Source organism: Prunus avium, chromosome 1 (assembly GCF_965620075.1).
Source record: "Prunus avium chromosome 1, drPruAviu1.hap1.1, whole genome shotgun sequence".
Taxonomy (NCBI): domain Eukaryota; kingdom Viridiplantae; phylum Streptophyta; class Magnoliopsida; order Rosales; family Rosaceae; genus Prunus; species Prunus avium.
Window position 1 is genome coordinate 50243257 of NC_142284.1, and position 65469 is coordinate 50308725.

A 65469-nucleotide genomic window follows, 5' to 3' on the forward strand; every position below is an offset into this window, starting at 1 on the left:
TTCCCTATTTATATGGAGGTGAAAATGGGAGTCATGCACAAAGTTTCGATGTGGGACTTTGTGCAAATTGTTGTGGTGGTGACACGTGTCCCTGGAGATTAGGTTCGGCAGTTTGGAGCTTCGGCAAGTGGCTGTCGCTTCGGAAGAATGTCTTTCTTCGGCATGTTGGAAGGTGATGACGTCAGTCACTTTCTAGGGATTTGTCTGTGTGTCCCTTTGGGGGAAAAGGCGTGTCTGCCTTGGTGCTAATCATTTTGATGCTAGATATGCTCGGTTAATCATGGTGCAAACATATACTATATCCTTTGCAAATCTATGACCCTGTTATAACATAGTGATATAAAAAATACATCAGGAGTTTCATGAATTGTTGGTATCTTCTCCTCATCAATTATCCTCTTTAATCAAAGCTAGATACCCCGTGGGATCCAGAAGCCAACCGTTATTACCTTGCCAATCTTTGTAAAATCATTTCCTCCACTGATCACCGGAAGCTGACACCTGAAAATGCACAAGTGAAACCAGAAAATAACCAAAAGAAAAAAGAACAGAAAAACACAACATACACAACGAGATAAAATACAAGCACATACTCCTCCATGATGCTGAGGATATGCTTTCTCAAATCTTGAGCTCTCCTGAAAGCTTGTGGCAAAACAAAATTCTCTTAACACCATTTTACTGATAACTTCCAAGCTTCCCAAGCTTTACAGACTACCATAAACATCTGAAAGCCTCCCCCTCTGTGCAAGAAATGATCCGCCTCTCCTTGTTCTCCTCCTATCCGCCATAAATCTCTTGTCTTGATCATTACAATGATGGTCACCATCTCATCACTGCAACCATTCTCGACGCTTGAAATTAACATCCTTGATAAGGGTGGATCCAGAGGAAACTTGCCATTTTTCTGCCCAAATCGGTCAGCTGCTCCTCCTCATCCAACGCTCCTAGATCCTTGAGCAGTTCCACTAAAGACATGACGCAGCACAAGCAAATAGGTTTTCAAGCGAAAACCCTGAAGAACAATAATCTGGAATCCACCATGAATTTAGAGAGAAATTCTCTTTGAATTATTTCATAAAAATTCAGAATAGTTCAACCAAGCATAACGGCTGACTAAATACATTGTTCTCATCCATTGAACTGCCCTGGGGAGTTATTGAAAACTTAACAGAAAACAAACGGAAAGTCTGTAAATTGAATACAATCTTTAAATGCACTTTTGGAAGGCCAAACGACATCAGAAGCCCAAAATCCACCATATATCATAGCAAAGCAATGTGTTGGACTCGTGACGTTGTTCCATTTTCGAGAAGGTATTATGCGACCTAATCAGAGCTCGGACACCAAATCTGTAAATTCCCACTGCGTCCTTTTTCCCTTCTTCACTCTAATTCTTCTTCAATCCATTCAGCCATTTGTTCTACATCAAGACATAACTACTTGGTGTGGGGAAGCATCAATAAAATCATCCAGGGGATCAATCCCCACAGCTTTCAATGTAAGTAAAGTGTACACTGGGTTGCTTCTCTTGATATGTGGAAAAGCACAAGGGAGCATCGCATTATGGTATACAGACTCATAGAGGCAGAAGCATTTTCCAGGACCTTTAAGTCCGACTCTCCTACAACGATTCTCTGCCATTCTCTTCGAAATGGTTTCAATTCCTGCTACTTCCAGCCCCTGAACTGGATTGTATTAGGTTTTCCCTACAACCCTAGGGTCAATCACGTGGACCACTGATGGGCAATGTCTAAAATATCGATGATATCGGAAATATCGGTAGTCCAAAAACATGAAAATTTCGATGGAAATATCGGGATATTATCGATATCGATAAAAATTGAATAAAAACCACGAAAATTGTAAGAAAAACTTGGAAATTTTTATTGAAACTTTGGAGAATGTTTATTTAGTCAATTATCTATTAGTTTATCACAAAAAATTAGAAGGAAATGCATTGCATGATGGATTTAACTTATTTAAGTTGATTATACAGCGAGCTGGCAAACACTGTGAGTGTAGAAAATATGTAGTAATTAATGAAAAAAGATTAAACACACCATAATCATTTATATATAATGATTTACTACAATATTTTACACTTTATACATTTCATGGTAAGATACATAAGTGACTTAGTACCACATAGAGTTCCTATGAGGTTCAAATTTTTCACTATCTTCATCATCTCTATGTGTAGAGTAAGTGTATTGTGAAGAGTAGTTTTGCATAAGTCCCCAAAATAGTTTTGCATGTAATTGTTAACATACCACCCATATAAATATAAATATTTACGCATATTATCACAAGAACATAAGTGATACGGTGGTTAAGGTGTTGGATGAGTAAAATGGGAGGGGTTCAAATCCCCTAAGACCGTCACCCTCCGAGCTCTCCTTCTCCAAGGGAAGAAAATCCTTCCTAGTTCGCTGATCAACATCCCTCATCGAAAGACTCAACTTCCTACCCGAAACCGAAACCACCTTAACATAAACTTCATGATCCCTCTTCACCACATTGTTTGTGCCTAATAAATCTCGGTCGTAGAGATGACCGAAAGAACTTCCTCTCGGCCCTAGCACCTGCCCATGAACTGAAACATGGCGTTTCATTAGGCATTTGTCTCCTTAAAGGGCAAAAGAAAAGCTGCAAAGACCGCGGTATTATCGGCCGAGGCCGAAGGACGCAAGAGCCATGGCCGAAGATGTTAAGGTCACATCGCCACGTGGCAACAGGGTCCCACACTTCATTTAATGAAGTAATGCCTCTGTTTATTGCAGCAAACCCACTGGCCACGAAAAAGCATTTAATGCACGAGGGAATATGGGAAGTGACTGAAGTCAGGGTTTGGTGATGGGAATCAGAGTGATTAGACGCAAATATTCTCACAAAAAATTCTCACAGCTTGAGAGATTAGGTCACCAGCTATCAGAGCAATAAATGCGTCTCCACGGCCAAGGGTGCAGAACCCACGATCATGGCGGCGGCCGAGATTTACCAGGATTTATGGGGTCACACCACCATGCTTCACAATCCCAAATGCCGATTTGACTACCCACTTGCTATGATCAGGCTCCACCATGCAGATTTTCAGCCTCGATTACTCCTCCAGAGCTCTTCCTATAAATATCAAGCTCAAACTACGTTCAAAGGGTTCAACACCAAACACAAGCCTCCCACGGAGTAAATTATATTTTCCTGTCATTTACATTGTTGTAATGCACTTTCAATACCTTTACTTGCTTTCCTAAGAGTAGTGATAGATTGTAAGGAAAATCCGTTCATCAATATATCATACGACCCTTGACCTTCAAGGCGCCGGAGCACCATCTTTGTTACTCCACTCATCCACCCCATATATCACACGACCGTCGCTCTCTGAGCAACGCGCCGGAGCACCACCCAAAACCCACCATCAACACCACCACTAAACGGCCTTGTAGCTCAGGTCGTGAACCTGACGGCCGAGATCAGTTCCTCTCTCGGCCACAATCGTTTGGTTAGCAGTCAAACTCGAATAGGCGCACCATTTAACCATTTACCCAAACACATCACTCTCTCAAACGCACGGTTGACCGTGCTGGCACGCCCACGCACAACCGCACGGCATCCAAAAGAAGGACGCCACGTGTTGACGCATATCCCCTCGGCCTGGAGTACCAGGCCTTGAGATTTGCGAACAGCCAACACACATCCTTGGCATTACGAATTCTCCGATTCGAAATCTGCGAAACATGAACCAAACCCTCCCTCCCTCCCTGATCATTCAACTGAACAAAGCAACCATTGTCCATCACTCTCGCCACCCTACCCTTATGAACAGTATACAATTCACACCCATCTCTGTTACGTTTATTGCCTAAATCCACATGCCTTATATCCCTGTCTTCATCACTTCTACGCCTCTCATGTCTGTCTCGTTCACTATCTCTATATATATCCCCCATGTCTCCACGTTTATCTTCTTCATCTTCTTCTCTGCAATTTCCATTTTCCTTCACGGGCTCAAAGACTCTGTCGTTCTTCGAGACCTTCTCAGGCTTCAGAGGCTTCGGAAGACGAATTGCGTGAATGATGGTGAAGAGTGTACGGACAAAGTAATCCGCCATCTGGGCACCGTTTTCCTGCAATTTGGAATTGAACTCGTCGACAGTCTCGCAACTTCGTCCCAAGTCAGTAATGAACTCTACAAGAACAACGTCACCCAACCCTGTATGAGTTTCGAGCTCTGAAACTACCTTGGAGAGCAAAGAAAGGTGGTTGAGCTTCATGAAAACATCTTCCGTGGCAGCAGCCATACTTGTTGACTGGAGATTGATCGATTCGAAAAAGAAAAGGTCACGTACGATGGTTTGCTATAAACTAGAAATAGAAAATTGGGAAATTTTGAGTTATGAGCAGAACTCAACTTACGATTTTGGAACCCTGATTCAAGGCTTTTTATAGATGATTTAGTCCTTTACCTATTTGGTATATTTGCCTGCTCTCAACCAAACCTAGTGAGTTTGGGAGATTTTGTTTTAGTTTTAGTCCTTTACATATTGGGTTCAGGATTAAATTTGCCGACTTACCGAGCGAGTTTAGGAGATTTTGAATTTGTTTTAGTCCTTTTTTTTTGGGTCTGGATAATTTGTTTCAAGTCCTTTAAACATCGGGTTTGGGATATGTTTGCTTGCCGACTACGAAACCTAGGGCCTCTTTGGTGGGTTTAGTTAGTTAACTGGATTGAATTCATATTTCTAGTCAAAATTACATTGGACCGGATTATGAAATTCCATTAGACCGGATTATGAAATTATATTGAACCGGATTGCACATAATCAGGTGAAAGCCTAAAGTGATGAGAAATGCAGTTTTGTGGTCCTTAAAATTTCTCCTTGCAAGCAAAGTTGATATTTGGTTGTAAACGGTCGAGGACATAATATGTTAGAGCTGGGCACAATTTCGCGTCAACTTGATCAAACCTGTCGACCTAATCATATGGGGTTGGCCTAAAAATAAGTGGGTATTGGGTTCAAAAAATCATAAACCACTATGTACATGTTGGGTTACAAATTGGAACCAAAACTTAAAAACTAAGTTTAATTTTGAGTTAACCAAACCCGACCAAATCACCCAACTCAATCACAAAAAATTTGAGTTAAGTTGGGTTAGCCTAATAATGAGTTGGTATTGGGTCTAAGAAAAAAAAAATCGCTATATATTGAATTGGGTTACAGGGTTGGAACTAAAGCCGACCCAACCAAACCCATTAAAGTATTATGTATTTAATAATTTTTCCAGAGAGTGTTGTGCTAATTAATTTCCTATGAATCACTAATGTGTGTTGTTGGGCAAGTAACATGCTCAATTCCAATTTTGTCAAAGCCTAGCCAAGAATTTGATTATAACATGAGAAATCCCAAATGGCCTCTCAGCTTGTAGTTCCCTTGAAATTCATTCCCCTTGTAACCAAGAAACATTAGAATCAATCTCACCTGATTCATTCTTGCATGTAAACAGGCTTCTTTATTTAAGCAGTAGTCTAAAGAAAGCACAGTAAATTAAATTTAGCAACACTGGCCTTAATTATAAGCAGTAGTCTAAAGTCAAACACCCAACTTATGCTTCAATAAGCATGCCACATCCCATGGTACCAACCAAGTGGAAAAAGTGGGTCTTCACTTGCGAGTTTTGGACTGGCAGGAACTGTCTCGAAGCTTTTCACGAACTATTTCCCGGCCTCTCTACCCAAAACCAAAGAAGAAGAATTATTTGGAAGAATACACAGCATTATTATGAACCGAAAAGTCCAAAAGAGTACACAAATTTGTTTTGGGTTTGGATGATGGTGTTCTATCAAATTCAAAATAAGAAAATAAACTTTGATCACAACTCCAAAACACAGTTTCATTCAAGTCAGCACAAAGAAGAAAAGTATTGTGGTCATAAGTGTATATGGGGCTGTCTTTTGGATGTTTATGTTGGTTTCCAATGGTGTAATCTTTTAGCGACTTTATATTTGTGTTAAGATATGATGTGAGAATGAAACAACATGACAACATTATAAATTATAGAAAGTAATTTTTTTACATATTTTTTTTTTTTGCACCATCAATGATATTACAGCACATAATAATGAATTTTGGAAATCATCCTTGCCTCTAGCCCTTACAAATCTCTGATTCTCCCACCTGCTATGCTAACCAAATCAAAGCAACCAACACAGCAAAATATCTTACTACTCAAGCACTCAAAAAACTTACACCCAAGACCACTCCAAGTAACAAAAAATTCAGTGATGAGGACATAAAAATGGGGCCATACAAAGCCTGTGAAGTTGAACACTTACGACGCGGCAGGACCATCTTCAGTTGACTGAATGAATTCTATCTTCGCATTGTAGATCGGGAAGCTGGTAGTGAATAGAGAGTTTTTCCAGCAGCATCCTCCTTCTTCCTCTCACCAGTTTTCCCAGTAGCATCCTCCTTCTTCTTCCTCTCACCAGTTTTCCCAGTAGCATCCTCCTTCTTCCTCTCACCAGCCTGTGGCAAAGTGTTTCCTTCTCTACGCTCCTCCCTGAGTGCAGTTTGATATGACTAAATTAAGGTACATGTTGATTATTACCGCGTAAAAAAACCAATATACTATTAAGTAAAGGCATATCATTACGCCAATTGTCATTAAATAATTAATTACACTAGTCAGGTCACCATGCCTAAATCGTAAACCCTAAACCCTAATTAACCAACTGTAGAAAGAAATTAACAACTGTTAATTGACTAACAGAATACCTTTTCAACCGACGCCAAAGGACCTCATTGACCTCAATCTCAAGTACTTCCTTCTCATCCTCAGACCCATCTTCTCTAAAACCCGAAACAGCCGACACACAAGCCATCGTTGGAGATTGATCCAATTCCAGATCGAAACACGCGATGCTTTGCGAGGAAAGGGAAAACTTTCTGAGTTATTATGAGCAAAATTTTAGGGTTTGGCTTTGAAGGCTGTTATAAACGCAACGACATGTCGGTTGGGCATTTTCATTTTCTTGGGCTATAAAGACTTGGCAATGGAGTCTAGCCCAGTAGAAAAGGGCCTTGACTTGCAGACTAGAGATCTCATATTCGAATCCTCACGGCATCATAGTTGTATGTGTGTGCGTGAGAAATTCCCCTCCCTTATAGTTTAAATTATCGCTTGTACTTAAAAAAAAAACAATAATTGGGTAATTAGACCCAAGATTTATGTTTAAATATGCAGACTCGCCCTATATGTAAGTTTCTGCAAAAGAGCAGAAGCCTTCAGAAAGAGGACAACCCACAACAGATCTGAGTATCCAAAATATTCATCAGGTACATCTAAGCACAACTCCGATTGCTTAAGATGCCCAAGTGGCGCTATGTTTTCCTGCAATCTTGTCATTTGCAAATTCAGACACATCATAAGAAAGATGTATAAGTTGAGGTTAATTACATTCTATATAGTAATTAATATTTACTTATATAGCTTACTTGTCCATGAAACATGTGCAGGGTGAGATTTTCAAGCTAAGCAAACCAGTTAAGTGTGAAATTAAAGGAGGTATCATGTGCTCTTTCCATGTGCAGAATAATATCTTTGTCAATTGAGGACATCATTGAATTTGAGATGGCCGCGATGTTCAACAACAGTGAGTTTCAGTGCAGAAATCGTAACATCCCATTCGTTGAAACAGTCAATCACCTCCAGACAGCGAAGGGATGTAGCAACAATCTCAAAATTATATGGCAATATGCACCTTCTCAAGCGCAAGAATTCAAGATAGGACCTATTGATTGGCTCTCAGCTCTTGCCTTCCTGCTTTTGCATTCTTTAAAAATGATTGAAAGTTAGCATGAATCCTCTTTACTGATAAACCACTTTCGTAAATTAGGTCACTGTTCATTTAGAATGAACTCACTTTAAAGGTGAGACAGAGTAAATTAGTACTTGTTGCTAGTGAGAGTTTATAATGAACTTACTTTAAAGGTGAGTCTATAATGTGCTGCACAATTGTTGCAGTGGAATTGCTCTCACTAGCAACAAGTACTACTTTACTCTGTCTCACCTTTAAAGTGAGTTCATTCCAAATGAACAGTGACCTAATTTATGAAAGTGGTGGATTCATACTAACTTTCAATCATTTTTTAAGAAGGCAAGAGCTTCAGCAGAGTCTCTCCAGAAGAAAGCACCAATGAAACGCGGCATTTTGCTTATTCACTCTGTCAAAGAGGTGCCACGACGGCGTTTGGCATGGCTGGCCAGGTGCCACAACGTGTAATTGCCAAAAAAGGCAAAAGTCACAGATTGAGAAGGGAGAGGGAGATGGGGCTGCGATAGAGGCAACAATGCACTGAGAAGGTATATATAGATTTGATTTTGGATTGGTTAATAATTGTCCTTTAATAAATTTTGTGTTTTTCGTTTTAATTTAATAATGGAGAGGGAAAAATAAGATTAACGTGCCGAAAACTGTCATGCCATTTTTGTTTCTCATCCATTTACATGATACAGGTGAGCCACAGTGTATGATAAGCAGGATGGAGAGTCCTGATCTATCTATGTTCTGTCCATTACTTTTGTGGACTGGGCTTACTAGATATTTCACCTTTTTCTAATTGAAAATTCATAATTAGAATGCAGAAACAAGAAACACATGAATTCAAAATTTCCTTTACCAGTCAAACATATTCATTGAATGACAAAACCGAAGAAGAAAAGCTCAGAATAATTAAAACGTGACTGTTATTTGTGTTAAGATATGATGCGAGAATGAAATAACAATATGAACTCCTATCGGGGTTCTTAACATATAAAGACTTGACAACATTATAAACTCTTATCGGGTTCTTACAAATCTCTTACTATTCAAATCAAATCGACCAACATAGTCTTCTCTACTCAATTTCTTACTATTCAAGCCCTCAAATTCTTACACCCAAGACCAAGGATACATTACAAACCGCTAGGGGAAAAAAGGGATGATGAAGCAAATAGCAAACATTTCTTTTTTTCACGGTTGAAAAGCCCCACTTGAATGTACGATTTAACAACTCTGAAAAAATAAAGTGCTGCTGTGATGTTGTGCAAGGCTATAAGAGAGTTCAAGACTATAGTCTTTTCTGTCATACGATGACTCATACCATATTCAAACACTTCAAACTCCCAGCTCCAGAAGGAATTTTCAGATCAACTGCCCTATTCCTGTATTCAAACAGAAACATTTATGTCACCATTGGAGAGAACACCAAAAAGGCTTGTAGAAAGGTGAAGTTTCCTTTTTGGTAAATAAATGGTAACCATATAAACATAAGATTTGCTAGTTGCTTTGAGTTCGGCCAGTGGACCAATTATAGCTGGACCCATCTGGGAAACATAGAAAGCTCCCAACTGTTTTACTTGTTTATTTTTGCATTTAGTTTCTAACCTTAAACCTCTTGCGGGGAGCTTGGTTGGAACTGAATTGAGAGATGTGTTGCCGATGCCTTGGAGCTTCACTTCTGTGATGTGTTGTTGCTGTTTCCCGTATCCTGCTACTATTTTCATGTGGTTGATTTCTTGAGAATCGGAAAAATCCATCCTTGTCCCACGTAACCTCATAATCAGCCCTCAATTGAGATCCTTGCTGCTCCACAGAAAGGAACGTTTAGTTACCACCAAGAAAAAAAAAAATTCAGATTACCAAGTCCAAACATAAATTCCACTACAGGTTCTTTTAGCATCATATCTCAATGCTTGAAATCTAGCATTTTGACAAGCTTGATTGCCAACACTCTTTATATCACTCCTAACAAAATTATAAGAACTGTATAACGAGAAAAAACAACCGCTTACCTTCTGGAATGAGCGGCCACATAACACCTTGAAAGTATTATAGAAGTCCTGGTATTTCTCGAACTGAACCACAATCTTACAATGGAGACCTGAAATTAAGTCCCCACCATCTTCGTTCGCATCCTTACCTAGACCATCGTCCTCAGCAACATTAAGATTCCTAAAGATTGTAATTTAAAAGGGGCAGCAACAGGAATGATATATGATTAGCTAAGGCCATTACGCCATGGACACTAGTGAGGATACACATATGAGCTATTCTCAAATGGGCAATCAAAGCACATTATAACGTTAATGCAATAACAAAGACAACGAGAAAAAACTTGAAGATTGCAATATAGCTTCGCATGTTTGCTGTTCTTTTTCTTTTGTTAAGTACCTTTTTTAGCTCAATCAAAACATTAGTGTTTAGGCAAACGTTTAGAACTAAAGTACAGTTGATGAAAAGCTAGTGTTCAAAAATTACATATGATTCATACACATCAGGATTTCTATAAAACAATAAGAAATAGAGTTGGAGAACAAAGACGTTGGCATGCCTTATCTTCCCAAATGTAGAAAAGATGGTATGGGTAACCAGCATTGAAGGCTTCGAAGAAACCCGGGGCTCTGCAAACCAGCGTGACGGCGCACCCCTCAGTATTATGGTATCAGGCTCTTGCCTCCCACTCCTCGAAAGCCCTGCAAAAGGAACCAAACTTTATCGAACCAAATTCACTTAAATTGAACTCCATCGAAATTCAAAGCTGAACCTGAGGCTCTGAGCCGATAAAAATCATTACAAACCCCGACTTCCAAAAGCGTAAAACTCCTCCCAAGCTTTCTTCATGGCCTCAAAATTATCAGACTCCGGAACGTCGACGTTTAGCTTGTACTTGACCCCTTCGATATTGAGCTCAATCCCATCCATTTTCTCAACAATGTACTTTCTCCAGTCCAGGAACTTCTTCTCCAACTCCTTTACGTCCTTTTCTTCTTCCTCGCCATCGTTTCTCTTACTGGTCTTGTTCAGAAACCCCAGGTCACGAATGAACAGTGTACCGAAAGCTACAGGATCGTCGCGCTTGCGCTTCTTGAGGTCCTTGAGCCGTCTGATCTGGAGGTCATCTTCAGGGACGGTGATGGAGACAGAAAGCGAGTTCTTTAGGAAGTCTATGAGCGTCTGCTTCATCTTCCACTCATCAATGGGTTTGGTCACAACTTGGCTCGACGAGTACACTGTGAGATTGAGCCTAACGCGTGGCACCAGCGACAGTCCATTCTCTATCTCTAGAGTTTCAGTAGGCTGTAGTGAATCCAACGGTTTGGTCGTCATCTCTGCAAATTAGGTTTCAGAAGAAGCCAATAGCTTCCGCAGAGTCTCTCAAGAAGAAGGCAAAACCAATGAATCGCCGCGTTTAGCTTATTTAATCTATCATAGATATACCACGACGTCGTTTGGCAAGATGACAAGATGCTCTCACTTTATGACGTGGCACGCGGCAATCGATCCGGACATCGCAACGTGTAATTACCAAAAAACAGAAACTGTATAAGAAGTCAATCGAAGCAAAAGTCTCAGATTGAGAAGAGAGAGATGGGGCTGCTGTGTTGTTTCGATGGAGGCAACAATGCACAGAGAAAAGAAGAAGACAGAATAGCCTCCGCGGAAGCTCTTGCCAAAGCTGCCGAAGCGGCCCAGAGAAGGTATATATAGATTTTCTCAATCGATCGTTTTCATTTGCGAAATTTGGATATCTGAATTCGTTTGGGCATCGTCAATTGACATCTAGTTGCAACCGAACTTACGTAAAGATGTGATTTTTGGATCGGTTAATAATTTTCCTTTCATAAAGTATATGTTTTTCGTTTAATTTCATCATGGATAGGGAAAAATTAGATGAAAGTGATGACGGAAAAAGGAAACAAAAAGTGGTTTATGAAACGGATTTAACTTTTTGTAAACACATAAAATTGCCTCTGTATTTAAGCAATTTTCAACGCCATAGGATATTTCTGCCTGCAGGATTTGGCTTTGTTTGTAATAATAATAAAATTAAAACGTGTGTTTGCTAGGATTATATGGCAACTCCATGGAGACTTTACTTATGTACCCACATAATGGTTTGTTAATTATTTGAATGTACTTATATAATGCAACCACAATTGCAGGCAAGAAGAATTCGAAAAGTCTGCAGCAGGAAGAGCTGCACGTGCACAGCAACAGGCGGTTGCAAAGCAAGCTGCCAGCGCTAACAAAGGCGAACCAGTATTAAAGGTTTGAGTACTGAATTTCCAAGTTTTTTGTTGGAAAATTGATGCTGATGTATCTGAGCTACACTGTCAACATCTTCAATAATATCATAGGACTGTCCTGTAGGTTTTAGTGGTTTAAATGCCAATCTCTGTTGCTTTTATGCTAATTTTATATGATGCTGAGAAAATATGACCTATGATGTCATTCTATGATGAATCTTATTCTTATGATGTGCTGGGTTTCAAATTTTTTTGCGACCCTTACACTCTTGATACCAAAGTGTGATGTGCATGTTTGTTGAAATCAGATAGTTCATATGTTTGACTATTTGTTTGTGTTGTGGATGCAGTGGTCGATGGGTTGAGGCAGAGCGTTCGTCTCTCCAACAACTTCCAATTGTAAGTCTATGAACGGGATATACCCTGTAAAATGAGTTTTCTGTGAGTTATCATCCTGTGATGGTTTCAACTTATGGGTGAAAATAAGTTTCATATGACACACATCATTGTAGGCTATATGTCCGTCCGTTTTGGGCGTATTATCTTTGATATATGGGACTTTAGAAAAGATAAAGTGGTAAAGAACGTCTATGTAACAGGGTGAATATTAATTCTGATAGACAGGATTTTCTTTTTGTCTAAGAATTTCTTAAGCAAGAAAGATAGTGTTATAGCTATCACATTCAAGAAGTTCACACCTGCAGTCATGCAGCAACAGTTTTTTTCTTTCTTTTTTATAAACAGATTCGACATTTTTGTTTTTGTTGTTCCCACATTTTACGTTTGTTTTCTCTGCAGTGTTTATACAGATACAACCATGTTTGGACTGCCAATTCCTCTTCTGCCTATTACAAATACTCCAGATCTCCAAAGCAAACTTTGTTTATCAATCAACATTCACTCTGTCATTTATTGTGTATATGGAATGTCAGGAGAACAATAACAATTGCAAAATTCTTGCTTTGGTGCATCTTCTAATAATGAAATCTGGCCATTCATTTCTCTGTGCAACAAATTTTAGTTTTGCTTATAGTTGCTCCATCTAGTGACATAATTTCGACTACAATTTATCAGTGGAACAAGCAATAACCATCCTCCTATACGTACAAAGTCTATTATTCTCAAAGGAGCCTTCTCTTTATATTGGAGCTGACAGTGTATACTTGAGAATAAGTGGGAAGCCACAAAATTATTACACAAAACTTTGAACTGGGGCTGACAGCTGAAGCTCATGTGCAGCTTGAAAAAAGTCTGCTGCTTGTTGTAAGGAGCCTTCTCTTTTCGAAATCAATCCCAGGTTCAACCATGCCTCATGGTTCGTCGGTTCTAATCGTAGCGCATTCATTAAAAAGCTTCTAGCTATAGGGAGCGATTGGCTACCAAGTTTCATCAATACTTCTGCAGTAGAAACAATGCTTGGAACATAATCTGGCTCTATTGACAATGAGACTGAGAATGAAATTAGGGCTTCCCTGTATTGTGATTGAGCTTCAAACAACATACCTGCAAATGAGTGAGGGGCATTAGATGATTGGATATGAATTGAAGTAATATAAGCAATATAAGCTCTCAAGAATTTGTTTCTCATGCTCATACACAATCATTTATCGTATCTTAACATTTGAACGACAATAAAATGGAGGGAAAATCCAACCTGTGGTATGCCAACTATGGGCAGAATAAAATTCAATCAACTTGGCTTTGTTGACACATATTTCTGCGTCAGTCCACAAACCAAGTTTTGTATAAATGTTTGCCAAGTCCCGCCAGGCTTCCTTCTCCAAATTTCTTCCCACAAATTCCTGCAGCGGAAAGACTAGAAGGTTTAACAGAGAAAGGGCAAAAACGTAGTGACTTCGAAAAGTGATTTTACTCGTTAAGGAATGCAAACCTCAGAATGGAAGGTTGGCTCTTGCTCAGAGTTTTTAGCTTGTAGATCCCTCTGTGCTTGAACAAGAGTTAGCAATATTCTGTAGGTTTCTATAGCTTGCTTGGGATGTTCCTGAGCAACTTGTAGCACAGCTTTCAATCTGAGCAGTTCTAACTGATCCACTCTTCCGGCTTCGTCCAAAGCAAATTCAACTATGGTTTCAGCGTCCTTGAAGCGCTGCTCTGCAGAAACTACAAGGGCTAATAGCTTCCAACCTTGTCCTGAGCTACCAGCCATCATATCGGAGTACTTCATTGCATTATTGAAAGCTGCATCCAGATTCCTCTGCACTGCATTTTCCAGGCCAAGACTAAACATCACCTCAGGATCCTCCTCCTCATTACGAACAGCATGGTTTAGAGAGTTCAGAGACTCTCTTTGAAAAAACATTCTTTCAGAATCCAATACAGAAGCTCTTGCTGCACCGCCATAGCAAACACCAAGAAATTTATGAACTTGACCCATGAAATGCTCACATTGATGATTTACCAAGTCAATGGCTTTACGCGAAAATGCTATCCCTTCACGAGCATGAATTGGATCTTGGGAACACAATTTTGCTCCCAAGAGAAAAGAGGAGAAGTGGGGCTTGTTCTTTCCTTCTGAACAGCCAGCAACCTTTTTCAAAAGGTTCAAAGCTACTTCATTTTGTCCACAGGCACTATAACAAAGAGCAAGAAAGTACCATCTCTCAGCTCGTCTATATAATCCCGGAAGTGCTTGCTCCACATGATCTGCTAATAATTCAAACAATCCGGTAACAGAAAGTGCATAAGTCAGATGATCCATAATTTCTGGATCCCACTTTATCTCGCGCAAAGCCACCTTTTTTATAAGTATCAACAACAACAAAATTGCTTCTTCTGTATTATTTTTGGGCATAGTTGTGCCCCATATTTGTAACTGAGGAGGAAGGCTTGCTTCAACACCACCATAGAGTAACGTGCAAGCTAAGTTTTTCTGAACATTAGCCAACCTCTTAGGTTCCAAATTCCATGGCTTGACTAGAGCCCGGCGATATGCAGTAATAGCTTCGTCAAGATAGCCTGCCTTTATCCATAAACTGGGGAGCAACTCTAGTGCTTTGTGAAACATGTCCTGCAATTTGCAGTCCTCACAGATGTCATCAAGCATTCCATTAGGTAGTGCCAACTCAACTGTATCAAGAATAACTTTGCACTCCTTTGCAGCCTCTGATAAATAAGAAAGTATGAGAACTTCCAAACTAATCAATACCATAAAAAGAAATCAATATGCCAATCTCAATGCAATCTAATTTACTGGAGAATTTGATGCCCAATGCCATCTACCAATCTCAATCAAAAGCTGAATTATGCTCCAAATCAAAAAAAACTTCCCATCAATTATGAAAGGAACACATAAGCAACCATGAAAGAGTATGCAATACCTATAAATCTTCCAAGTTCCCCCAGTGATCTTGCCTTAAGTAATATTGCTTCAATAAGTAGGCTCACAGAGTGCATAGACATGACATTGGGAAGCACGTGATCGCCTTTAGGACGTGGTTTTTTCTGCCTAATTCTCTCAACAATGGCCTTGGCCATCCTTGGAGTTAAACTTCTAATGTCAATACCTTGAAACACCTGAAGAGCAGCATCAAAATTCCCTCTTTGGAATTCAAGCCTCCCCAGCAAGGCCCTGGCTTCCTGAAGCTCATTCAGAAGGGATATATCAAAATTTGTAGAACAAAGAGGCCAGTTGTATGAACAAGCTAGTTTCATGTAATCAAATTTACTTCAGAAAACAAGAAGACCCACCTCATAGTTCAAAGATAGAGCTTCTTTTAGAGTGGATTCAGCTTCATCTACTTGGATGTCTTCAAATTTTGACTCCCAGTCTCCGGTCCTCGACGAAAGACCACTGGCCGAAAAGTCCCTCGTGGCAAGTGACTCCGGCGAGTGAGGTGGCTCTGGCTCTTCGAATTTGAATTGCTCTCCTGAACAAGCACACAGCATCTTGTCCAAAGATGAACTTGGATAGTTATGATTTCACCCAGAAAATCTGAGGCAACAAAATCACTTCTTTGTGATTTGTTTCATGTGTGTCCGCCTAGAAATGAGTTGTACAAACATGTCATTATCATTAAGCCAACATCCAGTTTGCTGCTATTATTGAAGAAACAAAATCAACGCAAGCAACAACGGAAATACGTAATGAGTTGTACGGATTAAACAATGGTCAAAAAACACAAAGAAACAATGTAGATCCCCAAAGCAGCATAGGCCTTACCGAACAACAAAACCCAGCAAAATCAAAGTATTATAATAACAAACAAACACAGAAAAAGACACTGTTAATAAAGGGGATAGATTTGGAGGCAAAAGACCGAGTCTTTGAAAGAGAGAAATAAGCAGAAGACAATCAGGTCGAGAAGAAAGTCGAGGAAGTTGAAAAGGGCAAGACAAACAAAGATAACAAAAAAAAAATTAACCTACCCAGACAGAAAGAAAAACGCAATCTGTAGCAGTTGTCGAAAGCTTGAAAGCTACCTCTCAGTTCAAGTCTCGGTTTTCTGGTTTTTCAGAATTTGGAATCTTTTCGTTTTCTCAGGTTCAATAAACCCAATGCCGAGTGCGTGACGATGGAAAACAAATATAATAAGCTGGATTAAATGATCTGATATTGATGTTTTGGTCTTTTTCTATCAGCTGACTTTGCTTGGTACAGAAAGCTTTGCCTGCCTAGGTCCTGCCTAGGCAAAAGTTGCTGCAGACTTGCAGGCCTCAAGACATTAGTGGGATAGGCTAATTAGTGTTTGTGTTTAGCATCTGCAGTCTAAAAACTATTGTGGTAAACTATAAATTAGCTAATCAAGTGATGTTCTTTGAATAACATAATATAACTATTGGGTGGGAAAAGCAAAATTTGTGGTGGATTTTGAAATATATGGCAGAAAAAGAAAGTAGAGAATAGCTGTTGCTTCAGAAATAATCTCCTTCCTTGTATGGACATAGATATAATTCAATTGTAAGCAAAGTCTTTGCTTGTATAAAAGGGGCCACATTGGCTGAAGAGACAAAGGTGCCCATATCACTCCAAATCCAAGAAAGAAAGAAAAAAGTAGCAGCATTTTGAATTCAAAATAGCTGGATTGGCTTGGTTGTGTTTTGACATCTGCTAGAGCATGTGTTGTGATTATGGGTTGCTGACTGGGCTTGCTGGTTGGCCTCTTCATTTGTTTATTCAGCTAACATGATATCATGTCCAAGGCCTCTGCATTTGTTTATTCAGATTTCTTTGTTTGGAGGTTAAAAGTTACTGGAAATTTGAAATATTATGGTTCTTTTAACATATATTAAGCAATAGATTAAGCAAAAGTAGGACATCATGGTACCACTTAGATATAGATAGCCTTTTTTTGCAGTCTTTTTCTTTTGAGGTTTAAAAAATCTATCTTTTGCCTTCTCCGGCATCGCACAGGCACGTTGCTCAAGAAGAACAAATTAAACAGACCCCAATGCTCCAATGGTCTAATATTCCAAAGATAAAACACACCGTGCAACGAGATTGGCGCATCTTATTCTTGCTTAATTATCGCATTATTAGCAGACACCAAAATACAGACCAACTCTTTGAGAAATTATCATATGGGTGAATGAAAAAGTTTCCGGCGCTTATAACACTAAGACAAGTCATACCACATAGCCGTATTACTACGATGTCACGCTATAGTTACTCCAAATCTTCACACTGTAAAATTACATGAAATTACTTTTACTATATTTTTTTAATGTAAAATAGAAAAACCCCACGTGATGGGCCAACTTTTTTTTCCCTCATATGTCACCAGAGATTCTAGTAGTCTGAGAGATCCACGGGGAGGGAGCAGAGTACAGTGATGGTTTTGGTGTCGTTTTGCAACTTTTCTGCAAATGGGCTTCTGACACATTGAGCTGAGAGTGTCCTCCTTCCCGGTAATCCCCTTTGCTTTGCAGCTTTTCTTCGGGGAGTCCCACTTCCACCTCCTCACGTCCTCCCAATTCATATTCATATTCTCACTCTCACAACTTCACAATTTGGCTGATGCCTTCAATTATTGCTTACTAAATATACAACAACCAGTTTTAATTTTTGATTTACGAAAAATAAAATAAAAGTAAGTAATAGTTGACTTCAAAAAATAAAAATAAAAAACTCCAACCTCCTCCCTTGGCACGCATCATCTGCTTCATTAACAAAAAGCACTAGTTGGCTTATAACATGAGTGGAGTATAACATGATGCTCTAACGTTAAAATTACCCGTAGAAAAAAAAAGTAAACAATGTGAATCGAAACAAATCTTGGGAAGAACTATCTGTAGGTGATAGATAAATATAAAGTAGTGTCAAATAATCAAATTATTACAAGAGTATAAAGCCCCTCATTTAGTTACGAATTCTTGGCAAGATATAATGTATAAACATAATCATAAAGGCCAACAACACCAGAAACATGAACACGCTTATGACTATTCCCATCTCCCAGGTTCCCATCCTTCTTGATTTTTCCGATTTCCGATTCACTGCTATGCCCTGCTACTTGTGACTTGTCCTCCTCCTTCTTGTTCCCCTTCCTTTGCTTAAATATTTGCTTTTGCCCTACTACTTGTGATTTGTCCTTCTCCTCCCTGCTCCTCCTCCTTTGCTAGGGATGGCAATTTTCCCCGCGGATAAGGGTCTTCGCGGGGATTCGACCCTTGTTTATACCATATCTGACCCTCCACTCATATCATGACACGTGTACAAAGGACAAAGCTAAGGTCAACCCTGCGGCTCACACTGGTAGATCATTTAAGTACGAATCGGCATCCACCGCCAATTCAATCGTCAAGTCCTTCAATCGACGAGCTCTCTCGAGCGCCCCATTAAACAGACTATCTATACCAGCTATCGAACGACTCTCAAGCATGCGTTCAGCATGCCTTGCCGATTATGCGGGACAACCTCGAATGCCCCGCTTAGATATTTACGGATTCGTGTCGACCTCAGAAGGCACTCCCACGAGTCCCACATTGAAACTAAATACTAAGAGCACACCATGCACTCTCTATAAAATAAAGCCCCTTGCCCTAGACACAGGGTAAGACTTTCGACTTGACTCTTATGCTCGTGCATTATTAATAGTAAAGCTCTTAAAGAAACTTACTTTAGTATCAGAGGGTCTTCGGCTGATACCACACCGATGTTCTAGACCTCATTTGTTGTTTTTCTCCTTGACCCAGATCCAACATCTCATATCGAAGGCCCAATCAGTCTTTAGACTGTCCACATCACCTCCTGTAAGTTACTGCTATTTCTATCTATTTAGTTTAGCACCAACAACCCTAATGGGTCAGGTATGAAGGATAAAAAAAAAAGGGTATGGGGATGGGTACGAGGAATTTTATGGGTATGGTGTTCGAGGAGGGATGGGAATGGTATTTTAATTCCCGACCCGAACCCTCCCCATTTAGAATATATATATGATATTAAAGTGATTGTGCCAACAATTTTTTTTATTATTTATTATTTTATTATATATTATATAATTTATATGAATCTTAAGCCACACTACTTATATATTTAGTTAAGTTCTAGTCAATATGTAAACGTTCATATAGTGTCTTCTACATATATATTCATTATCTTGCCCTAATTCTATTATTATTATTTATTTTTCGACAAAGTAGTTTTATATGAATATTGAAGGTATGAAGATGAGGATGGGGTAAAAAAGCTTAATAGGGATGGGGATGGGAATGATATACCCACCCCGATTCGACTTATTGCCATCCCCCTATCCTTTGCTTAAATATTTGCTTTTTACCTCTGATCGTGGTCGTAAGCGCGGCCATATTAATTGTCTTTATGAGCCTGCATGCATGCATGGTTAGTGAATATTAATTAGTATTAATGTTGGTTTTCATGCCACACTGCGTTTTATGACCTTGTGGATTAATTGATTCCTTGTTCATTTTCATTTTATCAAGTGCGTGAAGATCTATGATTGAAAAATTCACGAGTTAGTTATGTTTAGCCATGCATTTGCCTCTTTGTTACTAAGTTTATTTCTTTCTAGAGATATTTAGCCAAATACCCATTTTTAGCATTAAAACTATAAATAAACCCTACACCATTTTATTTTTATATACAAACCCAAAAAAATGACAGTTTGCCTTATTGAATTTAATTTGGATTATTAAAGTATTTTGATGCCCTATTGAGTGTTTTGGGTTTTTTTATGAGGTTTTGGGGTTGGATTTGTTTTAAGAAATGAATGACAGTTTTGTAATTTAAAAGAAGTTAAAAGTCTTTTTGTTATGTTGTAAATGGGTTTTTTTTGTGTTTCTAAAGTCCATTTCATATAGAATTTTTTTAATAATTTGGGCTCCTATATTGGGTATAATAGTGAATCTTTCTTCTTTCTATTACAAATTTAAACTTAATGAATTAGGTCTAATTTGTGTAGTTATACAGGCTGAATATATATATATTAATATGCTTAAAGCATCCAACTAAAAAGAAAAAAGTGGCTCCTTAAAGTTGAGGGGTTAATTCTTACAACTAATGTGGTTTTGACACGTGTGAAATTTTTTTAAATTATTTTTTCTTTTTAGTTGAAATTTTGTGAATGTTGCTAGAATTTCACAAGTGTCAAAACCCCATTGGTTTTAATGAGGAACTCCTCCTCAATTTGAAGGAGCCAAGCCATGCTAGCAGAATAATGAGGAGAAGAGCGTTTCTCCCCCTTAAAGAGGAGGATATGATTTTAAGTAATGAAAAACATGACATGAAATGAATAATTAGTGCATAAAAAAACTGACAACCCTTTTCTAACAATCAAACTTAGTGGTTCACTTATAAGTTATAACTCTAAATTAGAAATGCGCCCTATAACATATTATATTTGAGGTAGATTAATAACACCATATGGCCGTAGGTTATGTTATAAATATAAACTAGCATCTTCGCACGTGCTTCCGCGCCTGCAAGAGGCTTTTTTTTTTAAAAAAAAATTAATTTATTTTAAAATTAAAAAAGATAATGGGTAGTTGTGTTCTATAAAATAAGATCCATTATCTGATTTTTCTTTTAATTTTAATTCTTTTTAAATATGAAAAAGGTGTGAATTTACCATATTATCCTTATTTAATTAATAATTTCAATTTTTAATGTTTGCATTAACTAAGAGCATTTTTTGGCATTTTGAATGTTTTACCATTTTCTACCTTTTGCTTTATATATATAGATGCAGCCAAGAATTTTGTTTTTGGTCATCAATCTAAAGCAGGTGGAAAGGGGGTTACTTTTGAAATTTCCGTCTTGATAAAGAGGTTTCTTCTGTACTGGGTCAAGTCATGTTAGGCCTCTTGTCCAAAATAACGTCATATTGGGCAATGACTTTTATGGGGCCTCTGAGTCTCCGACGGTCCAACCCATTATCAGAGAGACCTTTTTATTACAAGTCTGCTTTTTCTTATACCCTTCTATTAATAATTGAGTCATTCTATAGTGAGGGTTTAGTATATGTATCTGTCTTATCTCTTAATCGTTGAATCAGACTAATTAAATTGATTGAATGGCTAATCAATTTAATCTAATGATTAAAAAAATAGTGCCCTTCATTTAAGGCCTAGGCCCTCACTATGGAATTCTTGATGAATTAACGAGGGCAGATCTCACAGAGAAATCCATGTCCAATGTCCATAAACTTGAGTTGTAGTCTTGTAGATTGTGGATATGATTTTGACGCAACCCGAACCCGAACCCGCTCAGTAATCTATCCGAGTCCGTCCAAGCCGATCAGGAAGAAAATCAGGCAAAGATTGAGAGAGAGAAAAAACTGTCTAGTTTCTGTCTGGGAATTTTGGGAGTGAGAAGTGTGCAAGTTTAGCTTTGCTTTGGGTTGAAGAAGATGCTCCGAAAATGTGGCGGGAAATCGGAGACAGAGAAGCGGGCAAGCTTCGCCCAAATTCGTTCTCGAATCGGATTAAGTCAAATCGTATCCAAACGCTCCAACTGTCCAACGGCAAAGACATCGTCTCCCCTCACCGAGGATCCGTCAACTCTCTCCAGGTACCCAAACACTCCCTTTCTTCTACCATCGCTCTCATTTTGCTTGCATAAATCGACATAGCAATGAAAATGAAGCGTCTTGTTGCTCAGGTTGATTTGACTGAGGGCCGGTACTTGTTATCCGGTGCTTCGGATGCTTCAGCGGCGGTGTTTGATATTCAGCGCGGGACTGATTATGAAGGAGGCGGCGTTATCAGAAAGCACAAGTGCTTGTTCATGGTGGATAAGCAGCACGAGCAGGGGCACAAGTATGCGGTGTCCTCGGCCATATGGTATCCGGTGGACACGGGACTATTTGTGACGGGTTCGTATGACCATCACATTAATGTTTGGGATACAAATACGACGCAGGTGGTGATGGACTTTAAAATGCCTGGAAAGGTTTATAGGACTGCCATGTCCCCCTTGGCAACTTCGCACATGCTCATTGCTGCTGGGACTGAAGATGTTCAAGTTCGTCTCTGTGATATTGCCTCTGGAGCTTTTGCTCACACCTTGTCTGGTCACCGTGGTATGTGCTTAATACACACAGTTCATCTTCTTTTTGTTTTTAGTTTTTCTTTCCTTTTCTTCTGCTGAATCGGTGTTTTCAAAATTCCAACTTCATATCTTACTTGTATCAACACATAAGCATTTGCAAAATGGTCTGAGAACTTGGCAAAATGTATGGAAGGGTTTTCTATAGTTTGGCTGGACGATCACAACACGCTTCTTTTGATGATTTTGAGTACTTGGTTTTCCAAAATATATATATATACCCTGCTTATAGTGCTGCCCTGTATAGTAGGCTGGTCTGACATGTGGAAGGGACAGCAAGCAATCTAGAATACATCATGTTGGTGAGTTCGTAGAATGCAGTTCTAGGAGCTCAGCATAAATTACATTTCTTGAGCCATATTTTCTTAAAGCTAGGTTTCAACTCTTGTTAAATTGACATTCTTCTTTTGGGTTCTCTACTTTGTATGTACAAAGGTATAATTGTTTTTACTTTCCTTAATTTGGTTTAACTTATACCCTAGAAGAAAAGTTTCGTGCATTTAGAGGGTCATAAGTGTATATTTCTTTTCATGATGGCAGATGGAGTAATGACGGTGGAATGGTCTACTTCTAGTGAGTGGGTTTTGATTACAGGTGGATGTGACGGTGCAATACGTTTTTGGGACATTAGACGTGCTGGATGTTTTCATGTTTTAGATCAGTCCCAGTCTCAGCTTGGGAGACGTCCACCCATCTTGAAACGCTCTGCCATGATTAAGGTTTTCTTCTTTTCTTTGCCGCACCAAAGCATATGTTTTCAATATATCACTCACTTACTTTGTTAACTTTTAGGTTTATAGTGTTTCTTTTACAGTTATACTTAGCATATACCACTAACTATCTGAAATGATTCTACATGTCTTTGGGGAATTCTATTTCCTCTTTGTTACCTTGATGGCTTAATGGAGCATGTACCATTTGGCGTTGTATGCAGTTTTTATGTACTTTTTTTATATTCCATTTACATTATTTTTCTCCGTTTTATTCAATATGAACACAGCTAAATGTGTTGGTGTTCTCATGGATCAACTAAAAATATGATGAGATCTACACTATCAACTACAGCGTGTATATTTGTGTGATTCTTTTCTTGCATAAGTCCTGAATTCCTTTGTGTTTTTCCTTTTTTAATGTCATTACATTATTATCGATGTTTGTAATTGAAGCTTGTAGTTAGTGAGAGAGTGCAAATTTAACTTTAGAAAGTTATTATGTCGACAGTTACCCATCTACTGATAATATTTGTTTCTTTGTCCCACTTAGGGTTCAACAGCCAAGTCCTTGTCAGCAAGTCAAAGTTCATTTGCAAAAGCACGGACACCACAAACGAAACTCATGAATGCAAAGCAATCACCTGTCGGTAAAATTCCAGTAAAGGGATCTCTGAAGCAAAGATTACATCCAGGGATGTTGTCTAGTCAGGATCGTGCAACTGCTCATTATGGTGCTGTTACTGGGCTAAAAGTTACTGAAGACGGCATGTATCTCTTAAGTGCAGGTTGAGTTGTTTTAGTTTTGGAATTTTGTTGTACTTAAGATTGAATCCACTGAATTCGGCTACCTATATTCCAATCAATTTAATGGAATTAATTTTAGAATAATTATAGTGGTTTAGGTTCATTCTTTACTGTTTTAAATATAATGTAAATACTACAATAATATTGCAGGTGACTGCCAAGCTACAGTTGCAACCTTAAAAATTATTACAAATTAACAAATGTACTTGAATCTGGTGAGGTGATGAAATTTTCACGGAATTATCGCATTTTAAATGTATGCCTTGAGGTTCTCACCTTTGTTTTCTTTTAAATGTTTGAATCATTCCTGTCGTGCATAAATCAGTGTAGTGTGATTAGGTTCTTCCTTTTCTCCTGTTTAGATGTTTTTTTAATCGATCGATACGGTGTAAATTACAACAGAAAAATCAGTATAAAAATGCCTATGTCATTGATCAAGCTTTTGCATTTCAGGTTCTGATTCAAGATTAAGGTTGTGGGATGTAGAATCTGGCTGCAATACTTTGGTGAACTTTGAAACTGTGCGTCTGCAAACCAGCAAGCCCATACAGTTAGCCACAAGTCAGAATTTGGCTCTTGTTTTTGTACCATGCATGACAGCTGTGAAGGTAATGCATTCGTTTTGTAGGTTTGAATCTTTTAAATTAAAATACACTGATTTCTTCCTTCTTCAAAGTTTGACTTCCGGATTTTTCCAGGCATTCAATATGTGGTCGGGTAAAACATCCCTGACATTTCGTGGTCACTATGAACATGTGAACTGTTGCTGGTTTAGTTTGCAGGATCAGGTACAAGCTTAATCCTGTTCAAAAAATATTTAGGCCTTTTTCTTTATGCTTGTCCAAACAATGCTTTTTTAAACTAGAATTCGAAGTGAATTTTTCATTCAGTCCTTCCAAACTTCCATGCCAATTAGTGGGAGTTGTAAAACCCTTTTCCAACTGTTCTAAGATCAGATTTATGAATTACAAAGCATGTTGAAGTTTGTCTTCAATTAATCTATTTAGTGAGTTCATCCTGCTATCTATGGATTATTAATAAATGCACCTGTAAAACTTATTTGGAGTTTCCAAAAAAAGAAGAAGAAGATGTAGAACTTGGCTACAGGTGATAATGCAATCATGTAAACCTTACATATTATGAAATGGGCTGTTAGAATGGACTTACTAGCATATACTCAACAATAAAGGCAAAAATGGATTCACACTCCGGGTTTACAGAACACGACTGAATTCTCTCACTTGGTGTGCCATATTGACGAAGTCATGATTTCCAATCCTGGATGAATTTTAATTCATGTCTTTCATCGTAGGAATTGTACACAGGTGGCAATGATAGACAAATTCTAGTCTGGTCGCCATCCAGATCAGTTTCCGATGAGGTGGTACACCTGATGATTTCATGGATTTTGTGTAACTAACCTTTTTAGTTGGCAAGTGGCTTCTATCTTATACATTTATGGAATTGCAGGATGAAGGAGCCAAGGACGAGGATAATTGGAGTGACTAGCATGCACTGTTGTTATTTTCTAGAATCTGATCCTCATTTCTGCTAGGTAAAGCATCTTTGTCATAGCCTGGAGTTTTCTGTTTTGCTTTAAGATCCAAAAGGCTTTACTTGATAGGCACAATTATAATCCTTACATTTTATGTTTTTGCTGCCTGCATATGCATGTAAATGTGAACTCATTTAATGTAAAATCAAGAGCAAAATTGATGGAAAAATTGTTACACTGATGAATTAAAAAGACAAAAAAACTGATGATTCATGGGAACTCAATTCTGAACAAAATACAAGTTGATATGTGATATTACTTTAAGAACTCTGTCAAAAATTGTACCTACCCTTATAAGATTCTGGAATCAGCCTAAACCCATGTGCCATGATAAGAAACCTGGGTTGTTAATGTCCAACAACATGCTATCAACATCATCAATCAAAAACTTGTGATCGTGGTCTAAAGCTCCATTCTCCAGCTGTTTGTCTTCTGCCTGAGTTACTGTAGAGTTGGCACTGGTCGATCCGCCAGTATCGCTATGTCTCAAGAGTTTAGACCTAATCCTACAGTAACAAAATACAAGTTGATATGTGATATTACTTTAAGAACTCTGTCAAAAATTGTACCTACCCTTATAAGATTCTGGAATCAGCCTAAACCCATGTGCCATGATAAGAAACCTGGGTTGTTAATGTCCAACAACATGCTATCAACATCATCAATCAAAAACTTGCGATCATGGTCTAAAGCTCCATTCTCCAGCTGTTTGTCTTCTGCCTGAGTTACTGTAGAGTTGGCACTGGTCGATCCGTCAGTATCGCTATGTCTCAAGAGTTTATGGCACATAATAGTACCCTGGAAATCCAATAAAGTATAACTCAGAAACTGCAACCTCTCATCCACCTTCATTTTTGAAAACCCAAATGAAGTGGTCCATGTATCGAGTGCGCTTGGAGCAGAAGGCAAAGTCAACCTTCCAACTCCCATCTTCATGAGCTGTTTCTCAAGCTCCTTCATCAAAATACCGCACATTCCGAGTCTACGATAATGGAACCTAGTGGCAACAAGAGGTACTTCTGCAACCTCCATGTAGATCCTTACAGTGGCCACACTAATCAATTCCTCATCTCTCTCCAAAACAATTGTGTAAAACCTTTTGAAATTCAAGCGGCTCAGCTCTGACTCTCTGTTGAAAATAATATCCTCAACAATGTCCCTTTTGGTGTAAGGGTCCCTAGAAGGCTCAAAACACTCATGCATCACACTCAGAGCCAAATTGAGTTTTCTGTAATTTTCTGTCAAGTCCTCCCTATCAGAATGAGAGGAAGATGGCTTCAACAGTGTCCAAGTAAGATTGTCAGGACCCACCAGAATCGGTTTTCCCAAAATCTCGTTGAGGCTAAAAAATATGTCTTCACAATTTCTGCTGCAAAACCAATTTCCCTTGGAATCCCATTTCAATTTCACAACCCCTGCATTCTTCAGGCACCCAATGTGATATTTATGCTCACATTGGTTGCATATCAGCATACTATTATCCATATCATCCTTGGGCTTTTCACCGCTGCCTTCTTCAAATTTTCCATGCCCGCACATCCCACAACAACATGATGGGCATAACCAATCGCCATCTGCCAGTTCCTTCAACCCAAGACAACTAATATGGAATGCAGATGGACACTTATCACACAGGATCAGCTCGCCCCCATAATGACACACGGTACATATATCATCACTCTGATCATCATTTTGACACACAGTGGATATATCATCCTGCTGACTATTAGCTTTCTTCTGATCTCTTAGTCTTTTCAAATCCGCAAGAATCTTACCTCGTTTTGGCATGGGACTTTGATCTTCAATTTTAAATGATTCATCGACTTTTCTCTTTTGTAATCTTTCCATTGATGTTGATTGCGCTGTAACCTTACTAGAAGAGCACCCCACGGAATTCGAACCAATGCTTTCAGAAAACACTCCTCCTCCACCTTGGGATTGCATGTAGGCTTTGCAAGCGGTTCGTAGCGAGTTGTAGAGTTTTCCGGTTGGAGACTCGTAACGCAACTCAGTCTTGCCATGCTTAAGCAGTGTGTACCAAAACTTCCAGCCCATGGCAGAGAGGTGCTTTCTTGCCTTTTCAGTCAAATTAGATTGTTGACGCCTTGTATTATTAGCATTCCCCCACAACTGAACGGCCTCATGGCAGCACTCGGGTTCCACAGTAAGAAAGCTTACTGGCTCTCTCTTTCGCTTCATCTTCATCTTCTGTGGCGACAGAATAAGAACCAGTTGAAGAAAAAAGAAGACGTCGAATTGAACTACTCACGAAGGCCAACAACAATCATGGTGGTGAATCGATCACTGAATGTGTTTATATTGCGGTCTTCTTTCCTTGTGGGTTAAGGATTTCTATAATTTTATTTTTATTATTATTATTGGGGTTTGTCTCCCAACGAAACTAGGAGACATGCCTTTTTTCCTTTTTACCTGGTGAACATGCCTTTTTCCCTTTTCTTTTCTAACTCAAAACGATCAGCCTACCCCCAAATAATACAAAACAAAAAAGGCAATGTAATATCTTAAGCGAGACGTGGGGATAATTAATAAGCTAACACTAGATTATCTGTGGATTATAAATAATTAAACAATTAATTAGAGAGTAAGTCAATGCTTCTTCTTTTTTCTTTTCTTTTTTGGTCAACAGTCCATGCTTTTTATCACTTCGTATCTATCATCAGCCTGTAGCGGCAAATATATGGAGTCTCTCTCTGAAGTCCCAAATGCCCTGTTTCAGATGAAAGGACAACGCATCAGAGCAAACAGCCTTCGATCTCAGGCAAACCCAAATGCCCAACCCATCACCATCTCCAAGTCTCCAACGAGCCCACCGGAGATGGACGCCGGATTATGGAGCAAGCTACCACAGGAACTCCTCGAGCGTATTCTCTCTTTTCTACCTCTCAAAAACTTCATGAGTCTGAGATCGACTTGTAAGCACTTCAAGTCTCTGTTATTCTCTCCCACTTTCATCTCCAAGCACTCCTCTTCTTCATCCTTCTCTTCTTTCCTCTTGCTTTCTCACCCTCAGTGTCACAACCACTTCGCTTTCTATGACTCTGCTCTTGGTGCTTGGCGCAACTTTGCTCTGTCTCTCTCTGCCTTGCTGCCCTGCGCTGCAGGGCAAGCCTCTCTGCTCTCGACCTCCAATGGGTTGCTCTGTTTCTCTCTCTCCAATTCCTTTCTTGTCTTCAATCTTTTGACCAAATCTTCAAGAGTGATCGAATTCCCTGCTTACCCTTTTACTTTTGAGCTGTTTTCTTTGGTTTCCACGCCTGTTGGGTACAGTCTTTTCATGGTCTCTTTTGGGTCTTGTACCAAAAGCACTTTTGTTTATGATTCAAAGGTTCAATTTTGGCGAAAATTCAATGGTTTCGATCCAATTCTCAGTGACAATTATCATCAACAAGGTGTTTACTATGAAGGGTCTTTGTATTTTGTGACCCCGGAGCCATTCTCTGTAGCGTGCTTTGATTTGGAAAGCGGTAAGTGGGAGAGACCCAACACTGAGTTGCCTAGAGAGCTCATGTTTGTTCGGCTAGTCAGCGATGGAGGAGATGGAAAGCTGTATTTGATTGGTGGAGTTGGCAGGAATGGGATTTCAAGGAGCATGAAACTCTGGGAATTGGGTGAAGGAATGAATTGGGTTGAGGTGGAGAGCTTGCCAGAAATGATGTGCAGAAAATTGATGTCTGTTTGTTTCCATAACTACGAGCATCTCTATTGCTTTTGGCATCGGGGTTTCATCTGTGTTTGCTGCTACACATGGCCGGAGGTTCTGTATTTCAAGGTTTCAAGGAGGACTTGGCATTGGCTGCCCAAATGCCCTTCACTGCCTGATAAATGGAGCTGTGGCTTCAGGTGGTTTTCTTTTGTGCCAGAGTTATATGCTTCGGTCTGATTCAGTTCGTCTGGGCTGAGGTCTCAATTTCTGCGTGTGACTTATATTATTTTATAGTCTTCCTGAATTGATAAATTAATACCCATGTTGTTTTCTTTATTATCCTGTTGTATTGTGTTTCTGTACATATATAAATGGAGATCTGTTCAGAGGTTAGAATTTTGTTTTTTGGGTTCACTTAAAATCCTTATTTACTGCTACTTACAACTTTTTTTTTCTTTATTTATTTCATGTGAATCTAGGAGTTGGCTTTCCTGTGTTTGCTATTGAACTTAAAACAATTCTTATTATATTAAGACGACACTAAATTAACGGGTTAACATCCGAAGTCATTAATGAAGAAAACCCTTATACTACAGGAATTTGAGGAATTTTCTATCAGATAGTCCAAAATTCTACATCGACAGGCAACGAAAAAAGAAGAAAGAAATTATCTAACACTTCATTTCGATACTGATTGTGAAATTGATTTTGAATACGGCAATTCTTCTCAGGCAAACTGTAAAATACGCAATTGAAATCCGAGTCAAAAAAGAATTAGAGTGGCAGGCCACCTATTGGTTTATAATATATTTTCTGTTGCTTTCAAAACAACTGTCATCAGGATTGAAAATTGCAACAGTAACTGTCTTGAATATTATAAGCACAACGACTTGTCAAACTCCTCCACACCAATCGGTGATTCTAAGAGAAAAATATTTGTCGATCGTTGAGAAAATTGCAGGGAGTGAAGAAAACGCATGTCATACTTCTCAAAGCATGCTATAGAAATTTAGAAGCAAGTTGAAAGAGAGAAACGGCGTAGAGATGAAAAAGTTTCATTGTCAAAACACTTAGCAAATTCAAAGTGCCTATTGCAAAGATAAACATATAAGCTCAAGCTTCCCACATTTCTGTCAAAACCAAGATTCAAAGGGATAACAAGACCTATAACAAATGTAATTAGATGTTCTCATTTGAACCACACCAGAAAAAAATCAATAAGGTTGTTTGTAATTAATCTATTGCATATCTCTGTTGTTGATTCAATATATCTGCTCAAGGCTTGAGGGAGAGTGACAAGCCAAACTTCGGGTTCTTCTCTAACGCCTTGGTGTCAAAGGCACCGGAGATTGTTAAAGAAGATTTGGGGGTGAGCTGGTGCTGTAAAAGAGCCCCAAGATTGCCATGGTTGTTGAGCCTTGCCTTCACCACAGTTTCAGGGTCAACCACATATGAACATCCCACTGTCAATGTGTTCTCATTTGTGGAGAACCTTCTGTTTACCTCTCCCACAACAGCTCCTCCATTCAGCTTACTTAGATGATGCAAGTATGAACCCCTTAGCGAGTCTCCTTTGTCAGCCCTTCAAAATGAAAAGAAAACAATAACTAACTGCACAACAAAAGCACCCTCACCATAACCTTCTGTCGTACGTATGAATAAGAAGAAATTCTCTATCATTTCAGAATGTCTACAAATGACGAACTTACAGAATTACTGAAGCAGAGGAATTTTGTTTTGTCAAGCTGACACCAGCATTATACTTTGCAAACACTCTGGAACTTGTCAAGTAACTTGCTTCTGCTCCAAAAGCAATGCTAGGGGTACCAAGGGTTGCCGAAACGTCAACAGCAGGGGAACCGTTCAGACCAACGGCTGTTGTAAAAGATGCATGTTCATGAAGATACTGCACTTCCAACTGCAATATATATAAATGGCTATCAGTTGCAGTGATAATTGTAAATTCATGCGCACTTCACAGGCTAAGAAAAGTTAATACCTTGCCAGATTTGTAATCAGGGAGTTTTATTGAAGCCATGGTTTTTGTAGAAGGCAGGATGTCTGTGATCGTAAGCATTGTTGAGACCTGCTCGACAAAGAGACTAGCGTTAGACATTATCATAATTCGAAATTGGGAAGGGAAATGGAAGGCCAGTGACTACATTTGATTCTGTATCAGCTTTGACATTAAGTGCAGCGTTCTTGTATTTGTATTGTGCTGCTACATCCCCACAAGAGAGGCCTCCTTTCTTCACCAAACCAGAGTTGAGGGTCTGAAATAAAAGAGATAAATTTATCATATCCAACTGCTTTAAGTTTAAGCCTTGAAGAAAAGCACATAAAGCAATCAATAATAGAAAGAAGCAGCCATCATAAGAAACGCATCCCTGCTTAATTCATAAGCAAGGCAGTGAAGCACTAAGCAGCTATTTACGAGTTGCGTGACTTGAAACTTATAACTTCAAGAACCACAGCCCATAATATTTTACATATATATTTCAAGATACTGCACTTTTATTCTTTGAAGAAGAGAGAGGGGGAAAAAGCAAAGTATGCAACTGTGAAAATCCGATTGCTGCACTCCAATCTACTGTGTAGTGACTCAAGAAAGATTTGCCCATTACAAAGATAAAGAAACAATTGAAAAGAAAACCCAACCAACACACAACTGATTGTTTAAATTGAAAAACATAACATAACAGAGAGCAAACTGAACAGTCATTGGAAAACCAAAAATCACAAGAACAGTTGAAATTGTTATTTTGGAAAACAAGAGACGGGTTCAGATGAGTGAATGGGGACGAGCTTACAACTCCAGTCTCAGTGTTAGTGGTGATGTTGATCTTCTGGTCAGTGCTATAGTCCTTGTTAAGCAAGTCTGCAAATCGAAGAAACAAATAACAGACCCGTAAGAAAAATAAAATAAAAATTCAAAAAGAAATTCAAAATCCGCTGAACAAAGACAGAGAGAGAAAGAGAGAGACCTGTGGCTTTCTTGCCAATGTTGGAGAAGAGAGCAGGGCCTTTGGTCGACATATTTGCAGATGGAGTAGCGAGACTTTTGGGAGGGTTTCAGAGAGAGAGGGGTGAAGAGAGGGGGCTGGCTGGGGTTTATGTAAAACCCTCTGTTTGTGGGTTTTTTTTTTTTGACGGATCAGGAAAAAACGCTTCTTGTGCGTGGGGAAAACGATATTGCCTGGTGGATTATATGCACAGCAAGGAAAACTAAGTTATCCAAAAAAACCACAAAAAGAAAACTTTAAATAAATTGCTTTCATTGAGAGTTGAACTCAAGACCTCCCGCTTACTAAACGGGTGCTCTAACCAACTGAGCTATGAAAGCACTGTTGTTAAATTTCTCGTTCAATAATTATATAATGGTACAATCTACAAGGCTTAGCAAAACTAAAAAAATAAAATATGAAAAATATGAAACAATTTGCTTTCATTGAGAGTTGAACTCAAGACCTCCCGCTTACTAAACGGGTGCTCTAACCAACTGAGCTATGAAAGCACTTTTGTTAAATTTCTCGTTCAATAATTATATAATGGTACAATCTACGAGGCTTAGCAAAAGTTAAAAATAGAAAGTATGAAATAATTTGCTTTCATTGAGAGTTGAACTCAAGACCTCCCGCTTACTAAACGGGTGCTCTAACCAACTGAGCTATGAAAGCACTGTTGTTAACATTCTCGTTCGATAATTATATATTGTTACAATCTACAAGGCGTAGCAAAAGTAAAAAAATAGAAAATATGAAACAATTTGCTTTCATTGAGAGTTGAACTCAAGACCTCCCGCTTACTAAACGGGTGCTCTAACCAACTGAGCTATGAAAGCACTTGTTGGAAAATGTGTAATCTAGCTAATTTAGCCGTCGGTGGAAATTGAGGACCCAAAACCCAAAAACCAGAGTCTCCTTCCATTGAGTTAAGCACACACGTCTGTGATTTTTGTACCGGGAATCAGATTAATACGACAGTAGAGCTTAAGTCAACTGCAATTGGCTGAGGTAAGAAGAAGAGTTTGCAAAAACAATTTTTCCTCTCTTTTGGCTGCATCATAATCTTGTTAAATGTCAACTGCTTTTACCAAAAACTATTCTTTTTTTTTAATGTATCAAATAATCTTGATATCTCCTCATGGGTTAGGTAACATGCGTTGTTGGTTGCATCATGCATGCAGGCAGCCGAGTGCCAATCCTATACAAAATTATGAAACTGGTTACCCGAGCATGATGATTTGATGGGTAAAACACAAATGTTCCAATCAGAATTAGATTTAGATCCTAATCTAATAAGGCAACCAGTATCAGTTGGCTTGGCTGGCTGCTTGCTTGCAGACTTATGAATGCAGGCAGCATGTATAAATAATTCCACCATTTAAACTTTCATTTCTGATTTCTCTTTTTCCTGCCAGATAAAAAGAAGTATATGAAAACCCAACAAACAAAGGCACAAAACAAGGCCTTCGGGACCATTTACCGCAACATAAAAACAACACAGCCTATGAAGGAATAAAAACAGATGGGCATAGCCCGGTTTATTTGTCCTCCTATCAATAAAATACTATCGCTTTATATTGGAGGTTTTTTTTTTGGGGTTCTTTTTGCTCCATCTTATCTACATCAGCACTTCTTGACATGCTCTGATTATGTGCCTTCCAATTAAATTATTTTAATTGTTAATTTAGATGTCGCATTCAAAATCCCTAATTCAGTTCTCCTTTGCTCATCTACGTACGTGATTGTAACATATAAACAAAAGCATTTAATTATATACTAATGTGGTTCCTTTGGTTTAGTCCAAGATTTTTTTAACTTAAACAAATATTTACACAAATCCCATATAACACAGCCAGCATTACCAGGAGAAATATCTTAGTGACTGTTTTTTTCTTCTCTTAGGATTTTTTTTATTTAGATAAAATAATAACTTTTTATCATAAAACGCCCCTCAAGTTTACAATCCGTGAACCTCAAAGACGTTTTGTGATTTTTTTTTTTAAAAAACCTAAAACAATGAATATTGCCTCACCTGCTATGGGCGGGCCTGACTTCCTGTCTTGTATAGATGCACATTTTGGATCAAACCATGTGCAGCCCAATCAGCTCAAAATAAACAAATAAAGTACCTCTATTCATGTGCTACGTGGCAAAAACTAGCACACAAACGTTCCATAAAGCAGCACATAACTTACTGTACCGGAATTAAACCTTTCAGTTTTCTTTTTGTTTTTTTATTATTTATTTTAGTAAGCAAAAAAAAGCATATAAATGTGATAAAAAGAGAAGGAAGGAGTCACCAGCTTCGAAACTTTTATCGAATAGCGAACCTTCCATGCACGCGTCTAAAGCGACGCTTCGTACGTGCTTGACCAGACTGGGATTTTTGGTTCCCTCCCAGTGAAGGCGCACGTGTCAGCGAGAGCCCCAAGGACTTCGTCCACGTGTTACCTCTCGCAGCCCTCTTATATCTTCGCCTCCATCTCCCCTTCCTTTTCAGAAAGAGCCCAACCCAAAGCCACAAAAGCGGAACCACAACCCGAATAATCTCTCACTTTCGGGCCAAGCAAACCCGAAATTTCGTTCATTCTGAATTGTTTCGGGAGAGTATTGGATGCAGTGAGGGCTGAGAATTTTGGCCATGGAGATGGAAAATCCGGCGGATTTCAGTTACCTGGGGAGGAATTTCAGTGATGTGAGTAACGGCGAACACTCCTCTGCTTTCAGTGATTGTAACAGCGACAGATCCGGAGAGTTTCAAACGGCGTCGTCTCAGAGCCGTCAGCTTCTGATTTCTTGCACTTCGGACAACTCCGACGATCTGATTCGCCAGCTCATCGCCGACCTCGAGGCCGGTTCGATTGAGGAGCAGAAGCAGGCGGCCATGGAGATCAGGCTCCTCGCCAAGAACAAGTCCGAAAACCGGCTCAAAATCGCCAAAGCAGGCGCGATTAAGCCGTTGGTTTCGCTCTTATCGTGTTCCGATCTCCAGCTACAAGAGTACGGCGTCACGGCGATTCTGAACCTTTCGCTCTGCGACGAGAACAAGGAGCTCATAGCTTCGTCCGGAGCAATCAAGCCTTTGGTACGATCGCTCAAGACAGGAACGCCGACGGCCAAAGAGAACGCAGCTTGCGCTCTGCTCCGCCTATCGCAAATCGAAGAAAACAAAGTCGCAATTGGACGGTCAGGAGCGATTCCGCTGCTGGTAAATCTTCTCGAGAGCGGAGGTTTTCGCGGGAAGAAGGATGCCTCGACGGCTCTGTACTCGCTGTGCTCCGTGAAGGAGAACAAAATCAGAGCCGTCCAATCGGGAATCATGAAGCCGTTGGTGGAATTGATGGCGGATTTCGGGTCGAACATGGTGGACAAATCAGCGTACGTCCTGAGCGTTCTCGTTTCGGTGCCGGAGGCTCGTGCGGCGTTGGTCGAAGAAGGAGGAATTCCGGTTCTGGTGGAGATTATAGAGGTGGGGTCGCAGAGGCAGAAGGAGATTTCGGTGTCGATATTGCTTCAGCTTTGCGAGAACAGTGCGGTGCACCGTAATATGGTGGCCCGCGAAGGAGCGATTCCTCCCCTTGTGGCCTTGTCACAGTCCGGCACAAATCGCGCCAAGCAAAAGGTGAGCATTTTCCGGCTGCAAAATAATAATCCTTCCTTGCTTTTTTTGGGTCAAGTCGGTCCACTGGTCGCGGACCAAGCTTGATGACGTGGTGTGGGCTTTTTTGAAAATATTCTCTAATTAATGGGTTCTTTTGTTTGTGGGGTTGGGAAGAAGAAAACTCTGTTTTGCTACGTCTGTCGGCTTGCATAATTTCGGGCCATGTAGCGCTGCCATTCATTTTTCTTTCTGTTTAAAAAAATATTTATACTCTTGGGTAAAAATCTAAAATAAAAATAGAACAAGATAAGAGCCCAGTTATTTTGGAAGCACTCCATTTTTTTTTTATAAATGGGGCGCTCCTCTGCATAAAATGTGGGAGCATAGGTTTTCTCCCGATTATGGTATTATGCATTTAGAAGAGGCTAGTAATGTCATTTTCGTCGGTGGGGTGCTCGCTCGGCCATTATGTTTGTATTTATTTTTGGGGTTTAGGTGGATAGGTTTTTTTAATCTTGTATAATTGGGTCTGACGGGAAGTGGTTTTTGTTTGTCGTTTTGGGGACAGGCGGAGACATTGACAGAGCTTCTACGGCAACCGAGATCCGGCAACGTCGCTGCACGAGCATCAGACGTGTCATTATAAAATGCTCCCACATCATCACCCCCCATGGCCATGTAAACAATCCAACAGCGAAAGAGAAGAGTAAAACACAACCCAAAAAAAAAAATAAAAATCGTAAACTTGTAAATATCTATGTTTCGGAGGAGCTTCAGGCTCAGCTTGTAAAATTTGTGATAAAAGCATTAAATCGAGCTCAGTTTGGTTTGCCTTTTTGGAGCTTGTGTTTATTTACTCGAAAGGAATGTGTCCCCTTGCCTACCACTTAGTATAAAAGCTAAGAATAGTGTGTTATCATCATTATCTTCGAGGATTTAGTATATTATTAACATTGTTAATTCAAATTAGGGACTGATTAAGGAGATAAAATAATAAAACGATAATAAAGGGAAAAGTATGTTCTATACTAACCACATATTATAATAAATAAAAATGAAAATGATTATTAATCAAGTGGGAGGTAAAAAAGCAGTCTAAACTCCGGAGGGTCGCTGCTGAGAATGCGATTTTGCTTTAAGAGATAAAAAATCAATGTCTTTTTGAGTGTTTGATTTTGATGTCATCGCCACGAGGTTCGCGTGCATGAGAATGACGACGGGAAAATGATGGCAGTCCAAATGGGTTAAGAGGAATAAAAACTTCCATGCAATGTATGGGGATAATATATATTGTTATTTTCAATTAATAATTTAATGACACATTAAATTACTTTTCAACTAATAATTTAATGATCACTCACCGTTGGATGTAAAATAGCAAAAAAATATTATCCCGTTACAAATAATTTTTTCTGTTTAGGATAAGAGGAGTAGGGGAGGAGAGTGTTCGTTTCGTAAGCAAGCAACTTTTGTTTTTATATAATTAACCTTTGATTTTTCGAACATTATTATGCACCCAAAGTGTTTGCCACGTGTGCGTTTTGCCGTTATTTGTAGCAGTTGGTCGTTTAGTCCCATCATAGATGGGGTCTCTGTTCTCTGGGTCCCATTGTTGACGGCTATAGTGTAGGTCGGCGAATATGAATTCGACACGTTCTTCCGAATATGAAGACGCCATTTATGAGCTTTTTTTTCTTCTTCTTCTTTTCTTCTTTATGCTTGACAAACGGACTGGAAATTGAGATAATTGAGCCGAGCTTCTTGGGGTTTAGGTTGTGAGATTCAAATTCAGCCTGCAGTCCCTATCACATCCATCATGTCATTATCCACGTTAGGGCTTAAGAGTTTTAAATAACGAAAATGACCAACTTGGAATACCAACTTGTGTACCAACTCTCTAATAGAGCGTGGAACCCATTGTATTGGTGGGCTCCATCTCTATTAGAGAGTTGATACACAAGTTGGTATCCCAAGTTGGTCTCCCTAGCATGACCCTTTAAATAAATAGATAGGGTGGTGATTTTTCCACTTCCCTTTTATCCACCTATATTATTTTTTATTTTTAAATATTTTTTACTATAAGATAAAATGGAATGTAAGTGAACAAAAGAGGAGTGAGAACATATAATTTTAAAAAAATGGAGTGTAAGTTGATAAAAAGAAAGTGGGAAAATCAGTACCTAACATATATTATTTGGTCTTCCAATTATACAAACAGGAGAAAGTTTAGCTTAGTGACAACAACTGAATTTGCCCATGGAAATTTCAAGTATCAACTACCGATTAATTAGATGGAAATATTTTTTTCACCATTTCAACCCAAAGTGTATCATGCTTGATATACGTCTATAGACATAATTATAGTTATCTTTTTACTTTATATTTATGGAACCATAGTTATGCATATGGACGCATGTCAAATATTGAAAAAGAATACACCTTGGTTTAAAAAATATATATATTGTAAACTAATATCCCCATATAAGATATTTGGCAAGTGTTGTGAAGGTATTTGGTTAAGGAAAAATGTAACCTTTAGTACAACAACGTGAGTTTCATTTTACTTTTAAGTGGAAAGTCAAGACAAATATCAATTACGATTTTCCATGAATTCCTTTTGTGTGAACCAAATGTCCTAAACCTTGACATTTTTTCTTAATTTTTCTTGATATGTTTTAGATTATAGTCGACTTAGTTGATTATGTTAATTCACCATAGGCGATGGCGTAAAATTCTGCTATGATAGAAAGCCTATTTGCAGACAGAAGGTCCAAAACCTAAGTTTCAAATAGAAATCAGCGCGACCCTTTATCACCATCAACATCACCATTTGTTTGCATTGGTTTTTATGGTCAGCGAGCGGGAAGAAATAATACACACATGGATCCAAAAACATCATATCACCTACCATCCCTTCAAATTAATTTAAAAATTAGCTACTAATGATAAGAAGCTTCCACATCACTTCATGGGGTCTTTGCCTAACCACCCATATAATTCAAATTTCAATTTCAAATCCCTTATCGATACTAAAAACCCGAAAAAAAAAAGAACATCATAATTAACATTTTGATAAAATTGGGTGCAATGTTCCTTTTAGCTATATATAGCTCATGGATGGCTGGCTCAAAAATTTACTCACTAGAACAAGACCAGGTCTTGCTTGGGTCATAAGGAAGGAGGCGGCTATGGCAATGGGCAAGTATACCGTCTACTTCTACTACTTGCACCCACACACGCTAAAATAAAGAATGTCAAAAGGCCTTGATTGGCCACATCCTTGGAGCATTTAACACGAGCAATATTTCGTCTTTTACCTCTTGACTTCACTGTTGAGTGTTGAGCGACATCGTCTCTCTTTCCTCTGTGAAAGTAAAGACAATGAGACAGCAACTAACTGCCCTCCAAATTTGACCATACCAGTACTATTTATTGTCTTTTTTTTATATTCTTTTTGGATATGTTTCATTATGTGTTAGTCTTTAATGGTGTTAATCATATAAGCTAGTAGCAGGTTGGGTCTTCTACTCAACTTTGATTGGACACCAAACTTTCGTTTGCTTGTCAAAATCATTCATTAAATATTATTACTCCTGGGGCTTAGATTCTCATTAAGGCCAAAAAATAAAAATAAATTTTTTTAAAATTATGGCAAAAATATATATTTTCCAAATGGGGTCTAGTGTCAAGTTGAATAAGGCATTCACTTGCACACTAGTGATTTTATGTTTGAACGAACCTCTATAGCATATTGACAGTGTTTGTACCTACAAGAATTCTATATTGAGGGCTTTATATATGACTCTTAGGTGAGGTATTATCTTTTAACCGTTGGATCAAATTGGTTAGTTATTAAATTAAATTGGTTTTGTTAGGAGAGAAGACCCCACTCTACAAGAATTCTATAGTGAGGGCCTTATATATGACCCTCATGTGAGGCCCTATCTCTTAATAGTTTGATCAAATTAGTTAGCCGTTTGGTCAAATTAGTTAGCCTGATCAAACAGTTAGGAGATAGGACCTCACTTACGGGTCATAGGCCCTCACTATAGAATGACTCCCTCTGCCTAACTTCGGCCCAGAAGAAAATCATAAATAGCCTGATTGGACTTTGGCGAACCCTAACATGCAAAGAGGACTGTGGAGAGTTTACTGGGCTTGTGGGGATGAAGGGAGCCGCGTGTTGTTGAGTTGGGCTGTAAAATAACTTGGAGGTTTTGGATAAAAAAGGACATGCGTAACCCAAACCATAGATGGGCAGACTTACGTGGAGACCAAACGTGGCCATGGTCCACCCTGCATAGTTGTGAAAGATCTTCGATCTGATGCGTTTTGTTTTTGTTTTTTTCATTGTTGACAATTCGAATTTTTTAACAAATTCTCTGAGGTTTATTCTTCCATGTGGGTTATTTGTTATTTTCTGTTTTTGGACCATGGACTTTTTATTTCTATTTTTTTTTAATAAAAAAAAAGTTTAGTGGTAGATTAGCTACTCTCACCACTAGTGCTAAGGCATGCCCACAATCTCGAGGCCAGAAGGATTTACGCATGGCACCCAATTGTCAGCTGTCACGGGTATGAATTTATGTATGAAATTACAGATCGCTCACTAATGAGGAATGCTGACAGCATGACTCAAACACTAATGGGACTGCACACAAAACAGGGACCTTACCAACTGAACCAACCTTTGTTGGCTTTTTTGACCATTATATGATGCATTCCCCTCCCTCCGTGTGCGTAGTTTTTGGGTCAGCCACCCAATCATGAAGAAAGAAATTGCATGCATATATAGTACCTAAAATACTTATATTTTTATTCGTTCTTTCTTTCTTTCTCTGATTCTATGAGCAAGCCAGAGTAACTAATATCTTTTTAATAATTTTGTCTGTTTAGTTATTTCATTGAATGAAAGAATATTTATATGAACAAGAACAAAAACAAAAGCAGAAGGAATGCTTACATTTAATGAATTTGGTATATACAAAAATCATCCGTAAATTTAAGAGTTTTTTGACATAGTTTTATATGAAGTCATACACATTGGACTAGCAGTCTTGAGTTGAGTTCCAATCTGGAATTGGTAATATGATATGATATGGCAATTTTAATACAAGTTCGATATTAAAGTCTATTTATGCGGCGGTGTAACGATCATGCTTGAGCAAATTCTCGTCAATAATGTGATTGATTATATATTTAAGATGAACTTTATTAGTGATTGGACATTATATTGTCTTATACCTACAATATTGGTTTCCAAACTTATTTAATTATATCTGCAATGTAATGTACGATAAATAATCATCGTATGGATATGGAACGAAGTAGATATTTTTAAAATTAAGGGAAAAAAAAAGTCCATATAAGAAGCCAAGTACAAATAGAAATGAAAGCAGATTCCAAACCACAAAAGAAAAAAGAAAAAGAAAAGAAGGAAGGACGACAATTGTTCATCACGTGACAATCACATGGAGATTCTTATCCTCCCCGCGGATATCATATATAGTCCAAAGTGGTTTTGCCCCTAAAAAGGACCAACGTCCACACCTTGAGGGACAGGTGTCACCATCTCCATCCTTATTGCAATTTCTCCTCTCTGGGGCCCCGCTTCGTTAGCTACTACAAACTGTGGGGCCCACCTACGACGACGCAAGGGCATGCCGGAGCTTCCTTATCAGCAGGCTCGGCGCGCTCAGATGGGGCAAGTGCCCCTCCGTCTCCAGCATCACGATCGTGTTCCGACCGCCCAGGTGGTCCCTCAGGTAAGCCGCCACCGAGGCCGGCACGGACACGTCCTTCGCCGTCTGGATTATGCAGCAGGGCACTCTGACCAGGCCCAGAACCCCCCTCAAATCGCTGTTGAAGACGGCCCGAGATACGAAAAGCGAGATATCGGGTCGCATGTTGAAAAGGGTTCGGCTGAACTCTCGGACTGCCGCCGGCACGTCGGCTCCGACGGCTAACGGCGCAAAGCCCTGGACCCACGCCGAGTAGTTCGCCTCCATTGCTGAAAACACCTTCTCAATCTCCTCTTGCTCAAATCCGCCATGGTAATCTCTATCATTCAAAAATCTAAAAACAAGAAAAATTGGATTATTGGGTTTGGACCAAATCAATTTTGAGAATTTAACATTGCGGGTAATTGAATAATGTGTCAATTGCGCTCGTAATTGAGGCAAAATTTTAAATTATTCGATTTATATGGTTGGCCGATTACCTGGGAGAAGCGCCGATGAGGACGAGCTTGGAGAAGAGGTTGGGTCGGCGGATGGAGGCGAGAATTCCGATCATGGCAGAGACGGAGTGGCCAACGTAGGCGCAGCGGGTGACGGAGAGGGCGTCGAGAATGGCGAGGAGGTCGTCGACGTAGGCGTCGAGGGTGGTGTAACGGCGGAAGTCAAAGTAGTCCGGGTTGACGCTGCCGGCGCAGACGAGGTCGTATACGATGACGCGGTAGGACTGCGTCAGGTAAGGGAGAATGCGCTGCCAGGCGGACTGGTCGGTGCCGAAGCCGTGGGCGAGGACGAGGAACTTATCGCCGGAGCCAACCACGCGGACGTTGAGGGCGTCGATTATGCTGGTGCTGACCATCTTTGACTGTTAACCGGAGTAGGGGCTTCACTCTTCACTGATCTTCTTTAGCTAGCTTTGGAGATTTCTAATTTTAATTTTCAGTTTTTATTTTATTTGGGGGTTGGAGGAAATTAATGGGAATTAGGTGGAGAGTGGTGAGTGGGTGGTGGTGGCTTGAGAGTTTCGTATGTGGATGGAGTGGTATTTATATTGCTACGGAAGTATCTGTGTGGGGAGAAGTAGATTGGCTTTTTCCCCTTGTTTTTTTTTTCATTTTCTTTTGGTTTGGTTGTGAATTGTTTGTGACAGGTTTGTATTGTGTTGTGATGCTGCTTTGCGTTTTGTCCAGGGGCATATGGTTTTGGACGAAGCTTTTATCCTGTGTGATAAGGCAGGTTTTTGATTGTGATCTTTTTCCACTCGGATAGTACTTGGCCTTCAAAGAGGTGGCCCGGGTGTTGTGTTCTTAGATGAGGTTTTTTATTAGAATTTTCAGTTTGGTTCATACCAAATACAATTTGGTGTTTTGTGGCTCATACTTCCTGCCAATAGCAGCAGTGTGACGCTGATATGTGTGCATAAGTTTTTCCTTTTGTATTTTAAATGAATTATTTTTATATATGTGTCAAATTGTAATTCGCATGAAGAATGAATATCTCATTACAAGCGGAGAGGAGAAGGCAAATAGTATCGTTATACAAATATGTGTAATTTGACAAAAACAAAAACATTGAAAATAAAATATAAAATAATTGTACAGCTTTAATCATCAATGATTTGACTCTTGATCATGTAGTAAGGCATGCTTTGTCTCTTGATAATGTATTATACTTTTCCCCATGCACAACCCTCAAAAAACTAACCCAATTGGCAGTTTTAGATTAGACTCATGAATTTCCACAGGGTTGACTTCCAATTACAATTTTGACTTATTGGGTAGTAAATTTAGGGGGAAGGTGAGGAGAGGTGAGAAAAATAGATTTTGATGGGTACTGTACTGAAATTCTCATTGGCTGGACTTGGACATGATTGGTATTTCACTGCCTAACCTAACAAACACATTGGGATTTTCCTATGTGGTCCTGTTAGCAAAAGACATGAAAAAAAAATATGTCACCGCTTGCACATAAATTTCATGTCTTATGGGCTTTGTGTTTGTATGGAGACATGCATCCCTCTGATAGAGATGGCATTTGGTGGTCTCAAAACTCAACCTATATATATATATATATATCAAAAGAAACCACTCAAAATATATAATAAGTTGGTTGAATTGGCACCGCATTCACAATCTATGGTCAGGAGGCTAAGTACAGAGAATATCGTGTGCCCCACTTTTATAATCCTTAATCTGATTTCAATATCTCAATCCATATATGGATACAAAAAAAATATAAGGGAAGATTACTTTTTTGACAGAAAGAAGAAAAAGAAGGGAAGGTTACTTGGTCGAAAAGTATACTTAATATGGAAGAATTTTAATTAAACGTGCCACGTGGTGCTTCGGGTACCTTTGATCTGTTGGATGTGTCCGTATGTGATGATTATGCTATGTATATATGATACAAGTGCATAATGACAGGTGAAGGGAAGTACGTTCACAATGATAACGATGCGGACCGTATGGTGCGAAACACATTAACAAAATTATGGACCAGAATGCAGGAAGATCATGTTCACATGAAACAGGCCTACCAATTGAACTGTCAGAAGCTAGGCAAATATCAAGTACTCTTGTTTCATTTCATATCAACCCTCAATTTCCTTATAAAGGTAGTCGCCTTCGCACATGCATGAGCGATGGTCGGATCTTAATGTTTATGATTTCTGCTGTGTATAATAGGTCATAGTTACTCACGCACGCACCCACGCACGTGGGCAAACTTTAGCGCATATTTTTATGTCCTGTTATGGATTAGATTGTGAAATATGTTGTGATGAGTATGATGCGTCATGAGCATGAGCAAAACAAGAGTCCAAGAGCAATGGATATGAAGGTTTTAACATTTAGAATCTGATTCAATGGAGGTAGCCTTCAACCCAAAAGAAAATATACCATGGAGAGAAACATGTATGGTCCATCTTCTTCTCGTTGCCGCATCCAACTCGATATATCATTGGCTACAAAATTGACATTCTCCATTTGTTTCCCCAACATTATTTTTCCACACCCCCCCTTCACGAAATTTCCCATCTTTTCGATAAAGTTTGCTCTCTCTCTCTCTCTCATGCAAATCTTTTCAATATCGTCTCTAGTACAACTACTGTTGCTAGTACTGTTACTGGTACCATTCTCAGCTGTAAATAAGCATAATGAATTTCATTTTGAAAAAGATAGATCATGGGTTATAATTGCAAATGATATTCGATATCCATTATAAGAGATAGAAATATAGCCAAAATTGTGGATCTTATAGAGACACATGGTCTTGGGTATATTTAGAGGGTACACTAGTTAAGTCTCATGCATGTACCCATTGAACCGTGCATGTGCATATGTTAATTTGTGTCGTGGCTCCTGAAAGTGATAACTTTCCCACTCTCTTTTTTTTATATTTTTTTATTTTATAAAAATGATATTTTAAACTATTCAAATGTGTCTAAGTTGGCTCACCATAAATGCGGAAGGAAGAAGGAACCAATGGGCTGCAAGAAAGAAGCAGCAAGAGTGGAATCGTGTGGAGTGCAGGCAAGTGTTTTGGCTCTAGCTTGGTTTTGAGGTGATTTTTTTTTTGGGTAGTTTGTTTAGGGTTATAAATAGGATTTTTGGGGCTAGATTAAACTTGCCGAGCCGAAGAGAGGCCGGGGAGTTTAGAAGATAGAGTCACAAGAGAATTCAAGAGGGAATTCTTGGGAAGTTTACAAGAGCATCAAAGGGTTTGTGTGTTTGTGTTATTGTGTTATTGTGTGTTTGCTTACTTTCTTCATGGTGTGTGTGATTTTTTCTCAAGGAGTTTGTGTGTGCTGTCGCATAGTCCATTAACGATAAGGTCTTAAACCCATCTTGATCATCATCTCTGGCATTGGGCAAAGCTAATTAATTAGCTAGCTAGCCATATATAGCCTAAGAAAGTAGGCTTCCATTCCATCAATTGGATATAAAGGCGTGTGAGCTAGAAAGTCGGGTCCCCTGGCCATTTCATACTTGACAAGGACGTTGTTAAATGTTAGGAAAAGAGAACGGAAGACAAAAAGGGTGTGTGGTTTCTAGAATTGCATAGAGGTTGTTCGTGTGCACCCAAAGTTTCATGGCTTAAATTTGGTTGGATGACTCATATAAGGCTTATCGTCTTATCTACTTTACTTTTGGGGGTCTTTACCTTTTGTTGTCTAGCATCTTCCTCGTATTCTATGCAATTATATAATCCATGTATTATAGGCTTTGTTAGAATGGGATACCTATGGCTATGGCCTCTACGTTCTCCTGTTATTAGTCCTTATTTTCTTATTTTTCACAATTAGATTCCTCAATTTTTTAAATTTGTTACAATATGGTTCTGTAATTAGAATTTCTATTATATCTCTTTGTTAATTGCCTACGAGGTATTGTGGGTCCTATATTTTTCATTTTTTAAAATTTTAAATTGATTAAAATATTAAATAATAAAATTCTCTCTCTCGCTCTCTCTGTCTCCAACACCCACACCCCCAAATCCATACCACAACCATCAACATGGATCATCAAATCTCGGTCAAATGATGAAATTAGACCATTTTGAGTTTATGAGAGTTAATTTGTATTTTGACCGAAGTTTCAGAAGTGATTAATGGAATTAAGCTACAAACATATCACATATGGGAAGAATCCACAACCCTTGAGTCTTGTGCTTACACATGTCGTATATATTCACACGACACTTGTACAAAAGGGTCCCATACATAAACTCATTTGACTATATGCAAGTATTTGTTGCATAGGCTATGATATCATTCTATGAAGAAGACTTTCTGAAGAACATCATGAAATAATTTCTCAAACTAAGCCACTCATATGATTCCTAGATCGATATAATATATATGTGAATAGAATTGAATAATGTTGCAGTTGAAATAGTTTTCCTTTCCTTTCCCCCACTATCTCTCCTAATCAAATGGCTAGCCAATAGCCACGTTCCCCGCAATATTGCCATCATACACAAATCTCTCATAAAGGGAAAAAATAGTGTGCTTAATTATTCTTGAACTGAAATAATAGAAGAAAAGGGCTATTTAAAGTAAATGAACCCTAGGTTTCCATTGATGCCATGTCGCCTAAAAAAGGCAGGTTTGGATAATCCATGTATCATTACCTAGAAGAATATTTACTCGAACCGATTTTGGACATAATCATGTATCATAAATAAATCCATTAACTTTTGTAGCTTTCGTCCATGTTCATGGACCAAAGCTTTCCACTTTTCAATCCCAACCCAACATTTGTTTTTAGGATAAAGAAGTCTCACTCAGATTTCTTTTTCTCAAGCACGCGTGCGTGTACATGACTCTGCCTCCCACTCCAATGGTTTCCCATGCTATGCTAGGAGGTGACTTTGTGTTTTGCATCTTCGATTCTCATCATCAATAATTTAGATTTGATGTACTTGGATAAGGTGGAAGCAACAACGTACGATCAACCAATTTTCCTCCTATTATAATTTTGATTACATATTAATTAAAAATATAAATATAAATCATCCTTTTACGGGTATGAATATTTCTCTTATCATTTATATACTGGTTGTTCTTATGAATCTAGCTTTGTGCAATTGTTCCAACTTTTCTTTAACTTTCAATTATGTTTCATTGGATATGCGTAACGGAGTTTGTTGGTGTGTTAAGTAGCCTTCTTTAATGGGCAACCGATGCTCAACGAGTTTTCTGTCAAAACCGGACATTTCATGATAATACCAAGTAAAACAATCTTTAAACTCATGAAGGGGGTGCGCAATCATATCTGATTATATATTGGACTTTTTGCTTCTTGTTTCTATTGTTCTTATGTGGCGATTTCTTGTCCGTAAAGGACAACATGTGTTTAACGGCGGGTTATTATGGATGGTTACAAAGATATGATAGTACATTTTTGACTTAATTTGTACGGGTGATATTAAGTTATACAAAAATGGTAAAGAAAATAAAATAAATAAAACAAGTGGAAACATAATGAAAATGATTTGTTTTTGGACCTTTTGTTAAAGTCTTCATGGATATCTAATGGTAGTTGTTGTGGGGTATCCATTGCTAATGTGAAAGATCAGAATTCTACGTTTTATTGACAAGAAAAAGAGTGTAACGTTATATGCACTTCTCCATATTGTTGTTGAGGGTAGCTCCCATATTAATAAAGTGAAGCCTTTTAATATAGAATACAACTAATGCCATTCATTCATTTATCAAACTAGTTCTTTGGGTTAGTTTGGATGTTCAATTGTATCACATATAATACTCTCTTTTTTAAATATAAATACAAGCGATAATTTTAAACTACAAGAAGAAGGAGATTTCTCACACACTACCAAGCGATAATCTATCATATATCACATTCATCATCTGAAATAATAAAGGAAGAACTATTTTGTAAGACAACCCTCGGTGGTTGTAGCTAGGTAAGTTTTATCTTGTGTTTTAGGACCATGCACGTCTACTAGTCACTCATGTTACTCTTGATTTCACTTTTGTTATCCTATTTCACCTTTGTAGTTGCATGATCGAATGAGGATCTTTCACTTCATAGTTCTACTGTGGATGGATCATGGATGACGCATGTGACCTATTGAGGAAGACATTCGTCGGCATCTCCTAAGCACATAAAATCTCCTGACTCATGTAATTAGACTAGATTAAAGAGACAAAGAATCTTAACTTATCAAACGCTATAATTTAGAAATGTGATAGATTATGGCCTACACTGCACGCGTGCATTGGTAAACATATGTACGTCCACACATTCTTGGATATCTAATTGCAAAGATTGTGGGGTTTCCATTTTGTTGTCTGCTTAGTTTCTCATACTGTTCTATCTATTATGTGACAATTAAACATTTGACTTTTGTAATACCAATCTAAACACAATAGGGCTGCAAGTTGGTTCCAGAAAAAGTTCGAATTTGTACAGACTTGCATTGGATTCACTTCGTTTACACTCGATTAAGAAACAAGCCAACTTCGACTTGGTTTGCTCGACCCTTATCTTATAAGAAGCTTGCAAGGATGTATTAAATAATTATTTTCAAAGTGATTCTATCCAACAACAAAATGAGAGAGCATTATTGTGCTTATTTTTTTTTCTTTCATTTTTTCAATTATATCTTAACTATTATTATTCACTATTTATCATTAAAGCTTTGTCGAGTACTAATAATATTTGGCTTTACTCAGCTAGTTTACATACTCATAGGTGTCTATAATATTTGTACTTTCGTTTTATGAAATTAATACCTCATTTATTTGAATTAAGGAGGCGGGCCAGTAGATTCAAAATTTCGAAACTAGGGCTCTAGGCCTCGACTGAAAAGAGCAATTTGAATGGCCCCTCTGCAACTTGGGCCTGGGTGGGGTCTGATTTTTAATACTAAATGATAAAAGTCAACGTCCAATCCAAGTAAAGAAATGGGTTTGGTTTGCGAAAAAATACAAATGGGGGTTTGTCTTGCACATGGGCTTTTAGCCCCCTTTTGGGAAATGGGGCTTATCCTGAAATAAATCGCGAAATTGCAAGGAAACATCACGGGAATGCCTGCACGAGCACGACAATTGAAAAAGGCATTGGGGACCCACTCAGTCACTCACACGACACAACAATCTTCCATATTAAGCGTTTTCTCCACCACTTCGGTTGCAGGCTTGCAGCTACTTTATTCTTATTGCCGGCTTTAGACAGTCTTCTTTGCACAAATTACATGTGTACAAGATGAAAAATGTTTATAACACTTCAATCGATGGACCGTACATCTTAATGTATGTTAATTTCAGCACAACAAGTTTGATTTTAATATGAAAATGATGTTTAACTGCTATTCTACTAGTCTTGCTCTTGGTTAGAAAAATTATGATGAGTAAATATAAGTGGTTGAACTTGAGAGCACCTTTCCTAAGCCCGAGTTATTGTGATGGACCCTCTCTCATTCAATATTCAATATTGTATTTTGTCAGGAAAATGTCAAAAAGAAAATACCTTTTATTTGTAATTGTTTGTACTTGTACATAAATGATTTTGATAAGAACTTAGATATATTTAGTCATATATCCATTCTGAGCACTAATAATATAGATAAACTCTACACCATTTAATTTCTATTAACAAACCCAAAGAAAACCCAAAAAATGATAGCTGACCCTATTGAATTTAGTTTTGATTATTAAATTACTTTAATACTCTATTGAGTGTTTTGAGTTTTTTTTTATGAAGTTTTGAGGTTGGGTTTGTTTCAAGATATTAATGATAGTTTTGTAATTTAAAAGAAGGTAAAAGTCTTTTTGTTATATTAAAAATGGACTTTGGGTGTGTTTCTAAAATTCATTTTATATATGATTTTTTTATTTATAATTTGAACTCATACATTGGATATAATAGTGAATCTCCCAAGAATTTATCCTGTAAGATGCTTTCGATTTCAGGGAAGTGTGTGTGATTATTTGTCCCATCCTCGGCCATGTGATCCTCCATTATGGCTCGTACAGACAGATCTCACTTATGCTGCCTACGCATTTTAAAATGGGAGGGACCACACCATAAAATAACAAATAAATAAAAGCGTTATGGGCCCCATCTCCGTTTACACTTTTCGATACCCTATAACGCGCTTCAAGTCCACCACCAACCAATCAACAGCATTTTAAAAAAAAATTCAAACCAATTACCCCTCTTCGACGCGGACTCACGCGGCAAACGATATTTTTGTTTTTTACTCTCTCTCTCTCAAGGGTCAATTCTGGTCTTATTTTTCATTTGAATTTGAAAAAGAAAAAAATCAAAATCAAAACAGAGACTAAAGACTAAAAAAGACGATTCGAGTTACTGTTGGTAAAAGTTTTTGTTCCTCTGGTTCGGCCTGCCTTTTGATTCTTTGGTGGTGTGTTTGAGTAAAGGCTAGGGTTTCTGTGTATAAAATTGTGTATAGAAGAAGAGCCGGAGAGGTCGCGTTTGGTGAAGCTGCGAAGCTGAGATGGAGAGCTATTTGAATGAGAACTTTGATTTGAAGGCGAAGAACTCGTCGGAGGAGGCGCTTCAGAGATGGAGAAAGCTCTGTTGGATTGTGAAGAATAAGAAACGGAGGTTCCGCTTCACTGCTAATCTCCCCAAGCGTTTCGAGGCTGAAACTATTCGACGCTCCAATCAGGTTTAAATCGCTTTCTATTTTGTTTTTTTGCTTCCTTCTTTTTCTTTTTTCCAGCTAATCAGTCCTTATGATTGATTAGTTGTCTTTGATCCAAAAGGTACTTACCATACTTGTAAACGACTGCTAGAAGTCTAGAATAGATCAAATCATTAATCTGAATTTTAAATTAATTAAAGTTCCATTCCTGCGTACTTGTAGATTTACATTTGAGTTATTTGCATGCTTAACAAAATCAAATCCACACAGATATGGAAAGTTGAGGCACATCTCGAGCAACGTATTTTAGATGTAAGGAAGAGTGAAAAGATTTCGTTATGGGGATGATATATTATTCGAAATTTGAGATCATGTATTCCAGGTGGACGCTGAATTATCCTTGCTGTTAACAGATCCAGTTGTCCTGCAAATGTTATTATTTTCAATCACAGCTTGAACAAGTTGCCATTTGGTGTTGTCGGATTTCACTGAATGTTGAACCATGTGGAAATGGAAAATCCTGAGCAAGTAACTTGCCACTGAATTTGGTATAGTGATATGGAGTGTGCTACGATGATGTTCCATAAGAGGACTCAAACGTTTATTGCTTGCATGACATGAGAATTTATTTTGGCTGGATGTCTGGGAACGTACTAAAGTCTTGAACAATATCATTTCCAGAACCATGCATGGTGAAAATTTTCAGTAATTCAGCTGCTTTAAATGATCTTATGCTGCATGTAAATGAATATAAGTTCAATTCCGCGGTGAACAGTAGTTACTGTATCATGAACTATGAAATTAAGGTCTACTATAAAACAAAGGAAATTAAGGTCTACTATAAAACAAAGGAAATTAAGGTCTACCATACTTTCTGTGGAAATATATATCTTACTGTCTTATAAAGGAAAATTATGTTTCTTACTGTGGACTTGGTTTTCTTTTTTTCTTTTTTGTTTTTTTGCATCCGTTCTTCTTCGGTTGAATTAATAGGAAAAGTTTAGAGTTGCAGTTTTGGTTTCACAAGCTGCACTTCAGTTTATCCAAGGCAAGAATCTTAACCTACTTGGTTCTAAAGTTGGCTATACGATGGTTATGTTTTTTCAAACAAGAGTTCTCTTTATGTTATCCATTTATTTAGTTTTCAACCGTCAAATGTGTGCAGGCTTAAGTTTTCTCAGTGACTATACTGTACCTGAGGAAGTCAAAGCTGCAGGGTTTCAAATTTGTGCTGATGAGTTGGGCTCGATTGTTGAAGGCCGTGATGTGAAGAAGCTGAGAATTCATGGTGGTGTTGAGACTATCACGGGCAAGCTTGGAACATCAAGTGTCAATGGAATTTCCACTTCTGAGCAATTGTTGAGTCAAAGAAAAGAAATTTATGGAATTAATAAATTCACTGAAAGACCATCACGCGGATTTTTTGTTTATGTGTGGGAAGCCCTTCAAGACACTACCCTCATGATACTTGCATTTTGTGCCTTTGTCTCTCTGCTTGTTGGGATAATGACAGAAGGATGGCCGAAGGGTGCCCATGATGGACTCGGAATTGTTGCGAGCATTTTGCTTGTTGTATTTGTCACTGCAACTAGCGATTATAAACAGTCCCTGCAGTTCAAGGACTTGGAAAAGGAGAAGAAAAAAATTACTGTTCAGGTTACTAGAGACGGGTTCAGACAGAAGTTGTCAATATATGATCTACTTCCTGGTGACATTGTTCATCTGTCTATTGGGGATCTGGTCCCAGCTGATGGACTCTTTGTTTCTGGGTTTTCTGTGCTGATAAATGAATCTAGTTTAACTGGAGAGAGTGAACCGGTCAATGTCAATTCTGTGAATCCTTTCCTCCTATCAGGAACTAAAGTTCAAGATGGATCATGCAAGATGCTTGTGACTACTGTTGGAATGAGAACCCAGTGGGGTAAACTGATGGCTACCCTCAGTGAAGGAGGAGATGATGAAACTCCCTTGCAGGTCAAACTAAATGGTGTGGCAACCATCATTGGGAAAATAGGCCTGTTTTTTGCTGTTGTGACATTTGCCGTATTGGTTCAAGGATTGTTCAGCCGCAAGCTTCAAGAAGGATCTCACTTGATATGGTCTGGAGATGAAGCATTGGAAATCTTGGAATTTTTTGCCATAGCTGTTACAATTGTTGTTGTTGCTGTTCCCGAAGGCTTGCCTTTGGCTGTGACATTGAGTCTTGCTTTTGCCATGAAGAAGATGATGAACGATAGGGCACTTGTCCGGCATTTGGCTGCTTGCGAGACAATGGGATCAGCCACAACTATCTGCAGTGACAAGACTGGGACACTAACTACTAACCACATGACTGTTGTGAAAGCTTGCATTTGTGGGAAAATCCAAGACGTGGGAACCTCTAAAGGAGCTTCTAACTTGTCCTCTGAAATTCCTGATTCATCTTTTAGAGTTCTGCTCCAATCTATTTTTAACAACACAGGAGGAGAAGTTGTTACAAACAAAGATGGAAAGATTGAGTTATTGGGAACACCCACTGAAACCGCTATTTTGGAATTTGGGATGTTGCTTGGAGGCGATTTCAAGGCAGAACGACAAGCATCAAAGGTTGTGAAAGTTGAGCCCTTCAATTCTCTGAAGAAGCGAATGGGTGTTGTTCTAGAGCTTCCTGAAGGTGGCTTCCGTGTGCACTGTAAAGGTGCATCTGAAATAGTTTTAGCTGCATGTGACAAATTCTTGAGTCCAGATGGCAAGGTTGTTCCCCTTGACAGAGCATCCATCGATCTTCTGAATGGCATCATTGAACGATTTGCTAGTGAAGCCCTTAGAACTCTCTGCCTAGGGTACATGGAGATTGGAAACGAGTTCTCTGCTGAAAGTCCTATTCCTAGCTCTGGGTATACATGTATAGGCATTGTGGGTATCAAGGATCCAGTTCGTCCTGGTGTCAAGGAGTCTGTTGCGATTTGTAGGTCTGCTGGCATTACTGTCAGGATGGTAACTGGAGACAACATAAACACTGCAAAAGCAATTGCAAGAGAATGTGGAATTTTGACTGATGGGGGTGTGGCAATTGAAGGCCCTGAATTCCGTGAGAAGAGTGAGGAGGAATTACAAAAAATTATTCCAAAACTTCAGGTGCATTTTCTTAGCTTTTTAAAAGACACTTACGTAGAAACATGTATACCACATTTTCAAAAAATTCAGCTAGATGTGTCTCACAAACATTTAATTAATTAATTATACTTTTTAACTTAACAAGAAACCTAAGGTGTTAATTCTATTCAAATTCCCAATTCCTACTTTACTATTCTTGCACAGCTAATTACGGCGAATAATAAGATGTTACAAATCCATGTCTTTAGTGGGAAGTAGAGTAATAATGATGACAATTACTATATCAATGTGAAAGAAAATACATTATTTCTTTACTTATGGGTGAAAGCACGGCTCTAGAAAGTCATATGACAATAATTGAAGTAGAAATTTGCTTTACTATTCAAGTTTTGTAATTCCCTTTGACGAGAAGTGACTTTTCTGTTGACCACAATTTGATATTATCATGTGTTCAGGTAATGGCTCGATCTTCACCAATGGATAAGCATACCCTTGTAAAACAGTTGCGCACCACTTTTGAAGAAGTTGTTGCTGTGACTGGTGATGGTACAAATGATGCTCCAGCGCTTCATGAAGCTGATATAGGACTTGCAATGGGCATTGCTGGAACTGAGGTATTTACCAAGATGCTGCCCCTTTTTCTGTCTAGTAAAAGACTCTCTCTCATATCATTAAGTCACATTTTTAAGGACCACTTTCCTTTTTCTACATATAATATGCTGAAAGACAGCCAAATTGTTTGATTGATACTTTTTGTTTATAGGAAGGTTCAATCCCTGTAGTTTTCTTGTGCCAGTAAGCCTATTTTGTTATGTTACGAACATTCAATTCAGGTAGAATTTGATTTGAAATTGTAGTTGTACAAATCAGAGCTCCATGATCTTATTACTGACTTTGGATATCAGAAGAATTCACTAGGGTTGCAAAGTGGTTGTCATAAGGGTAAATAATATTGGATTAGATATGGATAATGCAAGAAAGAAGCGACTCCTTTGCCGAAGGAAGTCTCTGTTTCTCTCTTTCTTTGGGGGTAGAGCTCCATATCCTTTAGTTTTTAGGTCAACTTGAACCTTTTTGACATTAAGGTAATTAACCATTTGCATTATCTCAGGTGGCAAAAGAAAGTGCTGATGTGATAATTTTGGATGATAACTTCTCTACAATTGTGACAGTGGCCAAATGGGGGCGTTCAGTTTACTTAAACATACAGAAGTTTGTTCAGTTCCAGTTAACAGTCAATGTTGTCGCCCTTGTTGTTAACTTTTCTTCAGCCTGTTTAACCGGTAAGCAGACTGCGATATGTTTTCTTTCTTATTTATATTTCTTTTTCTTTCTCATGACAATCCTTTAATGTTTAACTTTTGTCTTGGGTGTTGACAATGCTCCTAGGAAATACTCCCCTTACTGCTGTTCAGCTTCTCTGGGTCAACATGATCATGGACACTCTAGGAGCCCTTGCATTAGCCACAGAGCCTCCTAATGATGATTTAATGAAGAGAACACCGGTTGGTAGGAAAGGGAACTTCATCACTAATGTGATGTGGAGGAATATCATAGGGCAGTCTCTGTATCAGTTTGTGATAATATGGTTTCTACAGACTAGAGGAAAAGAAACCTTTCATCTGGTTGGCCCAGATTCTGATTTGATTTTAAACACCCTTATTTTCAACTCATTTGTGTTTTGCCAGGTAATCATGAATCATCAGGCGTTTGACTTAATCATATTGTGTTTATTAATGAATCGGAGTATTGGAAATGCTAGGATTCAAATTCGGAAAATGATACTCATCCATAAGCCTAAGGGCTTATGCATGCATGCAGTACTTTATTATCACTGCTGTCATTAGGAGAGTAATTTCCATATACAGTGTTGACTAATTAGCCCTGTTACTGTAATATCAAGTAATAATTGCAGCATGCCGGTGGATATGATGGCGAATATCTTGCAAATTTGGATAGGGAATAAATGCAGCCCCCATCTTATGCTGATAAGGATTTGCTTAGAGTATTTACTTCCTACTCTGTGCCTTCTTTCAGGTTTTCAATGAGATCAGCTCTAGGGAAATGGAGAAGATAAACGTCTTCAAAGGGATATTGCAGAACTATGTGTTTGTGACTGTGCTTTCATGCACTGTTATCTTTCAAATCATAATCATTGAGTTCCTGGGCACGTTTGCAAGCACATCTCCTCTAAGTTTGCAGCAATGGTTCGTGAGCGTTTTACTTGGGTTCCTTGGCATGCCGATTTCAGCAGCTCTGAAATTCATCCCTGTGTAATGAAACAGATCAATCAAAACTTGAAAAGGTACTTGACGACTTGCCGATGGATGGAGGTTTTGTTTGTGGGATCATTTCAAAGATCATTATCATTCTTTTGATACTGTAATATCATTCATATAAGGGGGTTTTTATTTTATTTTATAATTTGGGCTCCTATATTGGGTATAATAGTGAATCTCCCAAGATATAATATCCTCAACTTCTGAAAAGAGGTCAGTTTTTGTAAACCTGATGTGTGATAGCTGTTCTAACTTCTAACTATTGAAACGTTTAAGGATTTAGTTTGCGCTAACAGATGTTGATCCTGCAGTTCATTCTTGCCATTGCTCTTGTTATTGCCTAATACCGCCTTGCCTTATATGCTATATTAGCATATAGACACCACTGTTTTCTTAGTAGGCCATCGTGATTGCATATTTTGTGCAGGTGCTATTTTCTCTGCCTCGAGGCCTCTTCAAAGTAGCGCACACGTGGTACCAAAGGATTGGAGTCGATACGAGCGATTGTAAAAAATTTCTCTAGTTCTAACTAGCATGATATCAGAACCACCAAGTGGGAAAAGTAAAATATCAAATAAAATGCAAGTCTAAATTATTTTTACGTGTAAATTGAGATTATATAGACCCTTGGTAATTCAGCTACAGTCAAAGATCAAAGATGCTATTTTTCTAGTTTACCAAGTTTTGGCAGCACGACTATCAACTCTTTTGGCCATTCAAAAAATAAAAAAACATTAACGACTATGATATGCCATGCAATCTGTTTATTTTTTATTTTTCTGTTGTACATGAAAGGGTAAAAAGAAAGTGTAAAACTGTAAAATTTCTGAACAGCAGCCCATAACTTAAGACAGGTAATTTTTATTTTTTGGCTTATGAGGTTAAGACTGGTAACTTTAGTTTCAAAATATAATATACGAGGATAACATTTTTTGCTATTCCGGTTAATAACACAATGACACATGGAAAAACTATCTCATGTATCATTGTGTTATTGACCGAGAATTCCCATTACCAAAAAGATATTTTCGTTTCGATGACACCTCAGCAATGCATAGCTAAGCCAACCCCAATGTTTTCAAAGAAGAAAAAGAGCAGGGCCCGCCTCAAAAGGCAATCCCCAAATATTCAAACAAATCTAATCACATTCACCTTTACAAAATTGTTTAGATGGCCAACATGCAACATAGAAGCATCAAATCACACAAACTAAAAAGTATTCCAAACATCCAATCAGAAACCCAAATCAACCCCCCTCCTCCGATAACCAAAACAGATATCTGAACCCAAGAATTATGAGTACCTAAAAATAAATAAAAAAGCAAAAACTCAAGAGTTAACAGCAACCAGCTCTGATCTGTAAATTTTCTTAAGGAAGCTGTTTCTGATCATCTCCAAATCATGACTAAGAACTATACACACTCTTTAAACCAATATGAAAACTACTAATTGTCGTATATGGTATTTACCAAAGTAGCAGAATCACTTCTCTGATGTAACTCAAGAATTTCCTACAATATCTACTGGCCTCCAAATTCTTTAGGTTAATTCGTCTATGGCACCTGCATTATCGTGTAATATGAATACACAGCTTCCTGTGAATAAGACAAACAAGTCCAAGAGGACCAAGAACATCGATCAGAATCCAATCTTTGATTTGTTTGATGCAACAAACAACTAATGAGGAAATGACTTCTATAGTTTTATTTAGAAAGGAAAAAAAGACTCACAGTTTCCAGGAAGTACAATTCAGGAATGGATGTTATCTTGGCTTCCAATGCTTCTTGTGCTAAGTTCTGATCCACTGCCATCAATGTGGCGGCAGCTGCTATGGCAGATGGTCGATGATGCATTAAATGAATCTCTACATTAATTAACAAACGTAATAATTAATACATAATCACCATCTAAATCAACCCATAAACAAAAAAATTAATCGCATGCATGATTCAAACATAAATGTTCATGGAAATAGTAATAGAAATACCTGTCATTATGGAAAGGAGCCGTTTTTCAATCCCGGATTTTAGACCTGGTGGAGATTCTTGGCACAACTTTGCGATGAAGTTATCAAGAAACGCAAAGGGTGTGATTAAATTCATCTTCCATTTCAAGACTACCAATACCATAAGCTCCATTTTCTTAATATTTCTGCCTTGGAATTCGAGTGTGTATTGTGAAAGTGGTGGGCGGTTCATCTCCTCCATCTTTGCAGCCAATAATAGACATGCCACTGAAATCAATCTAACGAAAGCAGCTCTTTTTTTTTCCTGCAAACCATAAATAAAATCATTATCAACAGCAACCCATTTGAATGGCATTGTCAATTAAACTTGCATTGGTTGTTCATATCCCAAAAAGAAAGAAAGAAATTCTTACAGGGATGGCTTCCAGGGAAATGAACCGATCAAAGTATGTGATGGCCAAATATGCTGTTCTGGGATGAAACCCAAGAGCTCTTGTTCTCTGAAATTCAAGAAACACCATTAACATAAATATATTTCAATTCAATTCCAATTTCCAATTTGAAGCTTCATAAATGCAGTTCAATCAAATACAAGAAATGGGTTTGTTTGAGACTAACTGTTTGAACCCATGTGATAGCTTGCAAGCGAGCTTCTTGAACCCAGTCGTCAATGACCAAATCTTCATCCGTCCTGAACCCAAATGCGATCTCTTTGTCAATTAAGCTATGCAAGTGGGCTTCTTCCAACTCAATTTCGTTTTGATTAACGACTACGTTTACTTCTGCCATCTCTTCATCATCTTCATACAAAAAGCTCGGATCTTCATGGCAATAAAGGTCTGGCGATGAAGGATCTCCGTTCATTTTTGTTTTCTCTGTTATTACATCCACGCAGAAAATCTAGTAGGTAGGAACAGAGTAAACAAAGCCAGAAACCAAATATTAAACCACGGAACCCAAAGATTTGGAGAGAGAAAACGGTTGACCACCAAGACTGAATAGCACTCTCAATATATTTATACAGTGAAGTGAAAACAGAGAGGGAGAGAGGTTGAAATGGAGACGAAATGGGGCTCATTGTTTAGCAAGAATGCGACACCGTTTTAACGGTTACAGGCTCAACAGAATTGGGTAGTTGGGTATTTTTATCAATCAATTTGCATTGTCTCTGCAAGTTCTGTTTTTGGTTGTGGAAGATGAGGACTAAAAAGCTCGACTCAGAAGTGAGAAATCTGCAGACCCAAAAAAAAAAAAAAGGGAGTTTCAGGGCACGTGTGACGGGTTTGGGCCAATAGCAAGACTTCATGATAATCATAAAATTGGTTCTTATTCCATGAGAGCAGTTCACAGAGCTGATTAGACTGACCGACTTAAGCCATAAAATTAGGGTTAATGAACACTCATCATGTGCCAAAAACCTTTGGACCTCACCAACGGTTTTTTGGTTCTTTGAGGAAGACTTGTTGTTAAACTTAGACACAGATGTTTAGGAAGCTTTAGAGCCGCTCAAAATGCTTTGTTGCAGTTAGATTAGATTATCTACTTGACCTCCAAGTTAACCTAGCTGATTATTACTGTTAATTATTATTTTTATTTGGGTCTCCTCCAGGCAACTAGGTTTGATTAATGAAGTTAGATCCAAGTTTTCGGCAGACCCAACTTGAAATTCCAGCTAGCTAGCGTTCCAACATTTTTGAAATTATATGTATATCGACCTTTCTAGTTATATATATGGAAGTATAAAGATTTTTACTATTATAAATCCATGAGTTGTTTGTTTAGATATTAAAGAATTTTGCTAAAATCAATCGTTATCATCCATGATGAGACACGAATTTCACATGGAGTTACGGTTGGAATCATTCACGTTCGAGTGGGCGACTAATTGTGTGTAGCAGCTCAGTATCAACGGTCGTGATTATTCAAAGCAAACATTAGCCAAGGTAGCGTGTTGTGTTGTAGGAAGCAAGTCCTAGAATTTAAGCGACAACCACAACCACAACCTTTAACCAAATGACGACCCACCCGCCCTCCTGGAACGCTGCGTTTCAATTAAAGACTTTGATTCAATCGCGCCTAAAACTAACACAACGAAATTTTGATTCGAATTCAATCACGCCTACAATAAATCTAAAGCCCTAGAAGCTGGAACTTTCTTTCAAACCCCACGTGGCGCAAATGCTACACTTGTCTACGCGCCTCCTGGCGCCTTCCCACTCTACCAACTCGCTCGTCCTGCCGACATCGCCAAGTCCGAAACAACGTCATCTTATCACGAAGTGGATCAAATCAACGGATCAGAACTAACCACGTACTGACCCACACGATTGCTTGGAGCAGCGGTCCGCATGTTGCCCCCGAATATTCGATGCCATATCAATTGAATAATTCCCATTTAAGCAGAGAGAAGAGACAATAAACAAACTGCGGTTCGAGTTTTCGACCATTTAAGCTCCTCCTCCTCCCAAGTCCTAATCCAATTTGTCTCTCCCAGAAAGAAAAACCCCTCTCGCTCTATTTTTACCCTAAAATCAGATTCAAAATAAATATTACAAAACAACCCTAATCTTTTAATGGCTAAATTGTCCTCGGGATTTTCTGAATATCTGTTTTTTCTCGTCTCCAACCGATTCGATTTCACCCATCTTTTTATATTTTCTTTTTGGCAACGCTCTCCTTCTCAGATTCTCAGTCAGCCCTGTCATTTTTTCTGACGAAGAAACCATAGTCAGGAGGAGCCCTCGTACAACTCGCAGATGGGGAAGCGTAAGCCTTTCTAATTTCACCTTCTGGATTGTGTTGTGGTTGGATGTTAATTAGGGTTCCAGTTCAATTTCAGGTTTTGCTTACATCAATCTGATTGTTTGAGATCTCAAATTTGCATTCTATTCATTCCCTTTTGTTTTTGTTGCAACAATTTTGTTGATTCTAATGGTTTTTGGAGCTCATGATACATGGACGTTGCTTTTCGACCCAAAAAATTTACAATTGTAGAATTTCTGGTGCTGAGGTTTGTATGGATTGGCATTGGCAGGTAATTCTCAGCGTAAGAATGCGGCGTTGTTGGACAGCGATGATGATAATAGTAGTGTGAGTTCAACGTCGACCGTTCGCTCTGATCGTATGTCAGTGGCCGGGAATGAAGAAATGCAAGTGGACAAGGATAGTTTACTGGACCAAGCTGTAGATGCTTTGTATGAGAAGAGGTACTCTCTTTACAATTTTGTTGCTTTTAATCATCATGTTCTGTAATGATAATAATAAGAGAGAAGGGTGAAGAAGCTGGTTTGATTGTTGCCCATTTTGCTCATATATTTACTTTGTGTGAAGAAGCTGGTTTGGTTGTTGCCCATTTGGCTCATATATTTACTTTTTGTGAAGAAGCTGGTTTGACTGTTGCCCGTTTTGCTTATATGTTTACTTTGTGTATGTGAAGGGGTTCCACAAGAGAAAAAGCTCTGTCATCAATTATTGAAGCGTTTAATAGCAACTTACAGCATCAGTTTGTGGAAAAGAAGTAAGCCCGTGCATTCAATTATTTCCATTAATGCTCTTGAGGCCTAGGGATGCCTAGTTCTTACCTTATTGTGTTTCTCTGACACAATGTTGAGTCATTTTTTTTTAATACTATGATTCTTATACACTTATTTGGTGTTCCTCAGATTTGCAACTTTATTGCATCAGTGTCTGAATTGCATAAAAAAGGGTTCGTCCAAAGAGATATGTTTGGCGTCTCATGTGATCGGTTAGTCCATTACCCCTTTTTTGGCTCATTCACATTCTTTCCCCCCAGTACCAAAATCAGTTTTTAATCTTTTCATTTATGTTTGCAGGACTATTGGCTTTGACTGTCGGATGTGGGGACAATGCTAATGAAATACTGGAGGATTCACTACCTGTGATTTCGCAGGCTTTCAAATCAGGATCTGAAGCAACAAAGACATCTGCGGTATCTAAGATATTATGCCTTTTTAGTATTTAACTTCAATGGCTTTCTGGTGGTTGGATTATCCTGATGCTGGTCCTGCGTTCCTTGTTCTGAACAAACAATTTGGATTTTGTTCGCAGTTACTGGAGTGTTTAGCTATTATCACTTTTGTTGGTGGTAGTGACCCAGAGCAAACAGAAAAATCAATGCAAGTTATGTGGCAAGTGGTTCATCCAAAACTGAGTTCCAATGTAAGTATTCATGTTCCAGCTACTTTTCCAGAAAGTGTGTGAGCATGCTGTTGTTTGAGCTTACTTATCTATTTTTCAGGTAGTTGCAGTCAAACCCTCTGCCCCTGTAATAACCACCATGGTGTCTGCATGGTCCTTTCTTCTTACGACTATGGATGGGTGGAATCTTAATCCCAAAGATTGGCAAGAGTGAGTAAAACCTTAACTGGTGTCGCATTTAATTACCCTATTTCAGCATGGAAACTCATAATGGTTCGTAGATTGAATCATCCAAGTAATTTTGCCCTTTATTTTCTTGGCCAATAATGTAGGTCCATATCATACTTATCTAGTCTGCTAGACAAGGATGACCGGTCTATACGGATAGCTGCTGGTGAAGCTTTGGCTTTAATTTTTGAGCTAGGAATTTTAGAGAAGTTCTCTGCGGGAGCTAAAAGTTCAAGTGATAGCTCAACTGAAGAAGGAAATAAACCTCGGGAATATGTACATATACAAGGACTAAAGGCAAAAATTATTATTCAAGCCAGAAACCTTTCAGCTGAGGCAGGTGGTAAAAGTTCTGCTAAAAAAGATCTTAGCAACCAGCGGAATACGTTTCGGGATATCTTGGAATATTTTGAGGTATATCTAGATTCTTTGTATTAAAATAAATACTAATTGCATTGATCCTGTATAGTGATCTCATTCTTCAATTTTAGGATGGTTATTCTCCTGAAATTTCAATAAAGATTGGTAGTGAATCGTTACAGACATCTACATGGGCACAGATGATACAGGTCCTTCTCATCCTCTGCTTCTCCTCCCGATTTTTGTATTCACATTTTTATTTTGTGGATTGTTCAACTCATCAATTCTTTTCCATTTTGAAAATATTACAGTTGAACTTTTTGAAGCACTTTCTTGGAGGAGGTTTTATCAAGCACATGCAGGTTGCGGCTTTTCTCGACCTTCAATAATTTCCTTGTCATTTTCTGGGCAGTATTCATATCTATTTTTTATCGTCACATTATGTAATTCCTCTTTAGGTAAGCAAAGGCTAATTGATTCATAAATTTTCTGAAACAGGAAAACGAACTCCTTCAGGATGTTTTTGGATTCACTCCAAAGAAAAAGTATCTTTCAGATTCTGAACATCGTCTATCCAGTAGTGAAAAGGTTCGGTTCTGACTACTACACCAAATATAGTCTCCTGTTCATTCGATATTCTTGAGCTTTGCCGAGTTAGTAATATTTGCAGTTGCTTTGTTTAATTCTATCCGTTTGTTTGTTTTACTATAATAAATCCTATTCTTTGTTACAGAGGCTGTTTAGATCACCAAACTCAGTTGTCAACAAAGCAAGGACCCAGCAACTTAACAAACAGCGAATGTTATCAGAGGTATATATGCTTGTGAACAGTCTTCTTCTTCACTGTCACTGCAAGAACTCCAACATGCTTGCTGTTCATTGATCTTCATTCTACTTTCCTGCTCACTTTTTCTTTCTCGTCGTGTGTTTTCAGGGTAAAAATATTGGCCGCTTTGCAGCTAATATGGGGGATGATGCGTAGAAATGGACGTGGTTATATTGTTTTGCACCTATTTTTCGTCTCCATGCTGGTTTTTTGTCATCAGATTCCAAACAATTATGTCTCGTAGTCATTTAGTTGTTGGCGGTGGCGCCAAATACACATCGAATGGGTTACACTATCGTTTGTAACATTAAATTTTTTATGCGACAATGGCATTAATGAAGAAAATTATTTTATACATTGGATTTTTAATCTCTGATTTCTTGTTTTTTGAATTTGCGTTGATTATTTCTGAAGTTTACCTAAGGTAGTTTCAATTATGTATGGAAAGCGGAAATAGAGAAAAGTGTCTTATCAAATTACGAAAGCAGTTTAACAAATTAGTTTGTTCTCTTTTTGGCCTTGCAAGATTGATCTTCTATTCTATATGCAGCCTCGTGATCTAATGTCATTGAGTGGAGAATTCTGATATCGGTTTTTGTCTTTCTCATTACGTGACTAGTCATGTGATTAGATCGACACATGACCAGAAACCGCGAAGCACTCTTCCTTTGATTAGATTAACACATGGATGTATACGACGGGGAACCATTGAAATATACCATGGTTTTTCAGTTGTAAGCAGTGATGGACCTATTAAGGCGTAAGGAGGTGCAGCTGCACCTTCTATCGTTGGAAAAGTTATTGTAAGTGTTGCATATTGCATCTATGCTCCACCTGGGAGGTGCACTCTAGGTGTTCGATGAAAAACCTAAAAGAAGTTTGTCTGATGCTGCACTGCGCTGTGTTGTGTTGTGCTGCGCAACGAGCTTGTCTTCGTTTTTAAATCCTGACCAAAATTGCACCTCCGTTAAAAAATTCCTAAGTCCACCAGTGATTGTAAGCTAGTGTCATTGATTGAACTACTTGGCAGAGTTACTTGAATAGAGAGAGTGGAAGGTATCACTGTGCAGCTGAGTAGGAGAATTATCGAGATTTAAAGCATTGGCTGCACAGCCCTGATAAGTTTTGTGATTGGAATGCTTTGTGAATCTGAAATGTTCTGATTCATTCCCTAGTCTTCATCCCGAAACGGAAAAATAATCTACCGTCAGCAAGAAAAAGCTGTGGTTCAAAGAAATATACCACGCATTTGTTGTCGTGACGTGCTGGAGTAGCTCAGTTGGTTAGAGCGTGTGGCTGTTAACCACAAGGTCGAAGGTTCGAACCCTTCTTCTAGCGCGGTGTTTACCTTTTCTTTTCTTTTTATTTCATATTTTCATTTCCAATTTTCCGCCATCCAAAATTCGTGGTACGCAGTGTTAACCTTTTCTTTCCTTTTCTTTTTTATTTTCATATTTTCATTTCCAATTTTCCGCCATCCCAAATTCGTGGTACTAATTTTCTGATGCCCGAATTCATTTACTTTGGTTTGTCCAAAAAACTACAAAAAGAATTCATTTGCTATGGCCTGATTATTTTAATCTTGGGCCACTTTCCCTCCGTAATAGTTTCTTTTTACCCGCCCAATTTTTTTGGTTGGGACTCTTCCAGTTGAGCAGGAATTGGGAGCTATGTTTACAACTTGTTCAACATAAGAATGAAAAGAAAGAGAGAGAATATTGCTTCTTTACCAGGACGTATAAAAATAGAC

General features: G+C 38.5%; 13 protein-coding genes, 1 long non-coding RNA gene, 5 other non-coding genes and 1 pseudogene across 21 annotated transcripts in view; 7 read left to right on the forward strand and 13 right to left on the reverse strand.

Moving 5' to 3' along the window:
• Positions 1-313: 313 nt before the first annotated feature.
• On the reverse strand, positions 314-1644 carry LOC148297965 (putative pre-mRNA-splicing factor ATP-dependent RNA helicase DEAH5; annotated as a pseudogene).
• A 3787-nt stretch (positions 1645-5431) lies between these two features.
• LOC110772484 (uncharacterized) lies at positions 5432-6985 on the reverse strand. Of its 2 annotated transcripts, XR_015836622.1 has the most exons (3): positions 6777-6985; positions 6335-6561; positions 5432-5729 (listed from the first exon to the last, which is right to left on the reverse strand). It is a non-coding gene; the product is annotated as an uncharacterized LOC110772484 (long non-coding RNA). The 2 variants fall into 2 exon arrangements; XR_015836621.1 differs by lacking the exon at positions 5432-5729 and having other exon boundaries at positions 6039-6561.
• A 1791-nt stretch (positions 6986-8776) lies between these two features.
• Positions 8777-11228, reverse strand: ZCW7. Its single transcript, XM_021976897.2, has 5 exons — positions 10624-11228; positions 10377-10518; positions 9838-9997; positions 9431-9628; positions 8777-9207 (listed from the first exon to the last, which is right to left on the reverse strand). Exons 1-5 carry the CDS (start codon positions 11150-11152, stop codon positions 9202-9204), a joined length of 1035 nt encoding a protein of 344 aa, XP_021832589.1. The 5' UTR covers positions 11153-11228; the 3' UTR covers positions 8777-9201.
• Positions 11229-11365: 137 nt separating this feature from the next.
• LOC110772460 (uncharacterized) lies at positions 11366-13087 on the forward strand. The gene is made up of 4 exons (XM_021976898.2): positions 11366-11523; positions 11989-12094; positions 12423-12471; positions 12871-13087. Exons 1-3 carry the CDS (start codon positions 11414-11416, stop codon positions 12435-12437), a joined length of 231 nt encoding a protein of 76 aa, XP_021832590.1. The 5' UTR covers positions 11366-11413; the 3' UTR covers positions 12438-12471; positions 12871-13087.
• On the reverse strand, positions 13045-16994 carry NPGR1 (no pollen germination related 1). Its single transcript, XM_021976894.2, has 6 exons — positions 16459-16994; positions 15781-16072; positions 15411-15669; positions 13964-15195; positions 13727-13874; positions 13045-13575 (listed from the first exon to the last, which is right to left on the reverse strand). The coding sequence occupies exons 2-6, from the start codon at positions 15976-15978 to the stop codon at positions 13265-13267; spliced, it is 2148 nt and encodes a 715-aa protein (XP_021832586.1). The 5' UTR covers positions 15979-16072; positions 16459-16994; the 3' UTR covers positions 13045-13264.
• A 4599-nt stretch (positions 16995-21593) lies between these two features.
• On the forward strand, positions 21594-25885 carry ATCSA-1 (Transducin/WD40 repeat-like superfamily protein). Its single transcript, XM_021976908.2, has 8 exons — positions 21594-22057; positions 22148-22568; positions 23135-23313; positions 23858-24092; positions 24565-24719; positions 24810-24899; positions 25424-25492; positions 25582-25885. Exons 1-8 carry the CDS (start codon positions 21908-21910, stop codon positions 25618-25620), a joined length of 1338 nt encoding a protein of 445 aa, XP_021832600.1. The 5' UTR covers positions 21594-21907; the 3' UTR covers positions 25621-25885.
• Positions 25886-26257: 372 nt separating this feature from the next.
• LOC110772469 (Acyl-CoA N-acyltransferase with RING/FYVE/PHD-type zinc finger domain-containing protein) lies at positions 26258-27660 on the reverse strand. The gene has a single exon (XM_021976906.2). The coding sequence runs from the start codon at positions 27608-27610 to the stop codon at positions 26258-26260; it is 1353 nt and encodes a 450-aa protein (XP_021832598.2). The 5' UTR covers positions 27611-27660.
• Positions 27661-28403: 743 nt separating this feature from the next.
• LOC110772471 (Galactose oxidase/kelch repeat superfamily protein) lies at positions 28404-29767 on the forward strand. The gene has a single exon (XM_021976910.2). It carries the CDS (start codon positions 28404-28406, stop codon positions 29565-29567), a length of 1164 nt encoding a protein of 387 aa, XP_021832602.2. The 3' UTR covers positions 29568-29767.
• Positions 29768-30369: 602 nt separating this feature from the next.
• Positions 30370-32495, reverse strand: LOC110772456 (mitochondrial outer membrane protein porin 2). Its single transcript, XM_021976893.2, has 6 exons — positions 32315-32495; positions 32141-32208; positions 31493-31603; positions 31330-31416; positions 31040-31248; positions 30370-30912 (listed from the first exon to the last, which is right to left on the reverse strand). Exons 1-6 carry the CDS (start codon positions 32364-32366, stop codon positions 30606-30608), a joined length of 834 nt encoding a protein of 277 aa, XP_021832585.1. The 5' UTR covers positions 32367-32495; the 3' UTR covers positions 30370-30605.
• Positions 32496-32599: 104 nt separating this feature from the next.
• Positions 32600-32673, reverse strand: TRNAT-AGU (transfer RNA threonine (anticodon AGU)). Its single transcript has one exon. It is a non-coding gene; the product is annotated as a tRNA-Thr (tRNA).
• Positions 32674-32770: 97 nt separating this feature from the next.
• On the reverse strand, positions 32771-32844 carry TRNAT-AGU (transfer RNA threonine (anticodon AGU)). The gene has a single exon. It is a non-coding gene; the product is annotated as a tRNA-Thr (tRNA).
• An 89-nt stretch (positions 32845-32933) lies between these two features.
• On the reverse strand, positions 32934-33007 carry TRNAT-AGU (transfer RNA threonine (anticodon AGU)). Its single transcript has one exon. It is a non-coding gene; the product is annotated as a tRNA-Thr (tRNA).
• A 90-nt stretch (positions 33008-33097) lies between these two features.
• On the reverse strand, positions 33098-33171 carry TRNAT-AGU (transfer RNA threonine (anticodon AGU)). Its single transcript has one exon. It is a non-coding gene; the product is annotated as a tRNA-Thr (tRNA).
• Positions 33172-34818: 1647 nt separating this feature from the next.
• On the forward strand, positions 34819-36773 carry LOC110772462 (ARM repeat superfamily protein). The gene is made up of 2 exons (XM_021976900.2): positions 34819-35957; positions 36505-36773. Exons 1-2 carry the CDS (start codon positions 34977-34979, stop codon positions 36580-36582), a joined length of 1059 nt encoding a protein of 352 aa, XP_021832592.1. The 5' UTR covers positions 34819-34976; the 3' UTR covers positions 36583-36773.
• Positions 36774-41254: 4481 nt separating this feature from the next.
• LOC110772463 (alpha/beta-Hydrolases superfamily protein) lies at positions 41255-42832 on the reverse strand. The gene is made up of 2 exons (XM_021976902.2): positions 42157-42832; positions 41255-42011 (listed from the first exon to the last, which is right to left on the reverse strand). The coding sequence occupies exons 1-2, from the start codon at positions 42528-42530 to the stop codon at positions 41579-41581; spliced, it is 807 nt and encodes a 268-aa protein (XP_021832594.1). The 5' UTR covers positions 42531-42832; the 3' UTR covers positions 41255-41578.
• A 7600-nt stretch (positions 42833-50432) lies between these two features.
• ACA1 (autoinhibited Ca2+-ATPase 1) lies at positions 50433-56858 on the forward strand. Of its 2 annotated transcripts, none has more exons than XM_088244042.1 (7): positions 50433-50830; positions 51800-53923; positions 54358-54516; positions 55014-55185; positions 55292-55590; positions 55940-56207; positions 56609-56858. In XM_088244042.1, the coding sequence occupies exons 1-6, from the start codon at positions 50657-50659 to the stop codon at positions 56177-56179; spliced, it is 3168 nt and encodes a 1055-aa protein (XP_088100168.1). In that variant the 5' UTR covers positions 50433-50656; the 3' UTR covers positions 56180-56207; positions 56609-56858. The 2 variants fall into 2 exon arrangements, with proteins under 2 accessions (XP_088100168.1, XP_021832591.1); XM_021976899.2 differs by lacking the exon at positions 56609-56858 and having other exon boundaries at positions 50435-50830; positions 51800-51854; positions 51972-53923; positions 55940-56474.
• Positions 56859-57336: 478 nt separating this feature from the next.
• Positions 57337-59593, reverse strand: LOC110772486 (cyclin-D5-1-like). Its single transcript, XM_021976926.2, has 5 exons — positions 58766-59593; positions 58561-58647; positions 58169-58451; positions 57912-58045; positions 57337-57776 (listed from the first exon to the last, which is right to left on the reverse strand). The coding sequence occupies exons 1-5, from the start codon at positions 59009-59011 to the stop codon at positions 57735-57737; spliced, it is 792 nt and encodes a 263-aa protein (XP_021832618.1). The 5' UTR covers positions 59012-59593; the 3' UTR covers positions 57337-57734.
• Positions 59594-60547: 954 nt separating this feature from the next.
• Positions 60548-64074, forward strand: SAT32 (interferon-related developmental regulator family protein / IFRD protein family). The gene is made up of 13 exons (XM_021976914.2): positions 60548-60913; positions 61182-61353; positions 61584-61664; positions 61810-61892; positions 61981-62096; positions 62216-62326; positions 62406-62515; positions 62638-62947; positions 63025-63102; positions 63205-63255; positions 63392-63481; positions 63627-63704; positions 63828-64074. The coding sequence occupies exons 1-13, from the start codon at positions 60904-60906 to the stop codon at positions 63873-63875; spliced, it is 1338 nt and encodes a 445-aa protein (XP_021832606.1). The 5' UTR covers positions 60548-60903; the 3' UTR covers positions 63876-64074.
• Positions 64075-64983: 909 nt separating this feature from the next.
• TRNAN-GUU (transfer RNA asparagine (anticodon GUU)) lies at positions 64984-65057 on the forward strand. Its single transcript has one exon. It is a non-coding gene; the product is annotated as a tRNA-Asn (tRNA).
• A 399-nt stretch (positions 65058-65456) lies between these two features.
• Positions 65457-65469, reverse strand: part of LOC110772450 (Ubiquitin system component Cue protein) — a 5606-nt gene continuing 5593 nt past the window's right edge. The window contains exon 9 of the mRNA XM_021976888.2: positions 65457-65469. This exon is cut by the window's right edge and continues 1417 nt beyond it. The gene's annotated coding sequence lies outside the window, so the exon portion shown is untranslated.

What these genes read in the sequence shown, in the direction of transcription:
- LOC110772462 (XM_021976900.2), top strand. Translation starts at nt 34,977, where the DNA reads ATGGAGATGGAAAATCCGGCGGATTTCAGTTACCTGGGGAGGAATTTC. An exon ending in CAAATCGCGCCAAGCAAAAG is followed by an intron (nt 35,958 to 36,504) that starts GTGAGCATTTTC and finishes TTTTGGGGACAG; the next exon opens with GCGGAGACATTGACAGAGCT.
- NPGR1 (XM_021976894.2), bottom strand. Translation starts at nt 15,978, where the DNA reads ATGCTGTGTGCTTGTTCAGGAGAGCAATTCAAATTCGAAGAGCCAGAG. An exon ending in GGAACTTGGAAGATTTATAG is followed by an intron (nt 15,196 to 15,410) that starts GTATTGCATACT and finishes CTTATTTATCAG; the next exon opens with AGGCTGCAAAGGAGTGCAAA. An exon ending in CCATAGTTGGCATACCACAG is followed by an intron (nt 13,576 to 13,726) that starts GTTGGATTTTCC and finishes ACTCATTTGCAG; the next exon opens with GTATGTTGTTTGAAGCTCAA.
- ACA1 (XM_088244042.1), top strand. Translation starts at nt 50,657, where the DNA reads ATGGAGAGCTATTTGAATGAGAACTTTGATTTGAAGGCGAAGAACTCG. An exon ending in TGGGCATTGCTGGAACTGAG is followed by an intron (nt 54,517 to 55,013) that starts GTATTTACCAAG and finishes GCATTATCTCAG; the next exon opens with GTGGCAAAAGAAAGTGCTGA. An exon ending in TTCTTCAGCCTGTTTAACCG is followed by an intron (nt 55,186 to 55,291) that starts GTAAGCAGACTG and finishes CAATGCTCCTAG; the next exon opens with GAAATACTCCCCTTACTGCT.
- LOC110772469 (XM_021976906.2), bottom strand. Translation starts at nt 27,610, where the DNA reads ATGCAATCCCAAGGTGGAGGAGGAGTGTTTTCTGAAAGCATTGGTTCG.
- LOC110772456 (XM_021976893.2), bottom strand. Translation starts at nt 32,366, where the DNA reads ATGTCGACCAAAGGCCCTGCTCTCTTCTCCAACATTGGCAAGAAAGCC. An exon ending in CTAACACTGAGACTGGAGTT is followed by an intron (nt 31,604 to 32,140) that starts GTAAGCTCGTCC and finishes CTTTTATTTCAG; the next exon opens with ACCCTCAACTCTGGTTTGGT. An exon ending in TCCTCTGCTTCAGTAATTCT is followed by an intron (nt 30,913 to 31,039) that starts GTAAGTTCGTCA and finishes TTCATTTTGAAG; the next exon opens with GGCTGACAAAGGAGACTCGC.
- ZCW7 (XM_021976897.2), bottom strand. Translation starts at nt 11,152, where the DNA reads ATGACGACCAAACCGTTGGATTCACTACAGCCTACTGAAACTCTAGAG. An exon ending in TTACGCTTTTGGAAGTCGGG is followed by an intron (nt 10,519 to 10,623) that starts GTTTGTAATGAT and finishes TTCCTTTTGCAG; the next exon opens with GGCTTTCGAGGAGTGGGAGG. An exon ending in GTGGCCGCTCATTCCAGAAG is followed by an intron (nt 9,629 to 9,837) that starts GTAAGCGGTTGT and finishes TCTGTGGAGCAG; the next exon opens with CAAGGATCTCAATTGAGGGC.
- LOC110772463 (XM_021976902.2), bottom strand. Translation starts at nt 42,530, where the DNA reads ATGGTCAGCACCAGCATAATCGACGCCCTCAACGTCCGCGTGGTTGGC. An exon ending in CTCATCGGCGCTTCTCCCAG is followed by an intron (nt 42,012 to 42,156) that starts GTAATCGGCCAA and finishes TCTTGTTTTTAG; the next exon opens with ATTTTTGAATGATAGAGATT.
- SAT32 (XM_021976914.2), top strand. An exon ending in AAGCAACAAAGACATCTGCG is followed by an intron (nt 62,097 to 62,215) that starts GTATCTAAGATA and finishes TTTTGTTCGCAG; the next exon opens with TTACTGGAGTGTTTAGCTAT. An exon ending in CATGGGCACAGATGATACAG is followed by an intron (nt 63,103 to 63,204) that starts GTCCTTCTCATC and finishes AAAATATTACAG; the next exon opens with TTGAACTTTTTGAAGCACTT.
- LOC110772471 (XM_021976910.2), top strand. Translation starts at nt 28,404, where the DNA reads ATGAAAGGACAACGCATCAGAGCAAACAGCCTTCGATCTCAGGCAAAC.
- LOC110772460 (XM_021976898.2), top strand. Translation starts at nt 11,414, where the DNA reads ATGGGGCTGCTGTGTTGTTTCGATGGAGGCAACAATGCACAGAGAAAA. An exon ending in GCCGAAGCGGCCCAGAGAAG is followed by an intron (nt 11,524 to 11,988) that starts GTATATATAGAT and finishes CCACAATTGCAG; the next exon opens with GCAAGAAGAATTCGAAAAGT.
- LOC110772486 (XM_021976926.2), bottom strand. Translation starts at nt 59,011, where the DNA reads ATGAACGGAGATCCTTCATCGCCAGACCTTTATTGCCATGAAGATCCG. An exon ending in GCTCCTTTCCATAATGACAG is followed by an intron (nt 58,046 to 58,168) that starts GTATTTCTATTA and finishes TAATTAATGTAG; the next exon opens with AGATTCATTTAATGCATCAT. An exon ending in AATTGTACTTCCTGGAAACT is followed by an intron (nt 57,777 to 57,911) that starts GTGAGTCTTTTT and finishes TCTTATTCACAG; the next exon opens with GAAGCTGTGTATTCATATTA.
- ATCSA-1 (XM_021976908.2), top strand. Translation starts at nt 21,908, where the DNA reads ATGTGGCGGGAAATCGGAGACAGAGAAGCGGGCAAGCTTCGCCCAAAT. An exon ending in GGTTTAGTTTGCAGGATCAG is followed by an intron (nt 24,900 to 25,423) that starts GTACAAGCTTAA and finishes CTTTCATCGTAG; the next exon opens with GAATTGTACACAGGTGGCAA. An exon ending in CCAGATCAGTTTCCGATGAG is followed by an intron (nt 25,493 to 25,581) that starts GTGGTACACCTG and finishes ATGGAATTGCAG; the next exon opens with GATGAAGGAGCCAAGGACGA.